The sequence below is a fragment of the Acanthaster planci genome, unplaced genomic scaffold, assembly GCF_054643075.1.
Source record: "Acanthaster planci isolate LZ-2023a unplaced genomic scaffold, COTS_SCS Contig112, whole genome shotgun sequence".
NCBI classification, from domain to species: Eukaryota; Metazoa; Echinodermata; class Asteroidea; order Valvatida; family Acanthasteridae; genus Acanthaster; species Acanthaster planci.
In genome coordinates, this window is record NW_028257734.1 from 1 (window position 1) to 53556 (window position 53556).

Below are 53556 nucleotides of genomic sequence, written 5' to 3' on the forward strand. Positions count from 1 at the left end.
GCTGAATTTCTCCAATAAATCCAAGTTAGCAGGGTGCAATAATTTTAGGTTAAACTTGCAATTTGGCCAAACATCAAATGAGGGAGCGACTCACGTTGACTTTCTACATTCCCTTCAGAAGTAATCGTCGCCGAGGTCATGGTAGGTGTCGAAGGCCTGCCTCCACCACCAAACCAAGAGAATGACAGCATCTCCAACCAGCCAGGCGGCTGGTGCTGCTCTGGCTGTTGCTGTTGTCTCTCTTGTTCTTCCGTGTCACCAACCCGCAGCTCGCGCCCGACTTCATTCAGCGTTTGCAGGAAGTCACTGTGAGTGCCGCCTTGCCGTCGGTACTCGGCGATAATGGTGGCAAATTTGTCTGAGCTACGACCAAATTTGGTGCGTAAATCTTGGAGGCTGAAGCCCAGAGCCCGGGCAAACTGTTTCCAATTGTCTCCATCTGTGATTCCGTGCACATCTACCAGAAAAACAAAGAAGATAAATTTAAGGTTACAATGGGAGACTTTTGAGACACTTGGTGGCAGAAAACATACCAGTCCCATGTGATCAGCCTTGGACTATTGTTTGCCTAATTAGTTTAACTCTGATGCAAACCATCGTTAACCCTGGTCACAAGGAATAGGGGACGGGTACATGTATGTTTGCCGCCACCAAGAATCTCAAAGTCCTCCATCGTAATTAGTTGTGGCTTTGGACCAAATCAAACCAGAGACAATCTTTGTATAGTAAAGACTTACCAACCATGATGTGATCAAATGTACATGTCCAGGTATATTTGTGAAGAGCACACATGACTAAGGTTTGCAGTGTTTTGTATTTAGTAAGGCCAAAAAAAGGCTCTGGTTTCTGGTCAGTGCGCGCGTTGCCGTAGACCTGTGCGTCAGCAAACTAAAAAGGTTTCTTATTTGGTATAAAATAATTTCCAAATGCTGCCAAACTTGTTTAACCGACTGGAATCCTGACACTGCATAATTTTAATGTGTTTTTGATGGAGTACGGTTGAGTAATATGTACAGTAAAGGAGTCCCCGTAGTTCTCCATACATTTAGTCAGGCACTCTTCGTCAGATGACGTCATTTCTGCATTATACATTTACATCTGGGAACCAGACAAACTAGGTGGTCTTACATCTTGCGTATATGTACAAGCTGAAATTGCTTTTAAATAGTAAAAAGTGCAGGGGCGAGTCTATTTTTGTGTTGAACATCGCGCATTATACGTGCGTCATTTCCAGAAAAAAGTTGAGGGTAAAAAAAAAAAGCTACCTCACCGCACCCCTTTTGGAGCCAGCTCCTCACCAGAAACCGGAGACTTTTTGGGGGGAGGGCCTAATGGCTGGTACATATTTCAGGAAACAAAGTGACTGCTATGTCTAAAACATCTGCAGTGCAATTTGCCTTGTTTAAATGTGTTCAACTGTACTTTCCGAGTACCAAGTTCACTGTCCATTGGATGGAAGAAAGCTGAACAAGACCGACATTGGATGGTAAATGCACGAAGGTCCGATTACTAAATAAATTCATGACTTCAGACACCCCCAGTTTTATAGAAATTAAGCTTTAAGAAGAAAAGACAATGAAAAGTACTCGGCCAAGCCCTTTTCTATTTCAGTGATGGTCAGAAGTCATTTTATTTTAAATTCTTGCCTTTTTGTCTTTACTGTCTGACGCTGATTTTTAATAGCTTTGTTCCTCCTATTCAGATCAATAATTGTCCAAACCTTGGTGCTCGAAAAGCACTTGACTAAAACTGCTTATGTGACTGCCAAAGATTTCCTATTTCCTACCTGCCAGTTGTTTGAGTGGTGCAGATGTCCATGGATCCTCTGGTGATGGGGCAGACTCATCCATTTTCTGCAATTAGAAAGGGAAACAGTTGAAAACAACCCACATTTCTTTTTGGAGGGTTGTCACTTCTGCATCTTCATAATACAGCCCACTCTCATTAACCCTAACCCCCTAGGCTCCTGCACTTGAAAGCACACTGAACCTCACAAAATCCAACAGGTTCATGTACTTGTCTATGTACTTGTACATGCAGGTTACTGTACCAAACCTGATAAACTCCAACAGAATGAGCCCGTTGGAGTTTGAGTGATATGGTATGGATGGGTCTATGCAGTATAGGATGACTTGCACTGAACAGTACCAAACCTGACAAAATCAAGCATAGTCCAACAATTGGTACAGCAAACCAGACACTGCACAAAGTGACCCGTGTGTGTCCCAACTCACACAGAATCCAACACCATCTCCCTGGGCCTTTCATCCCAAGTCTCACAAAATTCAACAAGAAGTTCCTCAGGTACGGTACCAAACCTGCCCAAACCTCACAAAACCTGCTGTTGGAGTATGGCAGGTTTTGGGCAGTTAGGGTGAATACAAACTCAGCCGGATCTAGCCATAATGTGTGCCATTTCAGGGCCAAGGCTTTATATCTTATGTAACTAGAATTTGTACAAACAAAGTTGACACCACATGACACATAACACAGTAAAAGACACCAATTATGTTGGTAGTGTGCCGTTTCTCCGATGGTTGAACATTCCTGCGAGCGTTTCAACACATAAACACATGTTCCTCATATGAATCAGCACGCGGGCTGTGATGAACGGAAAATCTATTAATTTTATGTTTTTATAAAGTCATTTTCCCCAATGCGGTAAAAAAAGGACAACACATCTACTGTCTCAATTAGCACCGACTTTTATTTCAAAACAGTACTCAATGGTTCAATCCAGTTTCAGCCCACAGGCAGATGTGCATAAGAATAGATTGTAGACGGCTCAAGATTTAACACTGCAAAACCATCAGTGATACGTGCTGACTGGGACTGCACCTGACTAGCCCCAATGACTGTTTGGTGTCATACCCCCAGTATACGGGGACAGGGATTTGGATGCAAGAATTTCACGACACTGGTTCAGGCCAAAAAGTTGGTAGTAAACATTTCTATGCTTAATGACTAGTGTCATTCAGACAATACATTGTAAGCATATTTCTGATACAATGAAATCAATTTACATATACCACTGAAGAAAAGTGAACTCTGCGCTCTGGATTTTTATCTCACCTTGATGAGGTTGAATTCAAACAATCTCTCCTCTGTGCCATTCTCCCAACGTCTCCTCACAAAGACCTTGCCAAAGATGTCCTTGTTGGACGGTTGACCTTTGAACTTGCAAGCAAATTGTTTTTCAAACTCCCCGCCTTTGTAGTTCTCTTCCACTTGTTCCAAAGACTCATCTTCCCCAGCAGCTGTGTCAGCCTCAAAGTAGTCCGACTTACCTAACTTGACAATAATCGACCCTCCTGAACAAAATTTCACAAAAATATCAGAACACGTAATTTGAAATGTGTCAACAGAAAAAAGCAGCAACTAGAAATCACCAACCAATACAGGTATCATACAAATAAAAGGAAATGACCACTATTAAAAGACTCCAAACAATTACATTTTCTGTCCCAATGATTAGTGCAGGTACCTAAATAATTTTGTTACAAATTTTACAGAAGTATTTGCCACCACAAGAACTTTTCAAAGTGAGGGCAGAGATCCGTTTAATAACCAACAGACTTGCAAACTGAGCCTTTGTCCTCCTGTGCCAGTAACAATTCCTTCAGGATGAGATTACAGGTAAACAAACCTTGAATGGTTAGTGTGTCACAGTGCGAGGAGACTTTCTAAACCAAGGCATTCAAATTTTTGTCTTGTCTTGTTTTTGGGGTAATAAAAAAATGTGATATAAAGCCACCTTTTTGTAGTAAAGGCACTTGGGTGGAAAAAAATCTACTCTTTAATTCTACTATGTAATAAAATTGCATCACTCCGACAAGTCAGACTGTTCCTAAAAGTAACATAAATTAGCATGGATTTGCTGACGATTTTGATCTTGCGAAGGGTTTGACAAGCCATCATTGTTCTAGGGCTGTGCCAAATAACCAAATATTCGATCGGTATTCGAATATTGTTTTTCAAATTTGAATATTTGAAGGCAAAATTCATAAAAAGGGAAAATTTTCTTTTATTTCAAATGACAAAAATTGCACTATGGAGGCTTGTTTCAAGTAGATTCAAGTGAAAAGTGTCAGAAATCTTGCAATAATTTAAAAAGTAACTTATTCTTTAACCAATTTAAAAGGAATAGAAATATTCCACAGGGCAAGAACACTTGTTCATCTCGTAAATCTTGGTAAAACGTGGTTGGAGATACTCCTAGATATGAGAAGCTTTTATATTGATCATAATGTACGATACCATTGTGTGTGCTATTGCAACCCATTTTGTGTATGGTTTGTTCATCAACAATCTACCGGTCGGTGCAACCGAATATTCAGATATTCGATCATATTGAAGATCGAATATTCGAATAGTGAATTATTCAAACTGAATCAGTCCTACATTGCTCTCGGTCACATTTGGTTGTGGTAAACTGACCTGGACCTATGCTGACAGGTTTCAAGCTACCTCCAACATTCTTGGCATAGTTCCCAACATCCTGCATTGGATTGTCACTGTGATGGCAGATAACTACCAGACCAAACTTCCCCGTGTCAGGGTTTTCCAGCATCCAGGCTTGGCATTTCATGTTGACCGCCCCGCCAGAGTAGGCAAATCCCATTCCCAGTCGGGCATTCTGCATCTTCCCCCTGATGCTGGCCCACAGGGCCGTGAGCCAGGAGAAGTGGACGACAGGGATGTCAATGAAGTAGTTTCCATTCTCATCACTGTCGATCTTGTAGTTTGTGTTGAGTACCTCCCAGGCAACAGGCTGGTCTTCGGTTGTCGGGCTTTGCCATACAGACAACTGTGCTTCAAATCCAAAACTCTGGATGATGGCGCTGTAGTCAGGTACAGGCAACCGCACTGTGACTGGGTTGTCAGAGAAGTTGTTGAAGATGTAGCCGTGAGGCTGCAAGATGACTACAGGGGTAGCAAGCGCATCGGATGGGTTCAGATTGGTTCGGACGTCAGCTGAAAGCTCAGAACAAATGACCTTAATGCTGGCATTAATATCTCCCTGAACGCATCCCCGTGGAAATTGGACAAAAAGTCCAGGCACTTCATTAACCTCCAGCACTCCGCCTTCTTCGGCGCTAATCATACGATTCACTGAAAAAGGCATTTTGGTCAGGACGGCTGTGAACAATGAGAAATGGCTGGTCCTGAGAAGGATGTACCCATCTCTCACTCGGAAGTCACTGGATGGAATGCGTTCCCATACTGGTCGTTCTAAGTCATCCGTATTGCTACGCAGACAGTGAACTTGACTGGGGAAGGGTACTTTGACCAGCAGAGGAAGTCTTATAACTGCTGGGCGGTCTCCGTAGAAAACCGCTCCATGAGGCCCAAGGAGAACCACAGGACTTGCTTGGACCACAGCTGTGGGATCTTCATCTGGTAAAAACCTGTGGTCCTTCAGGATGTCTAGTGTAAATTCACTCCTCATGTAGTTCATCTTGTTGTGTTGCGGTATCAACACAGTCACGTTTGACACTTTCAAAAGTCTTGATCGGTTGGGCAAAATACAGTCGTACGGAGTTGTGTCACTGAGGTCAATGTCACCGAACAGAGGTCTCATACAAATTTCACATCGGTCCTCAGCTACGCTAATGTCACAGGCAATGTCTTCATTGTCACTCCCACAATCTCCATGACAACTCAGTGTGTCAGTGTCAATATCCCTACGGAGACGATCACTCTCAATATTGGACCCGGAGCAAGAGCCATAGTCACTCGTGGAAATCCTTCGCTCAAAAAGAAGAATGTCCGTTACTTGCTTGTGCCTTGTATGGACCGTTGCACAACTGTTTATAATGGCCACCTCATCATCATTTTCATCGGGAGGTTTGTGTTTAATGTCTCGACTGTGGCACGGAGACTCATCCAAACACGGTGTTTGACGGAACTGATGTGTTCTTATTTGATCTTGGAGAGTTATTTCCTCCAGGACCTGCCTGGAATCACACTGAATGGATGCCTCAATCTGAATGCTGAAATGACGACGGATTGCCCGCAATCCGTGTACGTAAACATCCCTGGGTACATTTTTGATAGGATTCCGAGTGACTGAAAATTTCTGCAAGTTAGGTAACTGAAATATTTTCTTATCCAATGTTTTCACATGGTTTCCAGAAAAGTTAACCACCTGTAAATTCTCTAAACTGGACAGGCACGAAGGAATCGCTCCAATTCTGTTGTGTGAAACATCTAAGGTCTGCAGTCCTTTTAAGTTTACCATCTCTGCAGGTAGCTTTCGAAGTGTGTTGTGGTGGACATGCAAGTGTTGAAGGTTGGTAAGCGTATTGATACATGGTGGAAGATTCCTCAAGTTGTTGAAACTCAAATCCAAGGTTTCCAAGCTGACGAGTAGTCGAGTCTGCTGGAAGAGCGCTTCCGGCAATGAGTTGAGGTGCCGTCCACGCAGATCAAGAGCTTTCCGTGGTCGACGCCCACTCCGTTCAATCACTACAGCCTCTGTTGGAAGCACATGTAATCTGCTACGCAAGGACATGAGTCTGTTGAAGGAAAGTTGAAATATGAGACAATCTTATAAAGTTATGAAGCATGTGAAAAAAACTAATTCGACCAGAGAGTAAACTGAATTAGCTCCAATCAAAGAAGACACACAAAAGTGCAGAGACAGTATCCACATAGCCTACCACAATAATGAGCTATTGATACAAATGAACACAATGTGCAAAAAACAATACTGGAATAACAATTTGGCAAGAGTTCCACATACGCACATCACTAATTTTCCCTTGCAGTAGTTTACAAGCCATCAGAAGTTGATAACAAGTCCTAAAACGTCAACTTAAGCAGTGTAAATGTTGAAGCATTTACTAAAAAAACGGCATTTTCAGACCGATTTCAGAGGGTTTGTGCACAGGGTGTCAAGTGGTGTGCAGATATGGATATGTTTTTAGTTTCTTAAGACCACTTTAAAAACAATATTTCCTCGGGCTCAAGACCTGATTTCATCTCCAAGACTTCAAAAAGAAATCATGTAGCCCTGAGTGATGTGGACATTGGAGCCTGGTTCCCATGGTTATCCAGCATGTCCAGTACATATTCTGTACAGTACATGTCCATAATAATTATGATGTTAGGCCTATACAGAAAAAAAAATTACACAAGTTTTGAATAAAAATGAGTGACATGTAGGCCCAAATGTCGTTGTTGAACGCCTGGCATGGCAACAGGCCAATCAATCACAATGCACAAAAATATTTAACTTGCGCCCCGGCCGCCTTCGCGGAACATTTTAAATAGGCTCCTAAGCTTGAATACGTAGGCCTTCACACAAACGATTTTTCCACTCTACGTTACGTTTATACGAGACCAACATAATGACACAACTACCAACATGATGAACTACTTTGAACTAGTGTTAGATTTGACATTCTAATTGTAGGAGCAACACGTGCGTAACCAATAATTAACTGTTAATTTGAACTGCCGGGGTACCCTCTGTCATGCTCTGTCGGTATGTCATGGATTTCCGGTCCATCCGGTCAAAAAGACGATGCTGCCTGCAAGCCCGAACAATCGAAAACCTATCTGTATTAAACTCCCAGTTTGACGGAACTTTATTCCAGGAATTGCACCTATAGCAAGTCACCCCTTTTCACTGAAAAATGCTAAAAAATCTCACATACCTTTAGACTGATAGTATGTTGTAACTTGAATAGTACTCCCGACAAAATCGTCGAAACATTTTGATTGTAGAGAACAATTCCACGCTGGAAGCCATTTTGATCCCGTTGTTGTGCAGGTAGTAGTTTGCGCATGTTGTTTATTCATTACGTGTTGACGCTTGGGAAATTGACCAATGGAAGGCTGGCCAGCTAAGCTGAAAGACGCGTTCAATTTGCATATTAAAGCCTCTTCAGCAAACATATACTCGTGCATTGTGGGTACAATGAATGACCGAGTACATGTACAGTACATGTACATGTACATGTACATGTACATTGTGTATATTTGTGAGGGTGTCATGAACAGTACGATGGTTATGTTTGTACAGGCACATTTCGCGCACGCTCGACCAGTAATATACGTGCACACAAAAGAATGGTCCAATCACACGCATGTGGGTCCGGACGCTTTCAGTCGATTTAACCAAAGATACGATCTTTGGATTTAACCACATTGTTACTTTGAGATTAAGTTGGCAGTTGACCGTATAAATTGGTCAACTTTGTCAAGGATATCAATGAATGTCATCACACCTATGACAAAGAAACGCTAACATGGACATAAGACACAGAAATATGTACAGCAATTTGAGACAAGGGTTAATTTGAAAATCACAAATTACAACATTACATTAGTGAAGATGAATTACGAATCAAGCTGTTAGGAATTTCATGGTAAAAGAGTTGAGATATGAAGAATCACCTCAACCACTCTCGAACGAGATAATCTCGATAAATGACACTATCTTCCAGAACGATGTTTTGTTCAAATGGATGAAAGGATTAAATTTCCCCTACCACTATACTTTGAACATCGTCCACAAAATGATTGATGTTATCAATGCTCAAACCAAGAATTGGGGTGCGCTACTCATAGATTTAGGTTTAAATCTCTAAAGATTACAGTAGTATGAGTTACTGTGTAAATAACAAATAGTTGAGCAACTGTACCGAGAGAGCTTGAAATCAAAGTTTGATCTAAATTCGAGTGATTTCGTAAACTTATAGGCAAACATTTTTGGCGTTTCCCCAAGGATAGCACACGTACACTGCAGTGTACGTGTGTTACACATGTGTAACAAAGAAAGATATATTTATGCAATAACTGATATACTTTCTTGTTCAGTTCTTACAAATTACCACCGAATTTCGTTTTAACAGTAAAGGAATTTAAACTCCACTCATTAAAATCAAAACTATCATCAAAGATAATTGAAGTCGTGCAAGCCTTGAGTCTAGCACATCTGTGACACGTTCACTTGAAAACCGAAAATAAAAGCAAATTGTTTAGTCTGAGTTCTTCTGTTAATTCAGCTTTCGAAAAATATCCCTCATGATCCAATTAAGAGACCCTATCATAGTTTGATCGATTACATTTTTATTTATAAACATGTTTGTTCTCTGCTAGTTTACCTAGAATTTGTGGAAACATTCCAAGCATTTTCGGCGTCAGAATTCAAAGACAACTCACAAATTGTTTCCTATTCTTTTTATCTAAACACCAAGAATCTTTCGTCATAGGTTATTGGTTTGTGTCACTCACTTCACACGTATAAAGTTGAAAGGAAAAGTTCGTCAATGAATTGTTAAAATGCTAGCACGTGTTGGTGACCGAAGAACTCATTTAGACTGGCAATTGTTGGGTAGTATTCAAGATTGTCGGCAACTTGCAGAGCACTATACTAGAAATATAGAAATACCCAGCATCACTGAATAGAATCATTCCAGACGTCTCGGGAATGTCAAAATTTTATAATAGTAGTTATCATTTACAAACTTCAAATATCTAAGGATACCGAGAAGATTTGATATTTTATACAAGTGCACCAGCTTAAAAGGGATCGGCAATATTTTACAGTAATGTTAAAACACCGACACAACAACAACAAGAAGCACTTTTTATTTTAAATACTTACAGCTAAACATGCAAGAAAACATTTCATCCTTTCAGGCCAAGCTGTACTCTATAACCGCGTTTCACTCTACAAACAGTGTGTGTAAATTAGACTATACTTTGTCTACTGAGGATTGGAAATGCTTGAACAGTGACAATAACCTACGTTCTATAGTTGGTTGCTATGGTATTATGAGATCAGAAAACACAAAAAGAAACATGTCTTGTTAAGTACGTAGGTGATCCGTGGTTTGATCACCACTGATCACGTACACGTCAGAATTCGTGTTTCGACGCAGACAGCCGACATGTCGAACCCTGTCAACAAGCCGACGGCAGCGATCTACCACACCTCGGTAACCGCGGCGAAAATCACGGTTGATGAGCGCGTACAGGATGCAGTTGATGCTGCTGTTGAGATGGAACATGGCGAAGGTCAAAATCAGGATAACTCTGGGCACAGCAACTTTGAAGGTGAAGATGAGATAGAAAGGACCAAGAAGAAGCAACACGGCCACGACCAGCGTCAGTAGGGTGCGAAGGAGACGGCGATCGGTGTTGGTGAGAACTTTAGGTCTGCTGCTTCCATTTCCAGAGATGTCTCGCAAGGTCTTCTTAGATGCTCGGTTATAGAGCCATATGCGCAGGTAGGAGAAGACGATAAGACCCAAAGGAAATCCAAATCCAGCAAACCAGAACACTATTGCCTGACTCACGGTGGACGACTGGAGGTGGAGAGAGCTCATGCAGATGAAAAGTTCCGGCACAATGCGGTTCAGAAATCCCTTGGAGGCCCACGAGATTGCCTCTGCACAGACACCAACGAGCCAAGTGCACGCTACCAACATGGGACTGTCTTTTTGGAGAAGACCGTCGGGTAGGCAAGGCGGTGACAAATGGAGGTGTAACGATTAAGAGCGACGGCAGCAATGCTGTACAGCGACGTTGCGCAGCCGAAGGTGCACAGGAGCCCAATGACTTCGCACCGGGAGCCCACCTCGAAATACTTTCCGTAACTAGAGATACTCATGAGATGCATTCCATTCAAACAAGCCGATACAAAAAGATCAGCGACAGCCAGATTTAAAACGAAAACGTACTGGATCTTACGAAGTTTTTTGTTAATCAACACTGCCGCTATGACGAGAGTGTTGCCTGATGTTCCCAGGATCAGCTCAAGCAGTATAAGGATGAAAAACAATGCATTCAACCCTGTATCGTCAGCATAAAGTAACATTAATTCTTCCGGCGTTAGTGTAGCCGCGGGGGCGATATTCATCCGTGTTGTGTCTGGAATCTCAGTTCGTATGCTACATTCTGTGGAGGAGTTCGTGAAGTTTAGCGTTTCAGCTGACATCGTGACGATGTGAAGATCTGCCTGAAATTCCAGGGACTTTTTTCTCTTGTGCACTGAAAATTGCAAAAAGAAGTGTTTCACGATCAACGGTAAACATGCAACTGGAAAAACCGTTAAATCCCGCTTGTCAGAAACATCAACCCGTCGCTAGGCTCCGACGTAGTTGCTGACACGATAGATCTTTCTAGCTGAGTCGGTTCCTTTCCCTCCTTCTGCCAACTTCTAGAAGTGAAGTACAAGTGTCGGCACGGCCTTTACCGTATACATAATAGATGGGACCAAGAAATAAACACGACTACACCGTTCATTAAAACTACAGCATCTAGATAGTGCAACCGTGCACTTACGCCATTTCGATGACAAAAGCGACATGGTGATGTGCCGATAAATCAGCGTGGGCTGTGCACGGCCAAAGACAACTTAATTGAAATCCATCAATCTGGCTCAGCTTCCGATGTTGTCATGGAAATAGAACTTGGTAAATTTGATTTTGATTTGACTACATGGAGTTATATTCTGTTTCAACTTACAACTGTTTACATTCGTATACAAAGCCCCAAGAGTAGGATCAGGACTTTCGGTATACTGGTAAACAAAGAGACTTTTACAAAAATGCCAAGTCAGATAAACAGGAAGCACTCAATGGTTTAGACAAATAACATCAAATGGACTACGAAGAGTGAATAAATTAGTTCTCGGTCCTCTGGGACGTCTACTGTCAAATTAACTTGTCCGATAATGGAGGAAGTACCCATCTACGTGTCCGTCTGCGTCCGGCTTTAATTTCTTCTGCAAAATACTGTGAAGGAAATGAAAAACGAATTATGAACAGTCTCTGACCTGATACGCGTTAGGGAAAGGCAACGCTGTTGACGTCAGGTCATTTCTAAATTAATCAAATTAATCTATCAGTGGCTTTGCGATTTGTTGCGGTGTGGGTTGACAAGATTGATGTCAAACCTCACAAACTGTGCAGAAGTCACAGTGAGGGGTTCGGATTGGGGTGGAGCGTGAAAGGGGATAGAACATTGAGTATAACGTGTTTGGAGATATCTTTTATCATTTAATTTGTGACACCTCAAGAGTCGTTTTCAGCGAAGCATGATGTCCTGGAAATGGTTTTTGGTAACACTTTTGCGTTGCAACAACTAAAGCAGATAAAACCAAAAGGCATCACCTGAGTTGGCACACACTCTCTGCGGTCTTTGATTTACCATGCGTTTGTCCTTATAAACGTTGTTAATGTGATCAACAGTTGACGCAAAGGCCATAAAGTGATCTCTCCAAGGGAAAATTCATCGAACCTTCAAACGCCATAATTCGTTTTCGTTTACCTTATCCTGTTTGTCATTGACCTTTATTTTGTTCACTTCTGTTAAAATTTTTTTTATCTGTAAATAATTAATTTCTTTTTAAGTTATCGTAATTTTGTTCATTTCAATGGAACAAAATAAAGTTTCCATTTGAAAAGTCAACTTAGTCTAATAGCTCTAACACACGAAGAATAGGGCGCCCTCAATGCGGCTGACGAAAATAAAAAAATCCAAAGCACACAAAATGTAGGTAAGTTCCATCAGCGACAAATAGTCAACCAAATAGTCAGCAGTCAGTGGTCGAGTTTGATTGATAACCGATGCAGTAAATATTTATTGGGCATCATGGAAAATCGACCAGTGGTTAACAAATTAGTGATCGAACTTGCCCTTTGTCAGAAAATTTGTGCCAGCCGTCAGTCGAAATGGATATTTTAAAAGGATTTTTCAATTCATAAAATAAAAAAGCCATCCATTGCGACGACAGCCCTGGGTGACCGCCCTGGACAGTGCATTTGGACCAATCTGACTGAACAGCGTAACGTTTAAGAGTTACGGCTTGGACATGTAGTTTGTGTCGTATGCATACGCTCTGGGAAGTTGCCGTGCAATGGTCCCTTTAGATCAAAAATGGCTCAAAAAGCCAAAAAATAAAAAGGAAATTCAGGGTAGGCCTAATATCGAAATATTAAAATACTGAAAGCACTTACCCTATCTCCAAATGATCTGTAAACAGTTTTATGTTTATTTATACTGTATGTGCCCTTTTAAAGTGTTCCTTTTTCAAGAGCGCGCTTTACTAAAGTCGTGCGAACTTCAATACTTGTAAGGTACCATTTATCTTCCGAAACTCATCGCTTTGTATAGCGCCACCATAGAACGATCGTGTCCAGCTCCCCTCCCTCGCCCTTTCGATTTTATGAAGGTGGGGTGGCCGATAAAAAAATCTTCCTTTCAGCGGATGGGCACCAGTGCTTATTTCAGGTTTATCCCATTCTCGATCAAAAATTACCTCACTCCGCCGCGCCACAGTTCCATCTTCTTACAAATACAATTAGGTTTGTAGTGAGTTTATACGCGAGGAAAGATAAGGAAAGAGGAACAATAAGTGTGTCGTCCAAACGTGAAAACATAGCACAAGAGAGGCCCCTCAACTGCAGCCTTTGCCATCACTGTATGAATGTCTAAGAGAGATACATTCTTCGAGGGAACTGCACGCATACGTCTTCCAGCGTAAGTCCGGGCTGAGCTTCTGGGCAAATTCATCAGTTTTCTCGCCTGGGCGTGCCTTGATTGTTATGCTAGTCCCCTATTCATTCTCGATCTGAAGAGGTCTGGCCCGTTGGCTCTTGAAGTGCTCAAACAAACACCGACTCAAAGCGGAAGACGCAACTAACCTTTGAGTTAAGCTCTCCTCTTGCAAAACTCCTGTCGACTTGTCTCTCTGAAGGACCTTCGGCTTTAGAAATCGGAGGGGAAATGGCGAGAGGGCAAGCAATCAAGATTTTTCCTTGGGGGATCTTGTCAAATTCTCTAACTGTAAGGAATCACCGCATCTTCTTACAAATCAAGACGACGGATCGGCTGCCCTGTAAGAAACACATATAACAAATTCTAAGTGTTTTGCAATGAGAAAACTCTTTCGTCAGCCCGACCCTTCAAAAAATTTCTTCGGAGAAAGAAAAATCTTGCAGGCTCCTATTAAAAACAATGTACGAGCAAATGTCTATTTTTCGGCCTTCAGAAATTCCCTACCAATATTACCATGAAAGGATAAGACTAATGCTTTAGAACCAAAGTTTTAAAAAATAACCCCAAAGTCATATTACATCTAGAAAACAACTTTACAATGCAAAGAATCTGAATACTTCCACAATTAATTAATTGCCAGAAAGTGTTTGCTCCTTGCGTAAACACAACTAAAACCCACACGGAGTGTTTGCTTTAACTGAAAAAGGGAATGCAGATGAGGACCGTTCCATTGGTATTTCTCACACACCATAGGCCACAAACATCTGCCGAATGAAACAGCAAATTGTAAAACCTAATGGAAGGGGAAAGCAGGCGTGATGGCTTTCTTTCTTCCTTTCTGTCAGACATGTAAAATTACCCCCTAAGGGCACAGTACAGGTAGGATAAAAAGCTGAAGACTTGAAACTCCAGCCTCTCTGAGAGAATCCGCAAATAGCAACTTTATTTGGATAGGCGGAAAGTTCTAGGGCTTCCAGCGGCGTGTTGTTCCAACTTCTATAAGCGCCGTGTAACCATAACAGACCCGGATAACATGGTGTGTCCCTTTGAGAAGTGAGTCCATCCTAAGGTTGGGAGGGCTTAAAGCATTTGAGTTTTAATCTCTGCCGTTAGTTGCAAAACCCTCTCTCAGACTTGAAGCTCTGTCGATTTGGGATATACAGGAACTTCAGCGAGCGCTTGGTACAAACAATACGTTTTAATCGTCTAATACAGCATTCCATCTTTTAATGCAATGATAAAGTGTTTGAGCCACCCACTATCAAGATATGCTACAAGGAAGGCAATTTATATGTAGTTGTACCACCACGTGGACGTTATTCGCTATGGCGAAGTGCTAGGAAGAGCCAGAATGAAATGCTGGATTATAGTGTGAAAGAGATTATACTTCATACACATTATACTGAAGCATAATCTGATCCTTGAAACACGTCTACATTAATGTCATTAACCGTAACAACCGCTGCAGAACCTCAAGCGATTGGTGAGCCAGCAGGTTGAATCAGGACCACGGTCGCTACTCTAACAGTAATACCTTCCTATTCTGAAAGGAATGAAAACGAGAACAATTATCATCGTTGTTTCTACTAGGATCATGTATGAGATACATCGGATAGCTATTAACATGAACTAAAGCACAATGAATTAGAATACCTTGCAGTCATCTAAAACTGTCTCCGAAATCCTTGTCAGAAAAGATCGGCTTGAAGATGACGTGTTTAACGAATTAACAAGGCATTGATTAGAATATTCGGAATCAAGATCTTTTCTTCTATAACTAGAACTGAAAATGATTTACTCCACAGGTGCCGGCCCTCAAGACAGAATGGCCGGGAATCCATTGCGTTTCGTTGTGCTCTGTGTTTTTACTGCCGCCTTGACTCGGTCCACGGCAGAGGCAAGCTCTGGTGAGTTGGATGTTTGTAAACTAAATTGACAAGATATCAATTCTATAAATTCCGAGTTATTTTCATTTCATTTCACCAAGAGCACATATTTTGGGGAAATCTTCTTCGGTACGGCTTTTATTCGATATTTATTGTATGGATGATTGACGGGTTGGGAATGTTAGTAAACAACCTCAGTACAATCTAAAATTAAAGTAATGACATCATTATATAAAAGTAATATCTCTGAGATTGAACCTAAACTTTTACTCTAAATATTAACCTCCATAGCTCCTGGCTTTGTTATTTCAAAGTTGTGATGCAAAACTAGAGGAAACTATTAAAGCCTAATTTCATGGAAACGCATGATTTAGAGAGAAGAAATCCTTTGGGATGTGGGAAACCACACATCCTCGCCTTATTAAAAATAAAAGCAGGTTTCAACATTGCATATTAAATTTGTTCTGGGATTGAATTTTTCATCGTGAACTCCACTAAATTTTGATAATTGTTATTGTAAGAATACCAAAATACCTGTTGGGGAAGTGTGACTTCCTTTTTGGAAACTAAGCTGAGATATGCAAGGTAGTTGTTGATATTTCTTTCTTCCAAATGAAGTTTGTTCAGTCAATTTATCACCTTGAACATATGTAATACAAAACTGCTGCAAACGGCTTGATGACTACAGTGACTTAAAATACGAAGCACAAAACATGAGGAGCCTGACGTTTCGAACCTGGCAGAATCTTTCTCAAAGGCAAAATGACAAGTAGACAGGGACAAACAAGCAAACGGGGAATATTTTACTATCTTCATAACTTTATGCTTCACCACTGATATTTAATTTTTTCGTGAATTCAGGCAAGTGAGAATTATTTTAAAAAAAAAGCAAAACCCCACATTCATTTTATTATTGGATTCGATTTTTTTTTTCGATTTTTTTATATCCACGACACGACTAACGTTACGAAGTTTCGTAAAGTTTGGCAAATTGATCCGATCTGAAGGGTAAACTTCGGAGTAAACCCTTGCAAGACAGCAGAGATTGCAACTGAATGGTTTACGCCGTTACGAATGCCGTTTCAGTGGGATTTCCCGTTGAGCTCTTTAATTACACGGGCTAGAATTAAATTGCTTTATATTATTACCTTGTTTGGCATTCTCCCCAAAAAGCATTGTAATTAGAATCTGCATGTTTGTATGTTTATGAACAAAAATGGAATCACTAGATCCCATTTCAGTATTAATTCGAAAACGGAACGGGGCTGGTATGGCTCTTTAGTTGGTACTTAACACCTATTATCCCAGTTTTCTGGGCCATGAGATGAATTTTGTGCTGCAAATTAAGATCAGCGTTTTTTGACGGACCGATACACATTGCAGACCCTTCATGGTGAATTGATGGCATTCGTCGCATTTGAATTCCCTGGGGAAAATGACCAAACTGGGAATTCAACATCTTGCATAATACCACAGCGATTTCGCAAATTTATTGGCTCTTGTGAAATGGTTCAGGAATTCAGGTGTTCATATTCGGTTTCACTATGTCAAATATAGATTGAAAGTAAATTCATTATACATTTTGTGTCATTTGTCATCACTGTTTTAACGTAAATGTCTGGAATGACGATCATGACTGGGATTTTTGTTTTGTTAATACTTAGGCTTACATTCCAAATGAAAATTAAACCACACCAAATAAGAACAACATAGATAGGCCTAGGTGTGCGTATAATACAAATGAACCCTGCCGGGTAGAATGGATAATTATCGCTGTTTTCTTCATCCTTTATCATTACTTAATCGTGTTTTATTTTGAAACTCAAATTAAGGACTGTAATCGGACTAAATTTTCTTCAATTTGATAATATTACAATCACATGAAATGGAATATGCTGTTTGTGCACTTACAAGATAGAACATTATATACTTTATCATGTTTCGGGGAATTGAATTCAGACGTTAATCAGCATTTTACATTGTCTTAAAAGTTAGAAGGCCTAGCCTTTTTTACCGAAACAGGATTTTATCACAATCCAAAATGACTCCACTCATTGTCGCTCAAAATGGATCGACTCTTTGTTTTATTGGACTTCTAATAAAACAAACTAAGCCGCAAAAATCATCATATTAAGGCATTAAGGTATTAGTAAAGCACAGGATAATTCAGCGATTAATACATCATACAGGCGTAGAGCCAGTTAATCAGATATCTTGGGCCAGTTTAACTCGCCACGACACGTTAATCATCCGAGACAAAACAAATGCGGACCTTCTATGGAGGGGGGGGGGCTTTGTGAAGTAAATCGGGTGAGAAGCATTTGGCAAACTCCATTTGAGCTCAACTTGAACTTGGCAGGATTCACGAGAACATTGAAGTATTTTGACATCATATGAAATTATTGCGCTGTAAAAGTGCAAAACGTGGACAGATTTCAACTCAACCAATTTCGCTGCAAACATTTATTGACGTCAAATTTGTTTCGCCGTTCCCCTTAATATGAACCAACTTTATGAACCTAAAACATACTATTTTCATTTCGACAACACGATGCATGCAAATTAATAAAGTAAATTTTCATCCAATTTTTAAAAATTTTGTAGGAGGATCCACATCTGTTGAGCCAAGTTCTGTAGCACCAACCGTCATGACATCTAGCCAGGCACTCAATTCAAGTGCGGAACCTTCTGCTAAAACTAATACCGTGGCGCCTGGCTCCACTAATACCATGATGTCTGGAGATCATTTCAGATCAAACCCACCACCATCCTCTGGAACCGACACCATGGTCTCCATGTCCGATTCTACCAATACCATGATGTCTGGTGATCCTTACAGTTCCAACCCACCACCATCCCCTGCAACCGACACCATGGTCTACATGTCTGATTCCACCATTACCATGATGTCTGGTGATCCTTACAGTTCCAACTCACCACCTTCATCTGGAACCGACACCATGGTGTACATGTCCGATTCTACCAATACCATGATGTCTGGCGATCCTTACAGTTCCAACCCACCACCATCCTCTGCAACCGACACCATGGTCTACATGTCTGATTCCACCATTACCATGATGTCTGGTGATCCTTACAGTTCCAACTCACCACCTTCCTCTGCAACCGACACCATGGCGTACATGTCCGATTCTACCAATACCATGATGTCTGGTGATCCTTACAGTTCCAACTCACCACCTTCCTCTGCAATCGACACCATGGCGTACATGTCCGATTCTACCAATACCATGATGTCTGGTGATCCTTACATTTCCAACTCACCACCTTCATCTGGAACCGACACCATGGTGTACATGTCCGATTCTACCAATACCATGATGTCTGGTGATCCTTACAGTTCCAACCCACCACCATCCTCTGCAACCGACACCATGGCGTACATGTCCGATTCTACCAATACCATGATGTCTGGTGATCCTTACATTTCCAACTCACCACCTTCATCTGGAACCAACACCATGGTGTACATGTCCGATTCTACCAATACCATGATGTCTGGTGATCCTTATATTTCCAACTCACCACCTTCATCTGGAACCGACACCATGGCGTACATGTCCGATTCTACCAATACCATGATGTCTGGTGATCCTTACAATTCCAACCCACTACAGTCATCTGGATCCAACACCATGATATCTGCAGGATCAACAGCTCCAGCGACTGCTTCCAGTGTCTCAGGATTGAGTGAGTCGTCCAGGGCTAGTCCATCAGCATCAGCAGGATCAACATCTCCGCCAACTGCTGTGAGTGCCTCGGTGTCGAGTGATTCGTCTAGTGCTAGTCAATCAGCGTCAGCAGGATCAACAGCTCCGCCGACTGCTGTCAGTGTCTCAGGGTCCAGTGAGTCGTCAAGTGCTAGTCCATCTGTGTCAGCAGGATCAACAGCTCCGCCAACTGCTGTCAGTGTCTTGGGGTCCAGTCAGTTGTCAAGTGCCAGTCCATCTGTGTCAGCAGGATCAACAGCCCCACCAACTGCTGTCAGTGCCTCGGTGTCGAGTGAGTCGTCAAGTGCTAGTCCATCAGCGTCAGCAGGATCAACAGCTCCGCCAACTGCTGTCAGTGCCTCGGTGTCGAGTGCATTGTCAAGTGCTAGTCCATCTGTGTCAGCAGGATCAACAGCCCCACCAACTGCTGTCAGTGTCTCGGGGTCCAGTGATACATCTACTGCTAGTCCACCATCGTCAGCAGGATCGACAGCTCCCCCGACTGCTGTCAGTGTCTCAGGGTCGAGTGATTCGTCTAGTACTAATCAATCAGCGTCAGCAGGATCAACAGCTCCGCCGACTGCTGTCAGTGCTTCTGTGTCGAGTGAGTCGTCTAGTGCTAGTTCATCAGCGTCAGCAGGATCAACAGCTCCGCCGACTGCTGTCAGTGCCTCTGTGTCGAGTGAGTCGTCTAGTGCTAGTTCATCAGCGTCAGCAGGATCAACAGCTCCGCCAACTGCTGTCAGTGCCTCAGTGTCGAGTGAGTCGTCAAGTGCTAGTCCATCAACCTCAGCAGGATCGACAGCTCCCCCGACTGCTGTCAGTGTCTCAGGGTCGAGTGATTCGTCTAGTGCTAATCAATCAGCGTCAGCAGGATCAACATCTCCGCCAACTGCTGTCAGTGTCTCAGGGTTGAGTGAGTCGTCAAGTGCTAGTCCATCAGCGTCAGCAGGATCAACAGCTCCGCCAACTGCTGTCAGTGTCTCAGGGTCCAGTGAGTCGTCAAGTGCTAGTCCATCTGTGTCAGCAGGATCAACAGCTCCGCCGACTGCTGTCAGTGCCTCAGTGTCGAGTGAGTCCTCTAGTGCTAGTCCATCAGCATCAGCAGGATCAACAGCTCCGCCGACTGCTGTCAGTGCCTCAGTGTCAAGTGAGTCCTCTAGTGCTAGTCCATCAGCATCAGCAGGATCAACAGCTCCGCCGACTGCTGTCAGTGCCTCAGTGTCGAGTGAGTCGTCTAGTGCTAGTCCATCAGCATCAGCAGGATCAACAGCTCCGCCGACTGCTGTCAGTGTCTCAGGGTTCAGAGAGTCGTCAAGTGCTAGTCCGTCAGCATCAGCAGGATCAACAGCTTCGCCAACTGCTATCAGTGCCTCTGTGTCGAGTGAGTCTTCTAGTGCTAGTCCATCAACCTCATCAGGATCAACAGCTCCGCCGACTGCTGTCAGTGCCTCAGTGTCCAGTGAGTCTTCTAGTGCTAGTCCATCAACCTCAGCAGGATCAACAGCTCCGCCAACTGCTGTCAGTGCCTCAGTGTCGAGTGAGTCTTCTAGTGCTAGTCCACCATCGTCAGCAGGATCGACAGCTCCCCCGACTGCTGTCAGTGTCTCAGGGTCGAGTGATTCGTCTAGTACTAATCAATCAGCGTCAGCAGGATCAACAGCTCCGCCGACTGCTGTCAGTGCCTCTGTGTCGAGTGCGTCGTCTATTGCTAGTTCATCAGCGTCAGCAGGATCAACAGCTCCGCCAACTGCTGTCAGTGCCTCGGTGTCGAGTGAGTCGTCAAGTGCTAGTCCATCTGTGTCAGCAGGATCAACAGCTCCGCCAACTGCTGTCAGTGCCTCAGTGTCGAGTGAGTCTTCTAGTGCTAGTCCATCAGCGTCAGCAGGATCAACAGCTCCGCCAACTGCTGTCAGTGCGTCAGTGTCGAGTGAGTCTTCTGGTGCTAGTCCATCAGCGTCAGCAGGATCAACAGCTCCGCCAACTGCTGTCAGTGCCTCAGGGTCGAGTGAGTCTTCTAGTGCTAGTCCATCAGCGTCAGCAGGATCAACAGCTCCGCCAACTGCTGTCAGTGCCTCAGTGTCGAGTGAGTCTTTTAGTGTTAGTCCATCAGCGTCAGCAGGATCAACAGCTCCGCCAACTGCTGTCAGTGCCTCAGTGTCGAGTGAGTCTTCTAGTGCTAGTCCATCAGCGTCAGCAGGATCAACAGCTCCGCCGACTGCTGTCAGTGCCTCAGTGTCGAGTGAGTCTTCTAGTCCTAGTCCATCAACCTCAGCAGGATCAACAGCTCCGCCGACTGCTGGCAGTGCCTCAGGGTCCAGTGAGTCGTCAAGTGCTAGTCCATCTGTGTCAGCAGGATCAACAGCTCCGCCAACTGCTGTCAGTGCCTCGGTGTCGAGTGCATTGTCAAGTGCTAGTCCATCTGTGTCAGCAGGATCAACAGCCCCACCAACTGCTGTCAGTGTCTCGGGGTCCAGTGATGCGTCTAGTGCTAGTCCACCATTGTCAGCAGGATCGACAGCTCCCCCGACTGCTGTCAGTGTCTCAGGGTCGAGTGATTCGTCTAGTGCTAGTTCATCAGCGTCAGCAGGATCAACAGCTCCGCCGACTGCTGTCAGTGCCTCTGTGTCGAGTGAGTCGTCTAGTGCTAGTTCATCAGCGTCAGCAGGATCAACAGCTCCGCCAACTGCTGTCAGTGCCTCGGTGTCGAGTGAATCGTCAAGTGCTAGTCCATCAACCTCAGCAGGATCGACAGCTCCCCCAACTGCTGTCAGTGTCTCAGGGTCGAGTGATTCGTCTAGTGCTAATCAATCAGCGTCAGCAGGATCAACAGCTCCGCCAACTGCTATCAGTGCCTTTGTGTCGAGTAACTCGTCTAGTGCTAGTCAATCAGCGTTAGCAGGATCAACATCTCCGCCAACTGCTGTCAGTGTCTCAGGGTTGAGTGAGTCGTCAAGTGCTAGTCCATCAGCGTCAGCAGGATCAACAGCTCCGCCAACTGCTGTCAGTGTCTCAGGGTCCAGTGAGTCGTCAAGTGCTAGTCCATCTGTGTCAGCAGGATCAACAGCCCCTCCTACTGCTGTCAGTGTCTCAGGGTCTAGTGATGTGTCTACTGCTAGTCCACCATTGTCAGCAGGATCAACAGCTCCCCCGACTGCTGTCAGTGTCTCAGGGTCGAGTGAGTCGTCAAGTGCTAGTCCATCAGCATCAGCAGGATCAACAGCTCCGCCGACTGCTGTCAGTGCCTCGGTGTCGAGTGAGTCCTCTAGTGCTAGTCCATCAGCATCAGCAGGATCAACAGCTCCGCCGACTGCTGTCAGTGCCTCAGTGTCGAGTGAGTCGTCTAGTGCTAGTCCATCAGCATCAGCAGGATCAACAGCTCCGCCGACTGCTGTCAGTGTCTCAGGGTTCAGAGAGTCGTCAAGTGCTAGTCCGTCAGCATCAGCAGGATCAACAGCTTTGCCAACTGCTATCAGTGCCTCTGTGTCGAGTGAGTCGTCTAGTGCAAGTCCATCAGCGTCAGCAGGATCAAAAGCTCCGCCGACTGCTGTCAGTGCCTCAGTGTCGAGTGAGTCTTCTAGTGCTAGTCCATCAACCTCATCAGGATCAACAGCTCCGCCGACTGCTGTCAGTGCCTCAGTGTCCAGTGAGTCTTCTAGTGCTAGTCCATCAACCTCAGCAGGATCAACAGCTCCGCCGACTGCTGTCAGTGCCTCAGTGTCGAGTGAGTCGCCTAGTGCTAGTCCATCAACCTCAGCAGGATCAACAGCTCCGCTGACTGCTGTCAGTGCCTTGGTGTCAAGTGATTCATCTAGTGCTAATCAATCAGCGTCAGCAGGATCAACAGCTCCGCCGACTGCTGTCAGTGTCTCAGGGTCCAGTGAGTCGTCAAGTGCTAGTCCATCAGTGTCAGCAGGATCAACAGCTCCGCCAACTGCACTCAGTGTCTTGGGGTCCAGTCAGTCATCAAGTGCTAGTCCATCTGTGTCAGCAGGATCAACAGCCCCACCTACTGCTGTAAGTGTCTCGGGGTCTAGTGATGTGTCTACTGCTAGTCCACCATTGTCAGCAGGATCAACAGCTCCGCCGACTGCTGTCAGTGCCTCCATGTCGAGTGAGTCGTCTAGTGCTAGTCCATCAACCTCAGCAGGATCAACAGCTCCGTCGACTGCTGTCAGTGCCTCAGTGTCGAGTGAGTCGTCTAGTGCTAGTCCATCAACCTCAGCAGGATCAACAGCTCCGCCGACTGCTGTCAGTGCCTCCATGTCGAGTGAGTCGTCTAGTGCTAGTCCATCAACCTCAGCAGGATCAACAGCTCCGTCGACTGCTGTCAGTGCCTCCATGTTGAGTGAGTCGTTTAGTGCTAGTCCATCAACCTCAGCAGGATCAACAGCTCCGCCGACTGCTGTCAGTGCCTCAGTGTCGAGTGAGTCTTCTAGTGCTAGTCCATCAACCTCAGCAGGACCAACAGCTCCGCTGACTGCTGTCAGTGTTTTGGGATCCAGTGAGTCGTCAAGTGCTAGTCCATCTGTGTCAGCAGGATCAACAGCTCCGCCGACTGCTGTCAGTGCCTCAGTGTCGAGTGAGTCTTCTAGTCCTAGTCCATCAACCTCAGCAGGATCAACAGCTCCGCCGACTGCTGGCAGTGCCTCAGGGTCCAGTGAGTCGTCAAGTGCTAGTCCATCTGTGTCAGCAGGATCAACAGCCCCACCTACTGCTGTCAGTGTCTCAGGGTCTAGTGATGTGTCTACTGCTAGTCCACCATTGTCAGCAGGATCAACAGCTCCCCCGACTGCTGTCAGTGTCTCAGGGTCGAGTGAGTCGTCAAGTGCTAGTCCATCAGCATCAGCAGGATCAACAGCTCCGCCGACTGCTGTCAGTGCCTCAGTGTCGAGTGAGTCTTCTAGTGCTAGTCCATCAACCTCAGCAGGATCAACAGCTCCGCCGACTGCTGTCAGTGCCTCCATGTCGAGTGAGTCGTCTAGTGCTAGTCCATCAACCTCGGCAGGATCAACAGCTCCGCCGACTGCTGTCAGTGCCTCCATGTTGAGTGAGTCGTCTAGTGCTAGTCCATCAGCGTCAGCAGGATCAACAGCTCCGCCAACTGCTGTCAGTGCCTCAGTGTCGAGTGAGTCGTCTAGTGCTAGTCCATCAACCTCAGCAGGATCGACAGCTCCCCCGACTGCTGTCAGTGTCTCAGGGTCGAGTGAGTCGTCTAGTGCTAGTCCATCAACCTCAGCAGGATCAACAGCTCCGCCGACTGCTGTCAGTGCCTCCATGTCAAGTGAGTCGTCTAGTGCTAGTCCATCAACCTCCGCAGGATCAACAGCTCCGTCGACTGCTGTCAGTGCCTCAGTGTCGAGTGAGTTGTCTAGTGCTAGTCCATCAACCTCAGCAGGATCAACAGCTCCGCCGACTGCTGGCAGTGCCTCAGTGTCGAGTGAGTCTTCTAGTGCTAGTCCATCAACCTCCGCAGGATCAACAGCTCCGCCGACTGCCGTCATTGTCTCAGTGTCGAGTGAGTCTTCTAGTGCTAGTCCATCAACGTCAGCAGGATCAACAGCTCCGCCGACTGCCGTCAGTGCCTCAGTGTCCAGTGAGTCTTCTAGTGCTAGTCCATCAACCTCCGCAGGATCAACAGCTCCGTCGACTGCTGTCAGTGCCTCAGTGTCGAGTGAGTCGTCTAGTGCTAGTCCATCAACCTCAGCAGGATCAACAGCTCCGCCAACTGCTGTCAGTGTCTCGGTGTCGAATGAGTCGTCTAGTGCTAGTCCATCAACCTCAGCAAGATCAACGGCTCCGCCGACTGCTGTCAGTGTCTCACGATCGAGTGAGTCGTCTACTGTTAGTCCATCAGCCTCAGTTGGACCAACGTCATCTATTTCCTCAGGGTTGAGTAGGTCGTCTAGTTCTAGTGCAGAACCATCTGCAGACCCACCAACTGGTAGCACCATACTTCCTCCATATTCTGGTGCAGTTCCCACCACACTGGAAAATGCATCTGTGTTAAGCACTAAAGAAATGTCCTGTGACATGGCCAAGAATGATGGTTGCTTTACTGATGGAGTGGAAAGTTCAAGCCGTAAGCCAGTTTCAGAAGCTAAACCATCAGAATACAAAACCAACCTTATTAGATTGTTTAATGAGCGGGTTGGAAAGTTCATCGGGCCTTTACGATGGATGATGTATCGGTTTGGTAAAGTGTGATTCTATCCCTGTACTGGAATGTTTCAAGGATGGTTCGTCAAAACATCACATGAAATGAAACTGATAATTATGTTAACCACAGGAATTCGAAATTGAACTCATTTGGAGAAGAAAGAGTAACATTTATTAACACGAACGAGTGAATATGTTTGTATGCCCAAAGTTTCTTTGAAAATGAGCTTGAGGAACTGGAGAATAAAATCGTGGTATATGAAATGGAGTAATTTCAAAGTAATTGAAGTTGGGAGCTTTAATCTGATTTGTATCTGACACAACAAATTGGGGTTCCTGAGGAAAAAAAAGTACTCCCTACAGAACACTCCTGAACTATAACATGCCCGCTTCTAAAGTGCACCAAAACATTAAATAGGGGCGGCTTGATATACACAATGATACTTGCGTTTTCCTGAAAAACGCTTTGACAGTAAAATAAATACTTTCAGGCTTACTCCAATCAGTATATCACAGACTGCTTGAAGAAAAATTACATCTGATGTTACTTAGATCTTTAGTCCAATGCCTATTCGAAAAAAAATTTCCTTTGCACATCAATGGCATAAATCAAGGCCAAATCTACACATTCAGACAATATTACACGTTCTGATTCTACATAATCAAAATGTAGGATTTCTGATGAGTGTTAACCCTGTGCTTCAATTTTCTGCAGACGTGTTGACGGTTTCCGGCTTCGTGGATGTTAGCTTTCATTTATATGTACTTATCACTTTTTTACAATTTGATGAACATTTCATTTGACCAAAATGTTTTAATTAGATTTCTTCAGATTGTTTTGATAATAAGATTAATTCGTGTGTATATTTATTACTAATGTGATATGGTGTTCTGAGTTGCCCGATTTGACTTTCTATTTAAACTCAGTTGAGTAGATAACAAAACGTGAAAACTTAAAATTGAATCTACAAGGGCAGCACTGAGGAGAATTGTTTTAACGGGGCCAAACCAAACATCTGAAAAAAAATCGATTTGCTGTGTGACATTTTTATGTTCAATTTGATTAGAGTGAACCCGAAAAATCTAGATTAAAGTTACAGCCGAATCCATCATCAAAAGGTGATTGCCTCATTATTCGCCAATGTGTCTGAGGAATGGATATTTGAACACAGGGTTCATTGTAAATTTAATGAGTCCGAAAATTGCAGAGGAACGCTGGTTGCGTAGCAACTGCAGTGCGAACATGCACAAATCCTCTCACAAACATGGCAAAGTGCGAATCCATCATTATTTACTTTAAAGTGGACAGGACAAAAGATGCAAAATTGGATCTACCATTTACTGGAAGGGGAGTGGCCGCACTATCTCATGGGGAGGGGAGGTGAGGTCTGAAATGGGGATAAAAACCCGTAAATGCGAGAGCATTAGAAAGTGGTTAAAAAATCAGATAAAAAGACCAGTTTGACGACAATGCATTTGAAAACAGCTAGATGTTCCTGATGCGTGTTCAGAAAGGGTGCCCCCACTCAATCTCGCAAGCAAATAGTGTACCAATACCAGCAGCCATCGGGGTATAAGTGTGTTGATTATAATTGGACCATTTATTTCAAAATAGTTCACAACTCAGTCCTGAATGTTCGTTGATTTTTTATTTTTTAGCTCCCGAGGAAAGCAAAAATATAATTTTTATACACACGCCGCTTGGCACCCTGTGCACAAAATTTATGAATGAGACTCAGTGGAAATTTTTTTAAGTGAATACCTCAATATTTTCACTGCTGATAAAATTGGACTTGGACATTTTGTTCTTTCAGATGGCTGATAGATCACTGAAGGAAAACACAAGTGACGTCCATTTTGATTCATATATAGAGTTCTTTCCGAATGTTTTTGCTAATTTGTTAGAAATAAGCCTTATAAAACCTGCCCTTTAGGCTTAGTTTTAATCACAAATCTTGTTCGACTTTACACAGTTAGGTAAACTTAGGCTGACGGAAATTAAAGAATGCAACCCATACACTCAGGCTGATACCTTTTAATTCGACCAATCTTTCAGTTTCTTGGACTCAACCAAAAAGTACTCTTTTTCACATTAAAAACGCAGTCAAAATCGACATCAACCTTCACTTTACATTGAAACTTACAATTACATTTACCCTTACCCAACGTATATATTGATAAACACTGTATGCTCAGTGCTTGTCCGAGAGCTCGGACAAGCACTGAGCATACAGTGTTTATCAATATGTACGTTGGGTAAGGGCAAAACCCTATATTTAAATGGATAAATGTGAGCAACCTCTAAAGATTTACCCAAAACTAAACAGCGCTTTCCTGTTGTGTCCGCCATAATAGGCTAATTCGAATTACAACTGTAGGGCTCATTATTACCTGCTCGTTCAACAGCCAAAATTCCCACAAAGATTTCATACTATCACACAAAAACAAGAATCCTCTTTCACTTTCACAAAACGTTGATTACGGCTCAACATTTCCTAATGGTGCTTCAATATGCGAGCATAAGAAACAAAGATCCCATTGCGTCGAATGTCACGGTGCTTCTGTTCGCGAGCACAAGAAATTAAGACAAAGTTGTAAAATCTGCCGCAATGCGATCAAAATTACAATACGCAATTGGATATATACCTGCAATCAAAGCAATAAAAGATATAATCGATAAAATCCTAAGCAATTCATTGATAAATAATTTTTGTAAGCGTTAATAGATGACAATAAATATTGTTATTACAGCGATTGCAAAGTAAAATTGTAATTTTTAGAAATTAAATCTGATTTAGGAGCGATTGAACGATTAGATAATTCGATAGGTCATCTTAAATGGAACTGTGTTCTCTGTTGCCTTAAGTGCAGTGTCACAAAAAAGTGTGACATGATTGATGAATCAACACATTTATAGCGATTGAATAGCTAAAGTAAACTAGTTAAAATTTGCTTAAAATTGCTTGAACTGGGCTAATGCAGCTTAGTTCAAGCAATTTTTTTTATTTGTTATAATTAAATAATATATGTTTATGTTTGAATACAATCAAGTAAATATCGAATTAATTTAGCAATTAACTTGACGTATTATACGAAATATATATGTATCAAATTAGAATTTAACAAAATCATAAGCGTTCTATATAAAATGGACGATATTAAATCAATCTTAACCACGAAACAAAAATCTTCTCAAGTTTCTGAACCTAAACCCAACGTTAAAGATAGACTTTGCTCAATAGTAGCCCCAGGCGAATCTTTAAAATATCTCGGAAAAGATTATTCTGTGAAAGATATCGAATCACTAAATCCAGCCGAACAAGAAAAGCTGTGTAACTTTTGTGAACTCCGATTCGGTAAAGAAATTGTTAAAACTTGGGGCAATTCGATTTTGAGTCTATACGCTCGACTTTTAGTCATAGTCACGCCTAACGACCTTGTAAGGTTCAACGCAGATTTAAAATCGGAAGAAAATCTAACCGAGGATTTAAACAACGACCCCATTATTAGCCAAACGATGGGACATCTACTCAGTGAAATTTGTTATAAATATGGTGCTTACCTTTCACCCATGGTAGCAACACTTATTACAACAAAACATTTGTCTATAAACTAAAGTTCTTATACAGTAAAAGAAGGTGGAAATAGAGGCAGCAAAGGAAGAACCCTAAATTCCACTAACTCCACAAACGAGTCCAGTCAAGACACAAGTTCAGACTGTGACAAAAATTAAAAATCCTGAGCGCGTTGAGCAAGGTAAGCACCCAGAAGAATTAACACCACCACCACCGACCTAAGACCCCAATCCACTATTACCGATGGGTGAAAAACCAAAACGGAAGCTAATCTCTATTAGAAATTTAGAAGATTAAATTTAAAATTGTTTGCAGCAAAAGTATACAAATTTTATGACGCAGCCGAAAATGCCGAGGCCTACAAAGCATACATAACAGGCCCTAGTGTATTTCACTTAGATGAAGACGATCATTTATTTAAAAAAAGAAGAAGAAAATATCGCCCAAAGAATCTATTTGACCTACGATAAAGATAAACATAAATATTTAAAATTGTCTACATTAGAGGGTAAATCAAGCAAGAAAATCTTGAAAAATTACAGTCCGGAAAAGTTCAAACAAAAGAACTTCCTAATACCGCTCATGAATTGAGAGCTTATACTAAGGGAAATAGTTTCTACCGATAACTTCGAGGCACAAGCTCAACCGTAGACTAGTAACCGGCAGGCACAAGCTCAACCTGATACTAGTACTCGGCAGATACAAACCAAATGGGTTAAACTACGGAGAGCTCGTGGGATTAGACCAAATATTGAAAAAGCTTAGAGGACAATTACGATTGATAAAGATTAAAATCTCTCGAGTAGAACAAGATATCCAGATGACAGAAAGTGTGTTGGCGGAACCAGAAATTGCGGAAGAACAAATAGAAAGCGAAACAAAAATGCTTTAAGATTTAAACGATGAATTAGACGGTTTAAAAACGCAGCGAAATAATTTAACCTCAGGATTTAGAAATCGACTGGTTATTTTGAAAGAGACTTTATTAAAAGTTCTAGGTGGCGATCTGACTTTACGCGAGCGGATTCGAACTTTGTTTAGAGAACAGGGCGTCACAATTGTGAGTATTTTGTCGGCTTTTAGTTTGGCTATAAGTACCATAGTCAGTTTTATCGTAGCTGCACTGAGAGCTGCCGGTACTCCATCGCCAAATACTGATCCAAAACCGAGTCCAAAACCAGAACCACCGTCAAAAGAAGGCATTACAGACTGGGTTAAAAGGCAATTACAAAATTTAGCGAACGTGCTAAGGAAATTAGGCTTGTCTGTTTTAGGCGCTTTGCCTGGGATTTTTGGAAGCATTCTTTCATGGAAATTTAATGTAGCAAGTAAAGCGGTAGGGTGGATCGCTGATAATGTTTGGGCTTTATTTGTTGGAATCAGTGTTTTACTCTTTACTTATGTACAAAAAATGTAGGTTGGTTTATAATTGGACAAAAACTACCTCAATTTTTGATTTCAAGAATTGATTTTTTTTTAATGTGTTTTACTTTTTAGTTTATTCTAGGTCATTACTCTTTTCAACATAAAAGCGATTCCACCAACGGCGATAGCTCCCACGGTTAAAGATAATTTCTCTTCGTTGGGAATATCAAGGGGCTTCTTTTCTTGTGGTTCTTTTACTTGAATGGGCTTTATTCTAGGAGAAGGCTCTGGCACCTCAGGCTCAACCTTTTTTTTCTGGGTCATCAAAGTCCGACGGTGGATCAGTGCGCTCTGGAACAGAACTTGAATTCGACGTTGCAACAGCCCGTTTGCATTCCAGTTGTTGTTATAAACTGCGACTCACGTATTTCAACAACGCGTATGCTCCAAATGCGCCTATGGCGAGATCTTTCATCACTAGCCCGACTGGTGCGCCAATGGCCCCCATTAAAGCGGAAATACCTATCGCAGCACCCAATGCTTCGACTCCATATTCTAGGTAGTTGAGTGCAGTGAGCACCCGTTTAATCTTTTTGTAAGAGATTTCTCCAGCGTCGCGCTCTCGTAACATTTGTGAAGCCTGTAAACTTAATAGTTTCTGCCGCTTTGGCACTGTTTAGCTCTAGCGTAGGACAAATGTTAGTTGTCATCTCTTTTTTATTATATACCTTTTTAAAAAACGTCTAGCTCGATCAAAATTCCAGCGCCTTTGTTGTTAACGAGTTCTCCTCGCTCGTTTTTAACAGAAAAGGTCAACTCACTGATGTTCCAGTCTATTAACTTTGTAGGTGTTTTACTCACCTCGGGTGTTGCGTTCAGGGGCTCGGTAGCTATCACGTCTAGCAAGTCTGAAGACTAACCGTCATAAAAGTTGTCGCAGGTATTTAGCTGTTTGCATTGAATAAACGCGTGTTTTAAGTGGCTGAAGCCATATTTGCCTTCATAAATGACTCCGGGTTAAAGTTTGACTTTGGGTAAGTTCAATATCTTAGACACTTCTTTATTTAGCCTCAACTTGAGGTGGGGGTCTGTAATGGCCAACGTCACCCTCTTAGGCTCTGAGTGAACTTTGAAAGATACGCCCGGGATCGAGTTTATTAAAAAAGAAGGTATTCCAGGCGGTCTTTCACCACTGATCCAAGCAGGTCTACCGTCCAAGTTTGTATCCCACTCGATTTCAGTAGCGTTTGTCACGTTGAAATATCTAGCTTTAAAGTGTAGATTTTTACTCCAACGGATTTGCCACCTTTTGTGTTAATAATCTCGTGTTTTAATTGAAATGTCTGCTCGCTTTTGGTCAAATAAAAAGAATGCGTTTCCGTTTTAAACTTATTTTACTATAAACGGTTTTTAAAGAGAGCGCCCTCTAGCGGCCTTCTTCATAAAGTATATATTTCATAACGGCGTCGCTCGGGTGTTTATCCAAAACTTCAAATAGGTCTTTTACTTTGTCTGGCGATTGATCCGTAAACAGTTCTTGATAACAGACGGCAATAAGAGCGCGAAATGGTTTGCCTCTAGAGATCTTGCCCTGTAGGACTTGGGTTTTTTGTTTTCTATGCAACCCGCTTGATCTTCTGTCAATTGAATGTCTAGTAATGTTTAAGTATTTTGTTTGTTTTAGATTTGGGCTTTTTATAAACAAAACGCTGATTGTACTTGCCGCCTACATTCTCCACTTCAAAGTCTGTATAAGGCTGTAATCTTCTAAAACAATCGTAACAATTGACAAATCCGTCTTCTATTCTTTTATTGACGTGTTTACAGGTGTCTTCTTTTGTTTTTACATACGCTTCTGGAGGAGGTTTTCCGTTAATTAAACCAAACAACTCTTGTAAATGTGATGGTAGGTAATAGCGAGTCATTGTCTTATTTGTTTAAGCACAGTTGCACTGTTCAGCGTCCTGTGTAAGTTCCACGGCAAGTACAGTTTTTATGTTTCATATTGAATCCTCGATTCGCGATAAACTTTCTGTGGATACGTCTAGCATTGCTAGTTGTCTAAACCATACAATACATGCACTTTTCGGATATGCTAGAAGGTTGTTTTTCCAACCTCACAATTATTTTAACAGCTGTCCCTGAAAACACCTACGCAGTTTCACTATGACGTTGATCAAGTCCCCCAAAAAGAGCAGTACAACTTTCAATCTCACATTCTTTCAGTAGCTGGCAACATGATGGCATCTGAATTTGACGCTTTGAAGTACATCGCAAGCTACAACAAAGAACAAATTGAACAAGCATACAGAACGAGAAGAGTAACGAGAGGAATTTGCTTCAAGTTTAAAAGAACTTTCTGATCTGTTAAAAACACAGACAAAACGAGGATGTAAGCGAAAGGTGCGTATTTCTGATGTTAATCTTTGAACAACACGTCATATCACAAATAAAGTCAAAACCAGAGATCGTATAGCGCCGCAAAGCGGCGCAAGATAGCGAACTTCACAGTGAATACTCGTAAAACGTTGTAATTGCATAGGCGCCATTTGAGCAAGCGATACGCCTGCGCAATGCACATTAATGCAAAGGCGCAGGCGCCCCAGCAGGCACGTGGACCTGGTGAGCCTGCGCCTAGGCATTACCATAAACTGCGCAAGCGTATCGCTTGCTCAAATGGCGCCCATGGTAATTACACACTTTGGGCAGAGTTGTCCATCTTGCGCCTTCGGCGCTATACGATCTTTAGTCAAGACTGAGTGAATACGAAGAACTGGAGGGCACACAAAACTACAACTGGAAGATAATTACCCACGGATTAAAAGCAGACGTGACAAGCATTTCACTCGCTGGCATAAAAACAGAGCTTGTCAAGGTGTGTGAAAACGAATCTAATGGACAAGATCTAGATTCAACCGGGACTGCTATACGCACCTTTGATAAACTATAAGGCGTGGTTTCTGGAAGAGCTTGACGTTTCTTATATTACAGCAACGGGGTATATGACATTTTGGCTTCTTACCAAAAAGTATCCTCGCCTGTTTGTGTGTGGTATGTCCTTCACGCAACTCCTCAAACACAAGTCACGTCTAACCAAATTTCTCAGGGGACTTAACCCTCCAGAAAAACCAGAAACAAAACACAAACTGGCATATCGCTCCACCGTTAAAATAACAAGGATTTTAATGAATGGCTGGAGTCTTCTTGTAGTAGTGGACTAATGGATGACATCGTTTCATCAACTCCAAACACAGACATGGATGTTGGATAACTTTATTTCTTTTTAAACATTTACGCAGTACATGTACATAGTTGAGCGCTCCGTGGGACAGACAATAAGTCGTTTGTTACACTTCAGTCACACACACGAGTCACCGCAGATTGAATAGATCTGTCACTTCCGTCATTGGCTAGACCTCGCTCAGCAAGGGAAGCGCCAAGTTAAATTACTAGAATTGGTATCGCTCGATCAGCACAACTTTGAACTCTGATTTTATTAGGTTGAGTTACATTGGTTTCCTGCTAAATGTCCCGTAGCTACAGGATAGATATCTTTTCCGGTAGGTTTTCTGACATAAAATAACTCCGCTATCCCAAGATTAATTAACGGGGCTTATATTTTTTATAAACATGAGCTTACAATCAAATCTTTAATATGTATTAATTACTTTGAGTCGCTGTTATCACTATCAGATCCTAATAACGATTGCAATGCTGTTTTATCCGAAATGACATTGAAAGTGTTAATCTTTAAAATGGCCTTTTCGACTTTATACCTAACGCTTGCACCGCAAGATAAAGTTCCATGTGTACCGTAGCACACGATGTATTTGTATGTCGCAAAGTTTATGTGGTCGAGTACATCAATCGTAGGCTGTTGAAGTTCATAGCAGATTTGATATCCAACGATAGTTTCGGGGTTTTTTTCTTTGGCACCAAATTTATAGACTAGATTTACGCCGTAGCAGATTGTTTTTGGCATCATAATCAACAGACGTTTTTCTTATAAAAAATGGGTAATGTTGTGTATGTCACGAGTCTGTTGGGGTTAAAAAGGGCCCGTATACAACGTGTGGGTCTGCGTTGTTGGCATTGAGACGTCCGTGGTCGTGGGTTACAATATAAGTTTGAGTTGACATGGTTCTAATTTACTCCAGATGCGGAAATTTTCTTTTCATTTTTTATAGGTTAATCCGCTCGATCTATTAAATCACCGGAAATAAATATTTGCTCTGGTTTATAAAGTCTATTTCCATTTTTTATTTTTCTCACTAGGCAGATGCTATGCTGTCGTTGTTGTACGTCCAGTTTCGCTTTCTCATTTAAATCAACTTTCACCTCGCTGCCATAAACAGATAACCAGGCCGCGTGAGCCGCGACTAATTTGGTATATTCCAATTGGGTGGCAAAATTACAGTCCATTTTGGAAAAGGGGGGTAGGAAATTTTTTCAGAATTTTTAATTGGTGGTGATTTTGGAATTTTGGGATTTTTGGAAATTTTGGTTTTGGCGGGCCTTTGGTAGGGACCTGATGGAATTTTTGCGCTGGAATCGGCCTTTCCCTACTACTAGGCGAATGTGCTCAGTAAGACCAAATTTTTCGGCGTAAAGGTCACAGTATTTCTTCATATCAGCGTTGCGTAAGAAATTTGGCCACTGCTTAGGGAAGGGGAAGTCACTGAAACACATGGCCTCCTTGCTGGTGTTGGTAACGCTGGACTTGAAGACTGAGCCAGTCATCTGGAAGTCCGTGCTGTCACGGTAGACCCATAGACCGCCGATGGTGTCGGACTTCTCGAAGCAAGTTGGTTGAAGGCCTTCGTCGAGGCAACACTTGATGGCCGCTAAGCCGGTCACCCCACTGCCAATGATGGCGACTGATCTGGCGACTGTCTTCTCTTGCATCGTCTGTGGGAATTTTAAGTTGACCAATAGACTGATTGCAGCTGCTAAGTCATGTGACCTACAATGGGTATCAAACATCAGCAAACATAGCGCCCACCCATAGCAAAGTGTGTCATAAGTGTCGACCAAAACTAATGCCGTCTGTCGGTTAACTGTAGGCAGACTACTGATGTACTAGGCACTAGACCAAAAATTGGCTTTTTTAATATATATAACACTTATGACACGCTTTGCTATAGAAGGGTGAAATGTATTTGTTGTTTGTTCAATACCCAGTATAGATCACGGGACTTGGTGCAAGTTGACAAATCTGGTAATGGTAGGCCTATATATCTAAAAAGATGTGCAGTGCAGTGGGCAGTGTAGGTAGGTCTTGCCCCTTCTTGTGCACGTTCTATGTGGATAGTGGGGGAGGAAAGCAGGCGCCAGGAGGGATAAGTCAATAAATAAGAGGATGAAAATGAAGGCAATTCATACATGATTGAAAGTGTATTTTGAAAGAGATCATGTACACGTAAGAATGTATTTTGGCGAAATCGACAGTATGGCTTGCTTCCGACATTCTACTAACTAATTAAGCATATAAATTGTTGTTGTGAGGCACTATGAATTACTTTATTCAGTTGAAAACCTAGAGATTACTAGGGTAATTGTTTCATTTATGATTGCTTTTCTTCCGGTTCTGGTTCTAAAATGCATTGCTTTTCGGGATTTACTTCATCCTGTGCAGGAATTTCGGGGTCTGGAAGTTTTCAAGATTTGTCAAGTCCATGTAAATTTTAAGAAGATTGTATATAAGTTCATCTTTTTAGTCAAACTTACTGTATTTTTTCTTCTGCAAAACTGATTCTAAATCCTTTCGTCGACTCTGGTTATCTGTTCACGTAGAAAACATGTAGCAATTAGCATCTGTGACAATTACGAGCTGAACAGTAAACCGGGCGTACTCGATGGACAGTTACTGGTTCGTATAGTGACTTCGACAGAAAGGTGGACGCTCCACGATTTGCAGGCTACCATTGGACGATCGCTGACGTTGCGCGTTAAACTCCCGGTTCCATGTAAACGACGATCAATGCATGGCCGTTTTCCAATTCTCAACTTCGGCTCCGTCTCAGCCTTCAACTGTTTTTATCTAGCTGACGTTGTAGCTGTAAGCGCAGTAATCAGTTTAATAGTGCCACAAAACATCGAATAAGATGCAAGAGAGCCAGAAATTACAGTAACCCAATTTAATTTAAACGCTCCAGGCCCACAATCGGGGATTGGTTTTGGGAACAAAGCCTGAGACGGAGCCCAAGTCGAGTTTTGGAAAAGGGCCCATGTAACTCATGTGCAGTAGGCGTGGTTTAAATTGAATGACGCCACACTTACGAACCGGATAGGGGTGCATTCCACCAAAGGTTGGATTTCTGCGCGCGAGCCCATTAATATTTTGTGATCCCACGGTTTTGGGGCGAGCTGCGAAGCAAATGCAAGCCTGTGTAATCCTGATTCCCGTCTTCTGTCCGTCCGTCCGTCCGGCCATCCTCAAATATTAAAGTTTGTCCTTGCAGGTCCATGGGAATTCCATCAGTGTTTAAATAGTCTCACGAGGCATTAATGGTTAGAAACTTATGGATTTAATGAAAAAATTATAAAAGTTGAATGTTGACGTTTTGAGTTGTATTGTGTACTTACCCTGTATAGTACACTGAGCGAGCACTCCTGTAATGTACGTCATGTACATGTATGTATAGACAGTGTTTAGACGCATACAAAATAATGTACACGTACAGTACAGTATGTAGTAAAACGTAAGGGATGGGGGGAACTCCAAGTGACAGGATGTTTGTTGGGGGAGGGGTACCTGTAGGAGGAGGATCATGGGGACAAGGTACATGTATGTAGAAAGTGGACGAAATGCTGGATAAGGTTGACGTAATGGTTGGGCTGGATTAGTGGGATGATGGGACAGCCTGAGTAAGAAGTGAAGGGAATGATGGGCAGGGGTGGAGTAGGAGATGGATGGGATGATGGGGAGGGGGCGGAGTAGGATATGGATAGGATGATGGAGAGGGGCAGAGTAGGAGATGGATGGGATGATGGGGAGGGGGCAAAGTAGGAGATGGATGGGATGATGGGGAGGGGGTTGAGTAGGATATGGATGGAAAGATAAGGTGGAGATAAGGTGGATAAGACGTAAGATTGGAGATAGATGGGATTGGGGGTGGTGTCAAAGTAGACATTGTAGATATGGGATGATGGGATATGGGATGATGGGAAAAGGGTGTAATTATGCACCAGCCACCAAACTCGCAAATGCAAAGTTTATATAATCACAGACCATATACCCAGGGATGTGCAACCTAAGCTCAGAGCTGGTTCAGTGTGTGTTACGGCCGGCACAATATCAAAGCAGAAATTAAGTTGGATTATGTAACACCTTCTCTAATAATAAAACATATATTCCTGTCTACCACTTTGTTTCTTGTAATATTTTAAGTCAGGGTACACCCTTTCTAAAAAAATATGCTGCTCAAGATCAATACATTCTGAGAAAAGTGTACCACAAAATTGGGGAATTTTGCCTCATTATACTTCGTTTCTCCTTGAAATCGATAAATGAAGAAGATTTATTCGTCAAAACAAATAGATTTAAGCACTGCGTCGGCGCGTCGTCTCGGCGTAACCACGGTTGCACTGTACATGCTGCAACCCGTGTCACGTGGTCGCGAGTTTTTTCGAGAAAGTCGAGAGCGCCTGCGGGGTAATATCAATCCGTAACACGCATGGAACCAAGGTCACACATGAGTTTGCACTGGGGCCACTCGCGGTTGTACATCCCTGGGTAAATGGTCCGTGACATAAACATCCAGGTATAGTTTGACTGTCCTGGTTGGACCCACTTTCTATAGGCATTCCTCTCTCCTGTAAATAACTGTGAAGCCTTTGTACCTGGATCTCCCTTGGTGGTGGTCTTTGTTGCTTTACTTTTAAACGACAGGCACCTTTCAACACACAGTCTGCACACAGCACTGACTAGGTTTTTTCTCCGAGAGTACAATGAATTGTATTGCAAAGGTCAGTAAAATATCTTGTACATCTGTATTGCAGTCGTATGTCAACCAGTCTTGTAAAAAATTTTGATGAAGTTTGGTTGGTATAATTTAATAACCATATATGTATAACTTGGATGTCTCTTAACATAAGCTGTTATTACAGGAAAGAAATTCAAATTCACAACAAGCAGCGAGCCGTGGCAGCTTTGCCGTTCTGGTTTACAATAATATATGTCATGATCATCATCTATAAATCCCAAATTTGGGACTGGCAGTTTCCAGTTCGGAGTATTTCTTTCACAAAAGGCCCAAAATTGCGGGCCTATTTTGAATAGAGGCGGGCGGCTACATTCAGAACTGAGCGCATAGTTTTATTAATATTTGGGGGTATCTTCGGGGAGAGGTGAATTTAAAAAAAAAATCACGCGGCTAACCCCCCATAAAATTGAAACAAAAAGTGATCCTCTGGCCATAATCTTGAGTTTTAAGTGAAAAAAACGGAGGCCAATCTCTTCCCAAGAGTCAATAGGCGGCGTTATTTGGTCGGATTCTGCACTGTTTTCGATGGGCGCGTATTTGGTGTAGTGCAACCATAGATTTTCACGTTATGACTTAGATATTACACTCAAGTAGCCTGGTGATTATAAGCTCATGCTTGGAACAAGACGTGAGTTACGTGCCTAGCCTATGCTTACACACACAGTGTGACTCTAAGTTTGGCATTCAGACGTTTTTTAAGATCAACCAATTTAAAACAAATACCAGTAAACTAGCCCATACGTACATATTGGACAATATAGTTAAATCTCCAAATGTAATTTATATTTTTGTCTGATTTTTGAAATTTTGCAAGATTTGTAAATTTTTCAGAATTTCTTTGAAGGTTTCAAGATGGGTCTCGATTTTTTAAGATGTTCTTGAATTTTTTTTTTCAAGCAGTGGCAAACTATGAGAATGGTGTAACTGCAGCGTCCTGCCTGCCTTCGTACCGGCTTTGAAGCTATCAAATTTATAGTACAACTGCTTTTTGCAGCCCTGTTATAAGCTGCCGAATGGCTGTTTTATGAACCAAGCAGTGCGTTAGATACGCGCATAGAGCTGAGCGTGCAGCGCGTTCGCATTTCTCTGCAGCTACCCGTGCAAGACCTTTCCAGACCAGTCAAGAATCCAAGCATAACTCCAGGGCAAAGCACTTTAAAAGTAATCTTTACGAAAGTAGACGATAATTAGTCATCGAAACTTCAGTTATGCAGCTTTGGACGATGTCTACGTACGCTACCATTGTAAAATTTTAGCTACAAACAAAAGAATAATGCAAGTGTAACCCAAGTTATAGAGAACGTTGTTTACCTGATGTTGATGATTTTACAAGGACTGCAATGAATCACACAGACAGAGTAAGTTGTTTTCATGGTTGAGAGTAACCCGTTCGCCTTAAGACAATGGTTTGTTTTCCCTGTCTCCCCCCTTTTGACTAAAATTCTCTTGACATTAAACTAACTTGGTACTAACTTGATACTAAGCTTCCGGCAAATACGGAGACTTAAACTTGTTTAAGTGAAGGTACAGAGCGGAATTAGGGTAAAATGATTTTTGTAAAATGATTTTAGGTAACATGTTTTGCCAACGGAATATGACGCCTTTTTTTAAAAATTGAAAGTGTTTTTAAAAACGAGTGTATTTTAAAAAACGAATGTCATATCAAAAAGATCGTATTTTTTACTTTTGAAATGCATTTATAAAAACTGAACGAAATTTTTAAAATACAATACATTTTTCTTTAGATTCGATTGGATTTTTAAAGAGCAATGAATTTGTATAGAAGGAACATATTTTTTAGTTTGGAATACATTTTAAAGGGTGAACATATTTTCAAAATTCGAATAAGATTTTACAAATCCAGCATTCTCTCAAGATATTGGAACGAAGTTTTAAAGTCGAAACATTTTTTTCGGCGCACGCACTGTCAGCCGAAATCTCTTTTCACCCGAATTTGAAAGCATCTAAATTGAGAGAGCATCTAATCTTTTCGACGGTGTTCAGCCCGAAGGTCCGAACCTTTTTGGACGATTCGGCTATTTTCGGCATGCGCATGCACAGGCAAACTGCAACAGCGGTTCCCCCAAGCGTATTTTTTTTTCCAAAGAGGGTTAGGGGTAATTGAGCCAGAAAGCTGACCCCTGATGGCGCACTTCCGGAACCCTTGGATAGGAAAAATAAGAAATTTTAGAATTTGTAATCTCTTTTTGTTCAGTTACTTCTTAATAACTCTATTCCTAAAAAGCCTTTTGTAAAATATTTGCTAGCATATCAATTTATGGAAACTGAAAAATGGCCTGACCTAAAAGAGAAATAGCCTGCCAAATACTGAGCTATCACTTCCAAAAATCCAAAGTACACGAAGAACAGCGTAATTCGGTGGTCTCATACGCAGATGAAGAATTACGGAATAATTAGTTAGAATTAGTTCTTCTTCTTAGTAAGGCAAACAAACTCCTCAAACGAGATATACTATTACAGGTGTGTGGTGGCCAGTGTATACTAATCGTGGGCTCCCCTGATGAAAGTATTTAGATCCATGTTGATTAATTTTGTCTGCAGCCTGTCAGCTGTTAGTTACTTGTCGTATGTCTATTGGCAGTAGGTTCCACTCAACTATGGTTCTAGCAAAAATGAGTATTTTTGTAACAGTCCTTTTTGGATGGTGGGGTGAACAAAGGAAGTTGCAGTTGATTTCCGGGTGTGAATTTTATTGGCGGCTAGTGTGACTTGATACAGTTGATACTTGCCAGTGTTGATGGCTATCGTATGATATATATGGACTTAAACAGGAGTGTGAGTCCGGATACAGCCCGACGGCTTTCCAGTGATTCCCAACCCAAGTCTGATAGTGCCACAAAACCTCAAGTAAGATGCAAAGAGCCAAACATTAAAGTACTGGGCCGATTTAAGTTAAACGCTTCAGGCCCACAATCGGGGATTTGATTTCCTACACGAAGCCCGAGACGGAGGTTGAGTATTTGAAGACGGCCTAGGAGGTTTTGCTTTCAGGCTCTATGTTAATATCAAGACCCCAGCGCGTGCGTACGAGATCGGGATTCGTCATGCGAACGTTGTTGAAGCTGCCAGAAGTCACGTAGGCCTACATGTACGTGAACAGTGGCGGCTCTACCGTGCCGGAAGTTTGTGAACAAAACTCTATAACCTATGGCAGACTGCTTCGATAATTTCAGTGCACCACATTCAATTACTGCCAAAACGTAACTGTGGTGATCATAGGAAACAAACATGTGTCCCGTGCAATCACAACGGAAAGCTTGAGTTTACATGCAAGTCCAAAATTCAGTGTAGGCCGTGAGTACTGTCTTTCAGGAAGTGCTTGCCTAGTTTTTGTCGCTTTATGCACGTATTCTCAGTGATGCCTCAGTACGCAGAACATTTGGCAAGACTAACTCCAATCCTCAAGCATGTCAGGATTCTCAGGAAGGGCTGTCCTTTACATTTCACTGGTAGATTTCTGACGATTACTTTTCAACTAAACAGAAACTGAACGGCGTTTTGAGACGTTCCTGAACCCCCCCCCCCAACAAAAATCGAGTTGACAGGGCATGAAGTGCATGAATTGAAATTATGGAGAACACTTACCATTCCAAAACCCTGACACTATGCTAGTCTGACGGGGGTCTGCATGAAAGTATGATAATTCCAATTGTGGGCCTAAACTCCATTACAAACAAGTAAACATAAAGTCCAGTAGGCAATTCAAAATAAATGCAAAGCAAGTCCAAAAAATGATTTTCAATCAAAAAATTGTTTACAAAGAGAATGAACTATGTATAAGGATAGAAACTTTTCGTTGATACAATTCCTTAAGGTTTGATCGTGATAAATCCTAGCGAGCCTTGCACACGAACATAATGTATTCAGTTCAGAGAACTTTGAAAATATTGAGCCATAGGCCTAATTCACGATTTCTTAGGTGCTTACATGGGACATGAACGCCATCTGCAAGAGTTTGTTCCTACTAATCACTATCGTAACCCTGGGCACTAATCAAATGTGGTGCACTGAAATTATCGAATCAAAGTTTCGACAAAAATATCAAAGATAATAGCAGTGCTAGTCTTCCATAGGTTGGTGTTTTGTTCAAAAACTTTCGTCACGGTGAAAAAGTACGGCACGGTACTAGTGGTAGCTCCAACGTCATCCGTGTCACGAAAGGCGATCTCTGTAACAAGCATGCGTACGGGTTTTGATACTATAATTACCCCTCACCCGCCTAGGAAAAAAAATTACGCTTCCCGCAACCCGTTATGGTCGTTGCCTTTGGGACCTTCGTGCAGACTCTCTCCATGTTAACATAGAGAACTGTCTGCACTCCCATGTGCCTTTGTGTATAAAGCGCCCTTTAAGACTTTATTAGTACAAAAAATCAAACGAGGACGAAAGTGAAATAAATTTAAAATGATTAGAAACAAATATATAAAGGACGAAAGAAGTATATAAAGGGCGAAACTAACACATGGCGTACCAAACCAATTTATATATAGGACAAAAGTACATTTAAAGGACAATGGTGATTTATACAGGACAAAAACTAATAAATTTCCGACACTTCTTGCATAAACGACGACACTAATAAATATAGAACGAATTTGACTTCGAGGACATTTCATTCTTTCAGATGGCTGATAGGTCACTGCAGGAAAACATTAGTGACCCATTCTGATTGATATATAGAGTTCTTTCGATTTTTTTGGCTAATTTGTTAGAAATAAGCCAGATAAAACCTGCCCTTGAGGCTTAGTTTTAATCACAAATCTTGTTTGACTTTACACAGGTAAACTTAGGTTTACGGAAAATAAAAAGGGCAACCCATACATTTAGGCTGATACCTTTTAATTTGACCAATCTTTCAGTTTCTTGAACTCAACAAAAAATTACTCTTTTTTACCTTCAAAACGCAGTCAAAATCGACATCAACCTTCACTTTACGTTCAAACTTACAATTAGGTTTTACAACATCACTGCCATCGTGCGCATCGAACACAGTTTCAAGTTACCGTAAGGCATCAAGAAACTACTATTTTCCAAGCTGATTTAATAGCCTGCTATCTCTTCTAGTATGATCGCTTCGATTCCAAAACAGTACACTAGAGATCTCCAACCGGGGCTTGGCAATTAGCCTATTTGAAGTACGATAGACACAACAGGAAAACGCCATTTGAAGTGGATAAATGTGAGCAAACTCTAAAGATTTACCCAAACTAAATAGTGTCTTCCTGTTACGTCCGCCATGATAGGTGAATTCGAATTAGCACTGTGTGACTCATGTCACTTGCTCGTTCAACAGCCAAAATTCCCACAAAGATTGCATACTATCACACAAAGACAAGAATTCTTCCTCACTTTTACGAAACGTTGATTACTGGCTCAACGTTTCCTAACATTGTGAATAATTAAGAGCGGGAAAAAGATTTGAAACTCACAGTTTGGCTTGCAAACTTTCTTGGATGTCCAGATTTCATGGCAGACTGCCAGCAGAAAATGTGTAGGTGGTTGGCTGTTTAGACTAAGTTTGGTATTAAGTCAAGACAAAATGTACATATTCCTCACTATACTTGTCTTCAGAAGAAAACAGGTTCGGTCTCGTGATGTGGACCTACAAAAGCTTGGCATAGCAAAACTTGAGCCATCCTCAGCAATTTGGAAGTTATCCTTAGCAAACATTCCACAGTACATCATTTACATGCACTACAAGCTTGTCAGAGCTGGCTAACAACAATGAATTCTCGCCTTCCTTGAAAAAGCCACATAGCCCAAATAAGTTCTTGATAAACGCACACACCGGACGTGTGTATATGGCTTTAATTAACCCAGGGCACCCAATTGTTCGGCATTTGCTTTCTGCTCCAAATGAAATTTGAACGTGTTTTTCCAGTTGGGTGCCCTTACCCCAAAGGGGCGCATTTTCTGTCCTAAATTGTTTTAGTGTCCCTGTTGATATAGAAACAAACTCGCGTAATCGCTTAAAAAGCCACTCAACCAGTCGAATAAATTTAAAATGAAGAAATGAGGGCGGTAAATGCATTTATTTGTAACAAGGGTCACGTGTTAGAACTTTTAGAACGTAATCTTTGAACAAAAATCCTCGTCCCATTTCCTTAAAAATAACCTTCAAGTTGTATTATTTTTTTAAGGAGTTTGCGTAATGCCAGAGCAAACTTATGTCAGGCAGACGTTTTATCCTTTCAGCCAGTTCGGCATCAACAGGTGCTGCAGTTTAAGTGGTTTTTCTGTAGTGTTCGCTGAATTACCTGTTTCGAGAGAATCTCATTAAAAATTTAGTACGACAGTCTGTCGTCGCGCATATTGTATGCACAAATTTTAGGTTTAACAATTTACGATTTCAATATTTGCATCGAAAATCACGGAGGGGGTAAATTAATACTGTAAATGTAACGACATCTGTGCCCTCAGGAACTTCGTGGAATATTTTAAATGCTAAAGTAATATTGATTGCCTCATGATCTTCGAAAAACAGAGGAATGGATATTTGAAACAAAATAGGGTTCACTGTAAATCAAAGTCAGTGAGTCTGAAAGTTGCAATGGAAATTTGGTTGCGTTGCAACTTCATAGAGCGCATGCGCAAATCCTTTGGCAAACATTACAAAGTGTATTTCACTTGTTGTTCATTCTTCAATCACGAGCAATCTCAGTGAAAATCTTAATAACACTTATCTAATTTAATTCATATTTCTTTTTGTCAAGTTATAAGAACAAGCACAATTTATAAAGCCCCCCTACACAGTTTTAAATATCTATTTTAAATTTCGTACACAAAACTAGCGGATTGTTCTACAAAACAATGTTTTGCTATTTGTAATAAATGTAAAGCAAATCTACTCTTCGAGTTTTGGGACAAAATCACCTACTACATACGTGTAGCTTCATCCACTCTTCCCCTTTATAACACCTGGTTTTGGCGAAGGCGGTTTTACCTGCTTAAATAGTATGCGTTCTAAAAAGAACATATGAAATTGTAAATTAGAAGGAGTGATTGAACAAGCATCAAGGTAAATATACCAAGTAGAGCAGAAATCGTGGAAAGAGAGCGTTCTCTAGGATCTTCATGCCTGGTTTTTGTCGGTGCCAGAACTCTCTCCCAAACCGTTTTGATGGCTTCTCTAGCGCCAGCCCATCTACCCGGACCTACCAAGCGATACTGGTACGGTACATGTGGGCCAAACATGCATCGCAGAGCTAGTTCTGGATCCTGGAAGAAGAGCTTGAACGGACTTGGCCTGACACCGATTTCAGACGCGATCGAGTCCGCATACCCGACGTGAGTGACGTAACGGACGCAGGGCACATCAAAACCATTTACAGTCTCCAATGCTACTGCAGCCATTTCAGATTGAGGTGGCAACTTTGCCAATCCCTTAAAGACTCGCGATGCCCATCGTGCTTGTAACTCCACACAAGGGATGACCGGGCCTAGAAGCTCGAAGGCTCCGTTTACTGAGAGTGTATTGTGCGCCAGACCCAAGGGGGAAAAGGAGCTTATACAGGGGCAGCCGGCCTAGCCTGGGGTCGGTCTCAAGGGCTGGACAGTCCACCTTAAAAGGTAAAGTGAAGCTGTAGCCAGTGGCTATGATAACCACGTCAATATCATCCTCAAAGCTCCCATCCTTGAAAACCACCCCAGTCTTGGTGAAGTGCTCTGTGCTGCTTTTATGACTACGGAGCCATTCAAGATACTACCTGGAAGCTCCTCGTTGATGACGCGATTGTTGCATCGACGGAAATTCCCCAGCAGGCTGAAGAGCGTGGGTTAATCAACTCATACCGACTGCGAAGCATCTTCTTAAAGGACATCTCCCGGAGCTCGGAGAGGATTAAGCGGTAACGTCTCAAGTGCATCAAGTCGTATGGATAGCCATTATCAGCCCTGCGGCTAACAAGCCATGCTCCACGTCTCTTGCTAAGGAACACCTACAGATTGTGAGGAAAAATAACCCCCAAACCCAAGAAAAACCTTACAATTAGATGTATAACCATGTTAAAACCAAAACCAAAGCGTAGAATTAGGCCACAGGTATTCACCTACGTCACCCACCGTGTTGTACGAGTCACTAAATTCGGTGACTTGAGTCGAGTCATTTTAACATTGTGACTCGAGTCGAGTCGAGTAATTAAGTCAAGAAGTCGAGTCGAGTCACTTTGTGTAGTCGAGTTGAGTCAAGCACCGGGATCAAGTCAATTTGAGTCACATATTTTGGAACAAAATGCAATAAAAACACAAGTACATGTAAGTCATTTTTGTGGATTTCCTGTTTTCATTTAGACATACTGAAATTAAATAGGGTGACAGGTATCTAGAAAACTATTTTGCTTTTAATATTTTTGAGACTCGAGTCTTATTAGCTTGTACTCGAGTCGCGTCTCCACGAGAGATTCGAGTCAAGTCATTTGGTCGCAGAGACTCGATTCGAGTCGAGTCATTTACCCGTCGGGACTCGAATCGAGTCGAGTTACCAAAAAGTGTGTTTCTTCGGATTCGAGTCGAGTCATTAACTTGAGTCATGCAGTCTGCCTTGCTTGAGATGACAAAGCTGATGAGTGTCATGAATACTCGCAAACACAGCAGGGAAATAAATCAAAATTGACAAAATGGTCGTAATTTAAGGACACGAATCACGGTAGATATGTCATGGATAGTGAAGGATATTTATGATAGCTCAACGTGACATTAAGCTTAACTGACTTTTCATGATTCACTGAGGGAAAGTTGCCCTGATGATGACCGGAGGAGATAGGTTTGGATGCCAGGTCGGTAGACAACTGGCAGAAGTCTGTAATAGAGGACTCTTTGGTGATTGTTAATTGTAAGAGTGAAAAATGTTGTCTGGTATTATCCATGGAGAGAAAGACTCGGTCAATACAGCATGTCATCAAATCGACTGAAAAAAAAAACGTTTGTTAACTACTGCCAGATGGTTGACTTGTCAATTTCGACAAATCCCACGGCTGGTAATGCGCAACGATCTCTTATAAACATTGTGATTACTTTTAGTTTCAGGATATTCGTGCCGAAAAAATTACGCGCTTACTCAGATGCGATTCGAATCCCCAATTATCCGTCCCACGTAACAGCAAACATTTTTACCACTTGTCTTAATAATTAAACTTGCCAAAATCACTTGGCCACTTCGAACCTTCGAGTCAGTAACTGTCACTAACAGTTAATGTATTTCCTTTGGGGGAGGGACAACTTTTTAGATACATCTTGTTTTGCCCTTTGCCAATCGAAAAAACGTTGAAAAACGGCTTACCTGTGAGGCGCATCGACTCAGATCCACTGCTGCGTCTATGGCTGAATTTCCAAAACCGATGATTACAACACGCTTGTCGTCGAAACCTACCGGCTTGCGGTAGTCGTGGCTGTGCATGACCCTGCCTTGGAAATCACTTAGACCCGGAAAGTTGGGCCGAAAGGGGTTGTTGAACATTCCAGTACAAATCATTACTGAGTCGAACACCTGACTTGTTACTCCATCCCCGCTCTCCTGTTGTCTAGATGTTACAACCCATCGACCGGTAGTGTTATAATCTGGCGCCTGGGCTCAAGCAAGTTACTCGAGTGGATCAGGCGAATGTGCTCAGTAAGACCAAATTTTTCGGCGTAAAGGTCACAGTATTTCTTCATATCAGCGTTGCGTAAGAAATTTGGCCACTGCTTAGGGAAGGGGAAGTCACTGAAACACATGGCCTCCTTGCTGGTGTTGGTAACGCTGGACTTGAAGACTGAGCCAGTCATCTGGAAGTCCGTGCTGTCACGGTAGACCCATAGACCGCCGATGGTGTCGGACTTCTCGAAGCAAGTTGGTTGAAGGCCTTCGTCGAGGCAACACTTGATGGCCGCTAAGCCGGTCACCCCACTGCCAATGATGGCGACTGATCTGGCGACTGTCTTCTCTTGCATCGTCTGTGGGAATTTAAGTTGACCAATAGACTGATTGCAGCTGCTAAGTCATGTGACCTACAATGGGTATCAACATCAGCAAACATAGCGTCCTCCTACAGCAAAGTGTGTCATAAGTGTCATTGACCAAAATTAAGGCCGTCTGTCGGTTAACTGTAGGTAGACTACTGATGTACTAGGCACTAGACCAAAAATTGGCTGTATTTTTGGTAAATAACACCTATAACACACTTTGCTATTGAAAGGTGCCATGTTTGTTGATGTTCAATACCCACTCTAGGTAACGTGACTTAGTGGATTTAGTGGCGCAGTCGGTCTATTGCAAGTGAGTCTCACTGAAATGTAAGTCAGCCTCACAGGTAGGCCTACCTAAAAATGTGTAGTGGGGCAGTATGGGTAGGCCCTGCCCCTTTATGTGCACGTTCTATGTGGATGAGTCACGAGAGATAAGTCATTAAATAAGAGGATGAAAATGAAGGCAATTCAAAGTGTAATCTGAAGGGAATTATGAAAGAATGTATCATTGTTCCGGATAAATATCGAAAGTACAGCAGCTGATATCTCAGTCATCTCTTACCAAATGACTTCCGACAACAGTATTTTCGGAGCGTTCATCGAACGTTAAATGAACGGTATGTATTTCCGACATACTTCTGTGAGGGTATTAAGATAGTTATTGCGCACTTTGATAATCTGGCCACGAAAGAATTTCATTGGTCATTTTAAGCCAGTACATTAAATGAAGATTCGTCCACAGGCCAAAAAATAACTTTGCGAAAGCCGGGAGATGCCACGTCTATCATTTTACAAATTAGTGGTCTAATATATAAGTGATTTTTTTCCGTGCACCTGTTACACCTGCCCAGTGGAACCTGTCATTGAAATGGTCTTCAAATGATACACGTATTTACTTGGTACGTATTTGCATTTTTAATTACCCTTTAAAATTGAAGAATGTTTTCTAAACTAACTAAATTATGTCCTTATGTTTTCATGGTAAGTTTTGAGCAAAGGCTCATGTTAGATGATTAATCCTAGGACATTCAGAGCGAGCGAGATTAGGTACATACATTTTGTTTCCAAGCGGGATTATGTGTCATTAATATGCTCTCAAAACTAGAAAACCATTTTCTTAGAAGCTTGATTTGAGTATTGTGTAGTTAACAATTCCTTGATCGTTATCAATTTCAAAGAAATTTCGACGTTAATGTGGGATTTTCTGAGATTTACTCAAGTGCACCACCTTTCGGAACACAAACTGAATTCCGAATGCAACCCTTTTTATTTCGGACCATTTTCACGACACTGAAAGAATTATGAGTGTAAGGGTAATAATATTTATCTGAATGATTTCGAAGTTTTCAACACAGATTTGGTAACACTATTTTTGAACACTGATTGAGGGTAAAGTCGATTTGGGCCGCCAGCTCTTCCTGACCGGACGCGTTTGCATATCGACCTAGCTCAGCACCGATTCCGTTCATTCCGCCTCTTACCGTCGGCCTTGTGAGCGTCAAATTCAGCGACTGGGGAACGAAAGACGAACACAAAAAGTACAGTAAGTTAACATGAAGTTTATTATTGAAACCGAGGTCTATTTGTCATTATAACATTGCAAGGAAATGTTGAAATTCGCGGTTTATATCCCGAGTTTTACATGTAATATACAGGCATGAACCACATGAAAATGTTCACCAGCTCCCGCGAGAATCTCCTTTATCTCATTTTGACAAACTCATAGCGCGGAAATTGGAATCCGCATGAAACACGAAACGTAGTTCAGACATATGGTTCTCGATCTTGAAGAAATGAAATGATGCATACAAATGATTCATCAGTCTTCCACACAGTATCACCGATGATCTCAGGTGAATTCGGCGAAAGTGTGAATATTCAGGCACTGAGTAAGGTGAAAAAGACCAAAAATGACGAAAAATGCGTCCCAATGAAAAACGAAGTGAAATTAAAAACGTTTTCTACCTGGAAGTAATAAACATTTTTGTTCATAAGGGTTACTAGTCTTTCATATGGCATCAAAGGTATTTCAAGGTTAACCCGACAAATTGTGAAAATGAGACACAAAGTTAGGTAAAACCGGTAATTTTTCCATAATTATCCTTTGTCGTAAAACTGTCATTTTCCACTTCTTTGATTATTTTCCGGAGAACTTTCTTACTTCTCTCAAGGGTTGAACGGGAGTACAAATCCCTTAAATGGGTTGCCATGTGCACTGATATCGCGTCGTATGCTTGAATAATTTTTCTGAAAAAAACCCGACCGTAATACTTGCACAGAAGTTTATAAAAATCACAGTCAATAAAAAGGTCAAGAGAACTATGACAAACGGACCTAAAGTCACTGAGAGCAAGCCTGTCTCCTTGCGTATTATTCAGAATTTCTGCCAAAATATGTTAAGTCAGTACTTACTTCGTCTAGAAGCAATGGAGCTGCAAAATTCCTGAATGAGAGCGTTCGTCGCCTGACACGCTAACCGAGCGCCACCTCAATGATGCAAAGAAGTTAGCTGGAAAAGTCCACGCGATTTACAACTTCCGTTCTCGGTTCCTGTCGCTATGAATAAAGGCCGATGCAAACAGTAGACATTCGAGCGATAAATGTCACTACAAATAACAGCCGTCGGAAATGTAAAGTCATAAATGCCGATAAAAATGCGCACTAACTACAATTCCAATCTACATATTCATGAAACAGTGATATAAAAAGACGAAACTACGGAATAAACAATGATTTCAAACAGACTGCGGGTAATAACTAAAAGCAGGTTTAGAATTAGAATCATTTTGATGGACAATTTCGATTCTTGAACTAGGGCAAAGTGTACAGACTTTTTAACTGGTTAAAACGTTTGAAAATTCGCAAATAAAAGAAATCACTATTCAGTATCCTCAAAGTGCTGTTCAAGTAGCGTTCCTGTCGAAACTGATTCAATGACTGTCTTCAATGAAACTTTTGTCTGACAAACATGGAACATAAAAACGTTTATCTGCGTCTATAAAAAGTCAACATCAACTACGTACACGTATTTTGCACCTAAGGAATCCCCATTGTTTACGAATAGACACCCGCCGATTAAACAAAAACAAATGAAAATCGCAAACGACGAAAACCGTCAATATCGGTTTTTATTTGAAATATCTGCGACTGCTCATGATTATTTTGTCACTTTTCAGGAACTGCTGGTAAAACGAAAGGTCATTATGTGTTATTAACTGCCGAGAAACACGAATCCAATTTAAAATATCGGCCAGATGGACATCACTGATCGGGCAGGAAGTATTTAAAAAGTTGAAATAAAAACATGGCCATCTGTGGTGCTGCAAAAAATACGCATAGTTGAATAACTTGAAAATAATCTTCGTACATGTATTGAACATTTGGTATATACAGCATAAAAGAGAAGGTATAGGCCTTATGTAGTTCTTTACTAAACTTTTGGAACTGATCAACTGCATAAACTGTGGTGTTACCCGAGGACCACACAAGACTGGGTTTAATCCTCTAATAACATCGAGGGTGTTAAATTCAGGGTTGAGATTGGACAACAATGAAATATCTAGGAAATACATCGCCAGCGGTTTTTAAAACCCCACAGCAGCATTTCAATTGCCCATATGTACCCCTTATGGTATAACGATTTGTTGTGTCCTGTAGAGGCTTTGCGTGGTAACCATGTTGCAGGGTAGTTCTTTTTTCGAAAGGGAAGCCTCCTTTACATGCATCTTGTGAAATAGTATTTGCCTGAAAGATGGCAGCTATGCAAACACTGTACATCAACTTTTCTACTTACAATAACTGAAATGGTAAACTAAAGAGTTTCCAAATTTATAAGATATTGGTTGAAAATCCTGAAAACATGGAAATCCTGACGGAGAGATCCTGAAATCAGGAGAACTCCGAGCAAATCTCATCCCCGTAAATTAACACGAATTGAACACCACAGTTTTTCAAGTGTACAGAGGGCATGAATAAAATTCTTTCGACAATTACTGCTTACGGTCAGGTATTTGAGGGAAATTGTAATGACCACTCCTTACTCAAAAGTAAATAATTTCACCAAAAAATGTATGCTTGCTTTGATAAATATTTACAGTTATCGACAAAATTTCCCAGCAGAATTTAGAGCTTTTGTAAGGCTATCACATTGAATGAGGAGGGTGCGATTACAAAGATGGTGTTGAAGACTCTCGTTGGTATCTTGAAAAGAAAAGGCCATGATTTTCAATTCAGCAAAATAAAAGCATTATGCATCAAAGATGTGATGGGGGGGGGTTATAATTCAGGCCCCATTCAGCAAAGGTACCATGCTGGGAACACTACTTGATGGCAAAATACTGCCAATGAAAATCATGGTCTTCCTTTACATGCCATGAACAAACAAAACAGTTTGCCTCCAAGAATCAATCAAAACTATAATGAATTTGCCATGTGGATTTCTTGTTCATCAACATCACCTATTCAGTTTTACTTTAAAGTCGTCAACATTTACAAACATGTATATGCCCTTCTGCCTTCTAAGATTCCAGAATAAATCAAACAGGATGACTGCAATACAACCAAATGAAATGGTCGTTGATGATCGGCAAAACGGCACACATGAACAATTTATGCAAAGTTCCTGATTCCAACATTATCTCAAGGTGAAACTGAATATTAACACCTTACAAAGGGGTTTGCCTCTAATAACAACATCTGGGGAAGCTTCTAGCTTTTTCATAAAGCAATCGTACAATTGTGAAAGTAAGTTCAACACACTGAGAAGAATTGCTCGCAAAATATGCATCACAGATCTTGACTTGACATTTTAAAATACAAGGTCAAAATAAAAAAAATATTTTGGCAAAGTTTGGACTGCATGAATTTTCATATTATACTTTACAGTGTAATTCATCTCATGGCAATGTATTATTTCATTTGTTTATTTTCAACTATTGCTGTTTGATTCACAGTCGATTTAAAGGACTGTTTATACAACATACCAGGCAAAGCTTAACACACAAACAAAGCTAAAATGAAGTCGTAATCAAGCGTTACTGGCCGAAAAAAAAAGTGAGATATAACAAACAATATAGGAATGAACTATTACTAAATATAGCAGGGCCATTTTCTAAAGCTTGACTCTGTCTCCGTCTCAGGCTACATCTTTAAAATTAATCCCCGACTGTAGGCCTGAAGCATTCAAATTGAATAATGTACTTCAATATTTTGCTCTGTGCATCTTATTTGATGTTCCTATGGCACTATGAGACTTATTCTTGTGATAACAACTTTGAAGTCTGATGGTACAAAAAAAAAGCAGCCTGAGACCGGGCACAAAACGGCTCAGCCGTTTGGGCCATGACAACCAAAAACTTCCTGTCCAACTGGCAATATC

The 53556-nt window shown here is 41.9% G+C and overlaps 2 protein-coding genes and 2 pseudogenes across 3 annotated transcripts; 1 reads left to right on the forward strand and 3 right to left on the reverse strand.

Annotated features, from left to right (window-relative positions):
• Window positions 1-94: 94 nt before the first annotated feature.
• On the reverse strand, window positions 95-7775 carry LOC147795238 (uncharacterized; the record flags this gene model as incomplete). The annotated part of the gene is made up of 5 exons (XM_087132172.1): window positions 7662-7775; window positions 4438-6518; window positions 3073-3311; window positions 1787-1853; window positions 95-457 (listed from the first exon to the last, which is right to left on the reverse strand). Coding segments are annotated over exons 2-5 (2746 nt in total), but the record flags the coding sequence as incomplete, so codon positions are not given.
• Window positions 7776-14567: 6792 nt separating this feature from the next.
• On the forward strand, window positions 14568-26396 carry LOC147795239 (uncharacterized). Its single transcript, XM_087132173.1, has 4 exons — window positions 14568-14697; window positions 15321-15422; window positions 18006-21061; window positions 21224-26396. Exons 2-4 carry the CDS (start codon window positions 15341-15343, stop codon window positions 25337-25339), a joined length of 7254 nt encoding a protein of 2417 aa, XP_086988299.1. The 5' UTR covers window positions 14568-14697; window positions 15321-15340; the 3' UTR covers window positions 25340-26396.
• A 6047-nt stretch (window positions 26397-32443) lies between these two features.
• LOC147795240 (dimethylaniline monooxygenase [N-oxide-forming] 2 pseudogene) lies at window positions 32444-35136 on the reverse strand (annotated as a pseudogene).
• Window positions 35137-44620: 9484 nt separating this feature from the next.
• Window positions 44621-50928, reverse strand: LOC147795241 (flavin-containing monooxygenase 5-like; annotated as a pseudogene). Its single transcript, XR_015424050.1, has 3 exons — window positions 50592-50928; window positions 47515-49690; window positions 44621-46174 (listed from the first exon to the last, which is right to left on the reverse strand). The product of XR_015424050.1 is annotated as a flavin-containing monooxygenase 5-like (transcript).
• Between the last annotated feature and the right edge of the window lie 2628 nt (window positions 50929-53556).

What these genes read in the sequence shown, in the direction of transcription:
- LOC147795239 (XM_087132173.1), top strand. Translation starts at nt 15,341, where the DNA reads ATGGCCGGGAATCCATTGCGTTTCGTTGTGCTCTGTGTTTTTACTGCC. An exon ending in CACGGCAGAGGCAAGCTCTG is followed by an intron (nt 15,423 to 18,005) that starts GTGAGTTGGATG and finishes AAAATTTTGTAG; the next exon opens with GAGGATCCACATCTGTTGAG. An exon ending in CTGTCAGTGCGTCAGTGTCG is followed by an intron (nt 21,062 to 21,223) that starts AGTGAGTCTTCT and finishes GTGTCGAGTGAG; the next exon opens with TCTTTTAGTGTTAGTCCATC.